The 72,089-nt window shown below is 42.3% G+C and overlaps 1 protein-coding gene and 1 pseudogene across 4 annotated transcripts; both read left to right on the top strand.

Annotated features, from left to right (window-relative positions):
• Positions 1–29,219: 29,219 nt before the first annotated feature.
• Positions 29,220–49,705, top strand: CCNL1 (cyclin L1). 4 transcript variants are annotated; one of them, XM_034957652.3, is made up of 11 exons: positions 29,220–33,380; positions 33,693–33,767; positions 34,192–34,301; positions 39,994–40,114; positions 40,909–40,973; positions 42,772–42,871; positions 42,984–43,088; positions 43,177–43,318; positions 43,558–43,669; positions 43,769–43,867; positions 46,552–49,705. In XM_034957652.3, exons 1-11 carry the CDS (start codon positions 33,078–33,080, stop codon positions 46,604–46,606), a joined length of 1,287 nt encoding a protein of 428 aa, XP_034813543.1. In that variant the 5' UTR covers positions 29,220–33,077; the 3' UTR covers positions 46,607–49,705. The 4 variants fall into 4 exon arrangements, with proteins under 4 accessions (XP_034813543.1, XP_003830692.3, XP_034813542.1 ...); XM_003830644.6 differs by lacking the exon at positions 46,552–49,705 and adding an exon at positions 44,573–45,365; XM_034957651.2 differs by lacking the exons at positions 43,769–43,867; positions 46,552–49,705 and adding an exon at positions 44,573–45,365.
• LOC100985306 (keratin, type I cytoskeletal 18-like) lies at positions 29,237–30,506 on the top strand (annotated as a pseudogene).
• Positions 49,706–72,089: the final 22,384 nt, after the last annotated feature.

The following is a 72,089-nucleotide window of genomic DNA, read 5'->3' as shown; positions in this document are numbered from 1 at the left end:
CAACATATGCAAATCAATAAATGTAATCCATCATATAAACAGAACCAAAGACAAAAAACACATGATTATCTCAATAGATGCAGAAAAGGCCTTCGACAAAATTCAACAACACTTCATGCTAAAAACTCTCAATAAATTAGGTATTGATGGGACGTATCTCCAAATAATAAGAGCTATTTATGACAAACCCACAGCCAATATCATACTGAATGGGCAAAAACTGGAAGCATTCCCTTTGAAAACTTCCACAAAACAGGGATGCCATCTCTCACCACTCCTATTCAACATAGTGTTGGAAGTTCTGGCCAGGGCAATCAGGCAGCAGAAAGAAATAAAGGGTATTCAATTAGGAAAAGGGGAAGTCAAATTGTCCTTGTTTGCAGATGACATGATTGTATATTTAGAAAACCCCATCGTCTCAGCCCAAAATCTCCTTAAGCTGATAAGCAACTTCAGCAAAGTCTCAGGATACAATATCAATGTGCAAAAATCACAGGCATTCCTATACACCAATAAAAGACAAACAGAGAGCCAAATCATGAGTGAACTCCCATTCACAATTGTTTCAAAGAGAATAAAATACCTAGGAATCCAACTTACACGGGATGTGAAGGACCTCTTCAGGGAAAACTACAAACCACTGCTCAACGAAATAAAAGAGGACATAAACAAATGGAAGAACATTCCATGCTCATGGATAGGAAGAATCAATATCGTGAAAATGGCCATACTTCCCAAGGTAATTTATAGATTCAATGCCATCCCCATCAAGCTACCAATGACTTTCTTCACAGAATTGGAAAAAACTACTTTAAATTTCATATGGAACCAAAAAAGAGCCTGCATTGCCAAGACAATCCTAAGCCAAAAGAACAAAGCTGGAGGCATCACGCTACCTGACTTCAAACTATACTACAAGGCTACAGTAACCAAAACAGCATGGTACTGGTACCAAAAAAGAGATATAGACCAATGGAACAGAACAGAGCCCTCAGATATGATACCATACATCTATAACCATCTGATCTTTGCAAACCTGACAAAAACAAGAAATGGGGAAAGGATTCCTTATTTAATAAATGGTGCTGGGAAAACTGGCTAACTATATGTAGAAAGCTGAAAATGGATCCCTTCCTTACACCTTATACAAAAATTAATTCAAGATGGATTAAAGACTTAAATGTTAGACCTAAAACCATAAAAACCCTAGAAGAAAACCTAGGCAGTACCATTCAGGACATAGGCATGGGCAAGGACTTCATGTCTACAACACCAAAAGCAATGGCAACAAAAGCCAAAACTGACCAATGGGATCTAATTAAACTAAAGAGCTTCTGCACAGCAAAAGAAACTACCATCAGAGTGAACAGGCAACCTATAGAATGGGAGAAAATTTTTGAAATCTACCCATCTGACAAAGGGCTAATATCCAGAATCTACAAAGAACTCAAACAAATTTACAAGAAAAAAACAACCCCATCAAAATCAAAAAGTGGGCGAAGGATATGAACAGACACTTCTCAAAAGAAGACATTTATGCAGCCAACAGACACATGGAAAAATGCTCATCATCACTGGCCATCAGAGGAATGCAAATCAAAACCACAATGAGATACCATCTCATACCAGTTAGAATGGTGATCATTAAAACGTCAGGAAACAACAGGTGCTGGAGAGGATGTTGGAGAAACAGGAACACTTTTACACTTTTGGTGGGAGTGTAAACTAGTTCAACCATTGTGGAAGACAGTGTGGCGATTCCTCAAGGATCTAGAACTAGAAATACCATTTGACCCAGCCATCCCATTACTGGGTATATACCCAAAGGATTATAAATCATGCTGCTATAAAGACACGTGCACACGTATGTTTATGGCGGCACTATTCACAATAGCAAAGACTTGGAACCAACCCAAATGTCCATCAATGATAGACTGGATTAAGAAAATGTGGCACATATACACCATGGAATACTATGCAGCCAAAAAAAGGATGAGTTCATGTCCTTTGTAGAGTCATGGATGAAGCTGGAAATCATCATTCTTAGCAAACTATCACAAGGACAGAAAACCAAACACTGCATGTTCTCACTCATAGGTGGGAATTGAACAATGAGAACACTTGGACACAGGAAGGGGAACATCACACACTGGTGCCTGTCGTAGGGTGGGGGGAGGGGGGAGGGACAGCATTAGGAGATATACCTAATGTAAATGAAGAGTTAATGGGTGCAGAACACCAATATGGCACATGTATACATATGTAACAAACCTGCACGTTGTGCACACGTACCCTAGAACTTAAAGTATAATAATAAAAAAAAAAAAGAAAGAAAGAAAGAAAGTTTATCTTGCCAAGGTAAAGGACTTGCCCCTGATACGGCCTCCAGAGGTCCTGACCACATGTCCCCAAGGTTGTCAGGGCACAGCCTCGGTTTATACATTTTAGGGAGATATGAGACATCAATCAATATATGTAAAACATACATTGGTTCAGGCTAGAAAGGCAAGACAACTCAAAGCACGGAGGAGATTTCCAGGTCATAGGTAGATAAGAGACAACTGGTTGCATTGAGTTTCTGATTAGCCTTTCACTGAATGCACAATTTACAGTAATAGTCATTTATGCCTTAGTCTGGCTTAGTGAAATAATAGGGCAAATGAAGCAATCAGATATGCATTTATCTCACAAGAGCAGAAGGATGACTTTGAGTTCTGCCTGCCCTTTGTCTACAAGGAATTTCCCTGTGGGCAAATTTTGAGGGAGATATGCAGCTTTTTTATCTTTGTAGCTATCTTATTTAGGAATAGAATAGGAGGCAGGTTTTCCCTAAGCCCTTCCCAGCTTGACTCTTCCCTTTGGCTTAGTGATTTTGGGGCCCTGAGATTTATTTTCCTTTCACAATGTGATGAATCATGCTTATTGATTTGCATATGCTGAGCCAACTTTGCAACTTCACAGCTTTTTGATGTGCTTCTAGATTCAGTCTGCTGTATTTTGTTGAGGATTTTGGCATCTATGCTCATCAAGGATGTTGGCCTGAAGTTTTCTTTTCTTCTTGTGTCTTTGCTTTGTTTTGGTATCAGGATAATGCTAGCCTTATAGAGTGAGTTAGAGAGAAGACCCTCCTCAATTTTTTGGAATGGTTTCAATAGGAATGATATCTGCTCTTCTTTATACATCTGGTAGAATTCAGCTGTGAATCTATATCTAGTCCTGGGCTTTTCTTTTTGGTAGGCTTTTTATTACTGATTCAATTTCAGAACTCATTATTGGTCTGTTCAGGGATTCAATTTCTTTAATTTTGGGAGGTTGTGTTTTTCCATCAATTTATCCATTTCTTCTAAGCTTTCTGCTTTGTGTGCACAGAGGTGTTTGAAGTAGTCCCCGAGGGTTTTTTGTATTTCTGTGGGGTTGGTGGTAACATCCCCTTTGTCATTTCTGATTGTGTTTATTTGGCTCTCCCTTTTTTTCTTTATTAGTCTAGATAGCAGTCTATCTTATTTATTATTTCAAAAAACCAACTCCTGGACTCATTGTTTGTTTTTACTTTATTTTTTGCATTTTGATTTCCTTCATTTCAGCTCTGATTTTGGTTATTTCTTGTCTTCTGCTAGCTTTAGGGTTGGTTTGCTCTTCTTTCTCTAGTTCCTCAAGGTGTGATGGTAGGTTGTTAATTTGAGATCTCTCTAACTTTGATGTGGGCATTTAGCATTATAAATTTCCCGCTTAACACTGCTTTAGCTGCATCCCTGACATTCTGGTATGTTGTATCTTCTTTCTCATTCATTTCAAAGAATTTCTTGATTTCTGCCTTAATTTCATTGTTCACCCAAAAGTCATTCAGGAGCACGTTGTTTAATTTCCATGTAATCATATAGTTTTTTTTTTGAGTGATTTACTTCCTTTCCTTTCTTTCTTTCCTTCCTTTCTTTTCTTTCTTTCTTTCCTTCCTTCTTTTGTTCTTTCTTTCTTTCTTTTTTTAGAGATGAGGTCTCAATATGCTGTCCAGGTTAGTTGTGAATTCCTGGGTTTAAGTGATCCTCCCGCCTCAGCCTCCCAAAGTGCTGGGATTATACGCATGAGCTAGTGAACCTGCCTGTGATTTTCTTAGTATTGATTTGTTTTTATTGCACTGTGATCCAAGAGTGCTGTGATCCAAATTTTGGATTTTGTGAATTTGCTGAAGATGGTTTCTTGGCCAATTGTATGGTCAATGTTAGAGTATGTGCCATATGCAGATGAGAAGAATGCATACTCTGTTGTTTTGAGGTGGTGAGTTGTGTAGATATCTACTAGGTCCATTTGGTCAAGTGTAAAGTTCGGGTCCTCAATATCTTTGTTAGTTTTCTTCCCCACTGATCTAATACTGTCAGTGGGGTGTTGGAGTTTCCAACTATTATTGTGTGGTTATCTAAGTCTCTTCATAGATCTCTAAGAACTTGCTTTATGAATCTGGGTGTTCCTGTGTTGGCTGCATATATATTTAGGATAGTTAGGTCTTCTTGTTGAATTGACCCTTTTATTATTATGTAATGCCCTTTTTAAAAAAATCTTCATTGGTTTAAAGTCTGCTTTGTCTGAAATTAGAATAGCAACCCTTGCTTTTTTCTGTTCTCCATTTGCTTGCTAAATTTTTCTCCACCCCTTTACTTTGAGCCTATAGGTGTCATTGCATGTGACATGAGTCTCTTAAAAGACAGCATACCATTGGGTCTTGCTTCTTTATCCAACTTGCCACTCTGTGCCTTTTGATTGAGGCATTTAGCCCATTTACATTCAAGGTTAATATTCATATATGCAGATTTGATCCTGTCATCATGTTGTTAGGTGGTTATTTTGCAGACTTGTTTGTGTGGTTGCTTTATAGTGTCAATGATCTGTGTACTTAAGTGTCTTTTTCTAGTGGCCAGTAATGGTCTTTTCTTTCCATATGTAGCACTCCCTTAAGGACCTCTTATAAGGCAAGTCTGGTGGTAACAAACATCCTTAATGTTTGCTTGTCTGAAAAGGATACTATTTCTCCCTGGCTTATCTTAGTTATCTTAATCTTAGTTTGGCTGATATGAAGTTTTTAGCTGGAATTTTTCTTTTAGAATGCTGAATACAGACCCCCAATCTCTTCTGGCTTATAGGGTTTCTGCTGAAAGGTCTGCTGTTAGCCTGATGGGGTTCCCTTTGTAGGTGACCTGCCCCTCCTCTCTAGCTTCCTTTAACATTTTTTCTTTCATTTCAACCTTGGAGAACCTGAGGACTATGTGTCTTGGGGATGGTTGTCTTGTGCAGTATCTCACAGGGGTTCTCTGCACTTCCTGAATTTGAATGTTGGCTCCTCTAGCAAAGTTGGGAAAAGTTCCATGGATATATCCTGGAAGATGTTTTACAACTTGCTTCCTTTCTCTCTCTCTTTCAGAGATGCCAATGAGTCACAGACTTCTTCTCTTTATATGATCCCATATTTCTCATTAGTTTTGTTCATTATTCTTTAATTTTTTTCTTCATTTTTATCTGAGATATTTCGAAGAACAAGTCTTAAGCTCTGAGATCTTTCCTCAAGTTTGTCAATTCTCTGTTAATATTGTAATTATATTCTGGAATTATTTAAGTGACTTTTTCAGCTCCATCAGATCAGTATGGTTCTTTCTTAAAATAGCCGTTTTGTATTTTATCACCTGCATAATTTTATCATATGCCATAGAACCCTTGGATTGAGTTTCAACTTTCTCCTGAATCTTAATTATCTTTATTTCTATCCATATTCTGAATTCTAATTCTGTCACTTCAGCTGTTTCAGCCTGCTTAAGAACCACTGCTGGGGAACTAATGTGGTCATTTGGAGGTAAGAAGACACTATGGCTTTTTGAGTTGCCACACTTCCTGTGCTGGTTCTTTCTCATTTGCATAGGCTGACGTTCCTTCAATCTTTGAAGTTGCCGTCCTTTGGATGAGTTTTAATTTTTTTTTGCTTTTATCTTCTTTGATGCCCTTGGGCGTTTGATTGTTATATAAGGTGGGTTAAGTTGACTGTCTTCATTTCTGGAAGATTTTAGGAGACCAAGGATCAGCTCAGTACTTCTGGGCTGCATGCTATAACTCTAGGGGGCTGGTATTGGGCCCCTGGCTTTGTCCTCTGTCTGCTGGAGGTTAGGACCACTGGCAACAATACTCCAATGGGTGATGCCAGCAAAAGTGCTTCTTTGGGGCAGTGGTAGCAGGATCTATGCTTGTTCGCATATGCCAACAACAGTGGCAGCAAGGCGGGTCCATGCTCAGCAGCTTAGGTGGGGTACTGGTGGGCTTGGGGGCACTCGCCTTTTTGTACACATTCACACTGGTGGTGGTGTGTGCACAGGGACAAGGCACTGATGGGGACAGCGCTATCGGCTCCATGTGTGTGTTTTTACTGGCAGCAGCAGCAATGCGTGGGGGACAAGGCCACTGGCCTCCATGCACTTATGTCGGCAACAGTGACATGGTGGGGTACATGTGCACACCCATGTCGGAGAAGGAGGGCAGGCACCATGCTGGCTAAGCAGTGTGGAGTGGACGTGGGCAAATGAGTGCAGGCAAAGTGACGCGAAGGAGGCTGCAGTCAGGGGAGGGTGTGGGTGGGTTGGTGCACGTCGGCACAGGCTGCTCTTTTGGAGCTCTCTGATGGTATGACAACAAAGGATCTATGATATGGATTCACAAAACGCACCCTAGTTGGGCATCTGAGGCTGCACTGCAAGCAGACTTGGACAGGCCAAGAAGAGGCTAGCAGACAGTGGGGCACTCAGATAAGACTGCTCACATCTCACAGGCAAGACTGTCCTGCTCTGTTCAGGTCTGATAGTTTCTGTAAGGCTAAACTCTCCTAGGGGAGCATGGTGAGCCTTGAGAGATGGGCATCCCTGGTCATGCTCCACTTCAGACACTCCTGCACCAAACCCCCTGGGCTCCTTGCAGGCTGGAGTCCTGCCCCTACTACCTCTCTAAACGGTTATCCTTGCCAGCTTAAGTGTCCATGGGGGTCACGGGGTCTTTGGCTGCCAGGATTCCAGAGGTCCATGGTAAGGGTGGGTCACTCCTTGCCCATTCAACTCATCCCTTCCCCAAGACTCACTGGGGGCCAGGAATAAGTCCTAGTGTGCAGTAGCCCCATGCAGTGTTCCCACCTTCCTCTCCCTTCAGCCCAGTATCTGTGTCCTCCCTCTGTCCACTCTTAATGCCTTTCCTCCAAAGATCTGCTAAATGTGCACCAGTCTTCCTGATGTCCCGGTCCCTCAGTGACAGATGTTCTTCCTGGCTGCATCTAGTTGGCCATCTTCAATCTTAAATTTCTTAGGGATAATAAAGGTAATTGTGGTTAAGTGTATTTAAATCACCAGCATGGGTAATAGAAAAGGAAGAAGAAAAAGAAAAAGACTTTTCACCAAAAAGTAAGTCTGAAGGAATGAATACTTTCCAGATGGGAGAAAGGGCATTCCAGGCCAAGGTTACCCAAGTAGGAAGGTACAGGATGAGGACAAAACATGAGTTCTTTCGGTCATTGGACAAACATTGTATGAGGACTACTATGGGCATAATTCTTAGCACTGAGATTATGTGAGAGCAGTGAAGAAGCACTGAGAGCAGTGAACAAGGGCCAACCTCCCTGCCTTACAGGTTTTGCATTCTAGTGGTGGGGGTGGAAGGAGGGAGGGCTGGAGAGGATAGATAATAATGATGAGTGGAGAGCCTTCTAGGCAGAAGAAATTCCCTACTGACATATCCTAAGGAAAAGTGTGTTCAGGTGTGTTGGAACAACAGCTGGGAAGCCAATGTGCTTGGAAGGGAGAAATCTATGAGAGAACAGCAGGAGAGAAGGTTCCAGAATTACTGAGAGGGTTTTAGGACATGATTTAAATTTTGGCTTTTATTAATAGTATGAACTTATTGAGGAGAGGAATGGGATGAGTTGACCCAGTGACAAAGCTGTTAAAAGGATCACTTTGGCTTCTGTGTTGAGAACAGACTTCAGGGAACATGGGTAAAGGCAGAAAAGCCAATTAAGAGGCCACTGTGTCACAGCTGCTGATAGGCTGGGAAAGGTAAAGTGTGAGAATTAACCAATGGTAGAGCAGTCACAGTGACCTTGATAGGAGCAGGTCTAGTGATGCAGCAAGGGTGAAACCTGGTTTGAGTGGGTCCAACAAAGAATGGAAAGAGAGGAATTAGGAAAATGTTGAGATGTGTCTATTCCATTTAGTGCTGCAATAAAGAAATCTAAGGCCAGATAACTTATAAAGAAAAAAAAATTGACTGGGTGCAGTGGCTCAGGCCTACAATCCAAGCACTTTGGGAAGCCAAGGCAGGGGAATTACTTGAGTCCAGGAGTTTTGAAACCAGCCTGGATAACAGCAAAACCCTTTTTCTACAAAAAATTAAGAAATTAGCCAAGTATGGTGGCACGCACCTGTAATCCCAGCTACCAGAGAGGCTGAGGTGGGAGAATCACTTGAGCCTGGGAGGTCAAGGCTGCAGTGAGCTGAGATGGTGGCACTGCACTCCAGCCTGGGTGACAGAGCGAAACCCTGTCTCAAAAAAAAAGAAAAGAAAAAAGAAAAATATTTTATTTGGCTCACAATTCTGGTGATTGGAAAACTGAAGACTGGACATCTGCATCTCAAGCTGCTTCCACTCAGAGCAGAAGGCAGAAGGGGAGCCAGTGTGTGCAGAGATCACGCAGCCAGAGAGGAAGCAAGGTAGTGGATGGGGGGCAGGGGGTGGAAAATGCCAGGCTCTTGTGAACAACCAGCTCTCCCAGAAACTAATAGAGTGAGAACTCACCATTAAGGAAGGGCACTAAACTATTCATGAGGAATCTACCTTCAAGATCCAAGCACCTCCCATTAGGCCTACGTCTCCAACACTGGGGGTCAAATATCAACATGAAGTTTGGAGGGCACAAACAAACCACATCCAAATCATAGCAAGGTGTTTGGCTGTGAAAAAACAAAACAAAACAAAACAAAACGAAAAAAACAGAAAAATGGGGCAGTAACTAGAGGAGATGAGAGATCAAAAGAGAGGCCTGATTTTTAATTAGACAAAGTAGAGATTGTGTATTGATGAACAATCCATTGACTGATATTAACTGATTGATATGGATTAATATATAATTAATATCAATTGAGTGAGTTGGGAGTCTGTGGCAGGTGGATCACATGAGGCCAGGAGTTTCAGACCAGCCTGGGTGACAGGGCGAGACCCTATCTCAAAATCAATTGATGTTAATTGATAATACAGAAGGAGGGTACAACTGCTGCTGTAATTACCTTGAATAAATGAAAGAAGAAGAGCCATTGGGCACAAATGAAAGGGTTGCCCTTAGCTAGGATCATGGACAGTCTACCCACAGAAACATCAGGGAAGGCAGAGTATGTAGACCCAGGTGCAGAAGGTGAGTGGACAGCTGGTGAGGGCCATGGAGGTCTATTCAGATCACTTCTGTTTTCTTAAGGAAACTGACAGAGTGATGATGGGAGAAGTATGAGAGGTCAGAAGAAAGAAGGGAAGGAATGAAAACTAGGTATCCAGGAGAGTGTGTTTATTATCAGAAGGGTTATCTAGGAGAAGGTGAATGTTCCAGGGAAATGTGTGGTTGCCACACAGAATTAAGAGTCCACTCAAGGTTGGGGTCATTTAGAGTGAGCCCAGGAAGCATGGTTGTGTGTCTTTCTGCAATTATATTATGCTGGGTGGGTTTAGTTGGGTGCTGAGATTATGCAAGGGAGTGATTATAATGACTGATCATGGAATTTAAACCAGGTAAAGAGAATAGTGAGAATATAATGTGGGGTGAAAAGAACTAGGAAGAGTGAGCTGCAAAGATTAGAAGTGGTAAAGAAAGACTGAGATGATGGCTTGGATGTGAGATAACACAGTTTAAAGTAGGTCCATGGAGTAGAGTGGCTGCTACAGAGAGAGAACAAAATTGTTGGAAAAGGAGAAGTCAAGAAACCGTGAAATGTGGCTACTGGAAGATCATCTACTTGGATGCTGAAATCAGGTGTCATTTCAGAGAATGGCAGTGAACCTGAAGGTAAAAATCTTCAAAAAACCAGGGAGAAGAACTCAGGAGGTTCATGAACAGAGCATGCCAATCTGCTAACGTGAGACTAAAAAACTGGGGCAGGTAGGGTGGAGGGGGGAAAAATGGTCCAGAAGTGACCAGAAGGAGAAGGGAGGACTTCCACTTTGCTTCAGAGCGAGGGGTAGGAGGCCTGTGAACAGCCACACTAGAGAGGGCCACAAGGGAGCAGCATCCTCAGGACGAGCAGAGTTTCTATTACAGCAAAAAGAAGACTAGAAGGAATTTGCTTTGGATGACCAGGTTTAGCAATACTAAAGCATCAAAACATAACATCCAGTATGAGGGTGGTAGTGCATGCCCATAATCCCTTTCTGAGGCTGAGGGCAGAATCATGTAAGCCCAGGCTCATGCTTGCTCTCTCTCACTCTCTTTATATATATATATATGTGTGTGTGTGTGTGTGTGTGTGTGTGTGTATAAATATATAGGGTTTATGAATATATAAAATATATAGTTTATATAATATAGAGTATATGTCTATTTTATATATATAACCATATATAATGTCAAAGTCATGCTAACAAAATTGTGTATAATTCACTGTATTTTCTGAGGCAAAACATATTTAGTATCTAAACCTGTTACACAGTCACAACTCTTATTTTCCAAGCAGATTATGATAAACATTATATTCTATAGGAACATCTCCATACCCAAGATGATACCTGCTGATAAAAGGTTGAGAATCATGGCAGAGGAAGGTGATCCAGAATTGTCTCTGAGGTGGAACCAGATAAGATGCTGGAAAAGAGGGAGAGACCAGAGTAGAGAGACTCTCAAGGTTTGTTTTAGGGGATGGGGAGGATGAATATGCCAATGAAGGAGATGGGGAAGAGGACAAGAAGACATAAATGCTTCATTGAAATACAAGTTACATTTGAGATGCCTTTAGGCTAACAAGTTGGGCTGTCCAGGAGCCATTGGAAAAAGGAATCTAGAATTCATACAGTAGTGAGGCAGGAGAGACAGATTTAGAAGTCATCATATAGGCATGTGGAAGCTGAAATAGATGAGTGGGTGAAACTTCTCAGTCTTTGGTTCCAGAGGTGATGGAACAGCAGCTCACCTGGCAGTAGCCAGCCCATGCTAACTACTAAAAAATAATCTCATAATGTGTTGTCTATTTTGAGTCAAAATACATTTATTTTATTTTATTATTTTTTTTTTGAGACAGAGTTTTGCTCTTGTTGCCCAGGCTGGAGCGCAATGGTGTGATCTCGGCTCAAGGCAACCTCCGCCTCCTGGGTTCAAGAGATTCTCCTGCCTCAGCCTCCAAGTAGCTGGGATTACAGGCATGCACCACCATGCCCGGCTAATTTTGTTGTAATTTTAGTAGAGACAGGGTTTCTTCATGTTGGTCAGGCGGGTCTCGAACTCTCAACCTCAGGTGATCCACCTGCTTCGGCCTCCCAAAGTGCTGGAATTACAGGCATGAGCCACCGTGCCTGGCCCAAAACACATTTAATATCTACTCCTGTAATAGGTGTGAGCAAGTTTTTGGACATTGAGGCAGATTAGAGGTTACCATGCTCAGCCATATTGGATCTTATGGCAAAAAAAAAAAAAAAAAAAAAAAATCAGTGACACTGATCCTGTCTGTATTGTTCAATAGTGCCTCCAAAACATTCACGTCCACCCAGAGCCTCAGAATGTGATCTTATTTGGAAACAGGGTCTTTGCAAATATAATTATTTAAAATGAGGTCATATTGGATTAGAATGGGCCCTAAGTCCAGTGACTGGTGTCCTCAAAAGAAAAGGAGAAGACACAGAGACACATAGGGAAGAACTCATGACGATGAAGGCGAAGATGAGTGGAGACAAGCCAACAAACACCAAGGATTGCTGGCAATGACCCAAAGCTAGCAGAGAGGCATGAGGTTTCCTCCTGAGAGCCCCTGGCCTCCAGAACTGACGGAAAAGAAATGTATGTTCTTTTAAGCCACCCAGTTTTTGGTACTTTGTTACAGCAGCCCTTGGAAAATAATGTACTGTCTTTATCTAAAACTTTGATATTTGATTATAGATTGCTTGGCATTAGATTTAATTTTCTTTAATATCACATGAAAATATTTATTTGGATTACTGAGTTTTTTGGCGTAGCCTTAAATTTTACAGCTGAAGCAAGTGCCTCACTCACCTCATCCTAGTCCCAGCCCTGGGAATGTTTTAATTACTTTTATTAAGATATCAACAGGCAAGTTTCCTCTCAGTCTATTTCCAGACATAGATATATATCCAAATAATAAAGAGTAAAAGCAAGCATGATTTCTAAATAAAAGGGCTTTCAACAGGGATTAATTACATGTTCTCCCTCACTGAAGAAACACAACCCATCTCAGAAGGGATACAGATACTGGCATACCTTGTTTAAAAACAGCAGCCACAGTCTGTTAATTCTATCTGCTTCCCATGAGAAAGAAAAATCATCCCATGGCAGTTTAATTGGCCCTCACCCACATGTAGGGGGTTTATGAACATGTAGTCCCTTTGGGAAAATATCTAAAGAAAAATTCTTCAGAGTTGAATATGACTATGAGAGGGCTGGATAAAGTAAGTAGCAGTTTTTAAACAGGGTCCTTTTTTTATACTCTTCATGGAGAGGTGGAGGAGGAAGTGTCTATGGCCATACCTCTTGACTGTGGGCAGGCTTGTGACTGTTTCAACCAACAGACCACTGTGGACATGATAATGAAGCTTGGCAATGCAGCCTTGTGCACTAGAACACTCATGCTTGGAACCCTGAACCACCTGGTAAAAAGTCTGACTACCCTGAGATCACTAGCTGTAAGGAAACCAAATCACATAAGGCAGCCAGGTGTGAGTGTTCCCATCAGCAATTCTAGTCTTTAAGCCAGCCCAGCTTAAGAGATGAGACCTGACACAACAAGAAGCAGGGATTATTCCTGTCGTGTCTGATGTGAATTTCCCCAAAATTCATGAACATAAGAAATGGTTGTTTCAAGATGCTTAATTTGGGCCAATTTGCTATGTAGCAATAGTAACTGCAACAGAGTATGAGAGTCAAAGATATTTGTATCAATATGAATTAAGAGATTAATTATCCAAAATATTTCAATCATCTACAGAATAGATGTTTGAAAGTTCACAATACTCTGGAATAAAATATTTTCTACATAATCTAAAGTAAAGCATTATTTGAAAACATGTAAATACATGTTGTCCCACGAGAGGTTTTCCATTATAACTTCAGAGTAATTAAACATACAAAGACCAATCCCTTGCTAATCTTTCTGTTCAAATTGCTTAATTATGAGAGCTTCTGTCTTCATTGTAAGACAGAAAGATAAGGTTAATAAATCTTGTCCTTTGAACTCTAGTTTCAAATTTTATCCCTGAGTGCAGATGTTGTTAAAATGTTTTCTCAAGCTTCTCAGTAACAGAGTTGGTTAGTACTTTTCTGGTGAGGATATTATTTCATGTCTGTATGTTCTAAAGTTCTAGCAGTGTAACACTATTGCTGATTTTAAAGACTGATACACCCCGTCTGGGAAGTGAGGAGCGCTTCTGCCCGGCTGCCCCGTCTGGGAAATGAGGAGCGCTTCTGCCCGGCTGCCCCGTCTGGGAAGTGAGGAGTGCCTCTGCCCGGCCGCCCATTGTCTGGGATGTGAGGAATGCCTCTGCCCGGCCTCCCCATCTGGGAGGTGAGGAGCACCTCTGCCTGGCCGCCCATCATCTGGGATGTGAGGAGCGCCTCTGCCCGGCCGCCCTTCGTCTGGGAGGTGAGGAGCGCCTCTGCCCGGCCGCCCCGTCTAGGAAGCGAGCGCCTCTGCCCAGCCGCCCTTCGTCTGGGAGGTGAGGAGCGCCTCTGCCCGGCCGCCCCATCTAGGAAGCGAGCGCCTCTGCCCGGCCGCCCTTCGTCTGGGAGGTGAGGAGCGTCTCTGCCCAGCCACCCCGTCTGGGAGGTGAGGAGCACCTCTGCCCGGCCGCCCATCATCTGGGAAGTGAGGAGCACCTCTGCTCGGCCGCCCCATCTGGGAAGTGAGGAGCGCCTCTGCCCGACCGCCCCATCTGGGAAGTGAGGAGAGCCTCTGCCCGGCCGCCCATCGTCTGGGATGTGAGGAGCGCCTCTGCCCGGCCGCCCCGTCTGGGAGGTGAGGAGCGCCTCTGCCCGGCCACCCATCATCTGGGATGTGAGGAGCGCCTCTGCCCAGCCGCCCTTCTTCTGGGAGGTGAGGAGCGCCTCTGCCCAGCCGCCCCATCTAGGAAGCAAGCACCTCTGCCCGGCCGCCCCATCTGTGAGGTGAGGAGCGCCTCTGCCCGGCCGCCCATCATCTGGGAGGTGAGGAGCACCTCTGCCCGGCCGCCCATCATCTGGGAGGTGAGGAGCACCTCTGCTCGGCCGCCCTGTCTGGGAAGTGAGGAGCGCCTCTGCCCGGCCGCCCCATCTGGGAAGTGAGGAGTGCCTCTGCCCGGCCGCCCCGTCTGGGAAGTGAGGAGCGCCTCTGCCCGGCCGCCCCGTCTGGGAAGTGAGGAGCGCCTCTGCCCGGCCGCCCCGTATGGGAAGTGAGGAGCGTCTCTGCCCGGACGCCCCGTATGGGATGTGAGGAGCGCCTCTCCCCGGCCGCCCCGTCTGGGAAGTGAGGAGCGCCTTTGCCCAGCCACCCCGTCTGGGAGGTGTACCCAACAGCTCCGAAGAGACAGCGACCATCAAGAACAGGCCATGATGACGATGGCGGTTTTGTCGAAAAGAAAAGGAGGAAATGTAGGGAAAAGAAAGAGAGATGAGATTTTTACTGTGTCTGTGTAGAAAGAAGTAGACATAGGTGACTCCATTTTGTTCAGTACTAAGAAAAATTCTTCTGCCTTGGGACGCTGTTAATCTATAACCTTACCCCCAACCCTGTGCTCTCTGAAACATGTGCTGTGTCAACTCAGGGTTAAATGGATTAAGGGCGGTGCAAGATGTGCTTTGTTAAACAGATGCTTGAAGGCAGCATGCTCGTTAAGAGTCATCACCACTCCCTAATCTCAAGTACCCAGGGACACAAACACTGCGGAAGGCCACAAGGACCTCTGCCTAGGAAAACCAGAGACCTTTGTTCACGTGTTTATCTGCTGACCTTCTCTCCACTATTATCCTATGACCCTGCCACAACCCCCTCTCCAAGAAACACCCAAGAATGATCAATAAATACAAAAAAAAAAAGACTGATACAATCATTCGTTTGTATTTTAAAACTACAAAAATTAAATTAACCCCCAACAATGCTCCTGGTTCCCCCTCCCCATTAAAATGCTGTATACAGTAAGGATAATAAAGTCCTATACATATATAAAACTGTCCTTGGAATAAACAAGCTTCATGTTTCTACCATCCTGGGATCCAGGTTTCCAACTACTTTATGGTTCACTTATAAACTTAAAGAACCACCACCTTGGAAGGTAGAATTTTTTTAAAAAGAGAACAAGATCGAATAATGGTGCTTCTGTGATTTGTAGAGGTCAGGGCAGAAATATAGCATTATACAGATATGGGAATAATTTGTCCTAACATAAATGTTTAGATTGAAGATCACAGAGAGTATCATCTTTTGTCTCCACTATCCAACTACAAAATGTCACTAAAATGAACAATTATTTTTAAATTATGGAATACACAGCAGTTTATTTTCTTTCAGTATAGGCAGCTGAAACATAAATCAAACTTCAGGAATACCTTCAAATACTTTATCAAAATATATGTTCCAATCAATTTCTGCAAGTTACTGTTGACCAAGCAGAATTACAAACACCAAAGAAGCAAATTGGGGTGGGCACAGTGGCTCACACCTGTAATCCCAACACTTTGGGAGGTCAAGGAGGGCAAATCACTTGAGGCAAGGAATTTGGGACCAGCCTGACCAACATGGTGAGCCCCCATCTCTACTAAAAATACAAAAATTAGCCAGGTGTAGTGGCGCCTGCCTGTAGTCACAGCTACTGGGGAGTCTGACGCAGTTAGAATCGCTTGAACCTGGGAGGCGGACGTTGCAGTCAGCCGAGACCTCACCACTGCACCCCAGCTTGGGCAACAGAGCGAGACTACGTCACAAAAGAGAGAGAGAGAGAGAGAGAAAGAAATTGGTAATAAAACAGCACACTTTGGTCAGTTGTTATAGTAAATTCTATTATTCATTGTAAATTGGAAATCAGTTCTTTATTACATGTTCAGAGACTAGAAAGTTGGAAATAGCAGCCACAGTTCTGCCTTCTTGGAGGTGTATAGTCTTAGACAAGTAACTTTCTGGGTTTTAGCTTCCCAATTGTAGATCAAAGATAACAATATCCACTGGCAGAACTGGGAACAGGTGCCAACACACTGAAAAGGCTACTGAAAAGGCCATGTACTCTGAAAACACTGATATTTTATTATTTCATAGAATAGTTCACAATACTTTGTCATTGAATAGACAATGAACGCCTGTGATTACTTCTGGGACAGCTAAAGATACAGATTTACTCCTAAAGGACTCAAATCACCTAAGGAAATGCATTACAGATGAATGTACAAAGATTTATTGGAAAAGTGTATTTCCTAGATTTTGTAGAATCCACAGACGTTATTTGGAATTTAGTTTTGCAACATTTTAAGTACCTCTCTGCTTATATGGATGGTTTTTCTCCTGTTTTTCTGTTTTTTTGTTCTGAGACTGGGTCTCACTCTGTTGCTCAGGCTGGAGTGCAGTGGTGCAAAGGGTCCTCCGCCTCAGCCTCCCAAAGTGCTGGAATTACAGGCATGAGCCACAGACCCAGGCCCTCTGGTTCTAATTAACTCCTTACACACGCTGTGCTCCCTCTTCTACTGACCCCATGTCTCCCTCTCTTTGCTTCACCATTCACACACACTCCTACTTTCACAGGACAGCTATGGAAGAAAATAGAGGGCAGCTTTTACCAAAAGAAGTTTTATGTCTATCTGCATATGAACTTTTTCACCCCCCACCAAAAAACAGGCTTAAGACAAGAAAACAAGCCTTATGAAAAGACATTTTTAAAATTATTCTATTTCCTTTTATGGCCTTTTAAGGGAAACTAAAGCTGGCTCCACCATCAAGAAAACAGAGTTAAAGAGATAGAGGAAGCAAAGGGGGAGGGGAGTGGAGATAAGGGAAACTCAGGAAAGGAACCAAAAACATGGAAAGGGGAGAAAAGACAAGTGAGAGAGGAAGACAAGAAGAGGCCCTGGACGGCCAGGTACGGCGGGTCCTAACGGCGGCAGTATTCAAGCGGGCCGCGGCGGTGTCCTGGGGAAAGCAGTGGCCCCAACTCCACCTCTCTTGGGCAAATCACAGAAATCTTTGAGACTAATTAGCTGTAAATTGCAGACAAAACCTTCGGCCCTTATAAGTTTCTTTCTTTTCTAGTGCAGTTGGATTTTCATTTGGTCTTTAGTTTACAAAACGAGTAACCGTTTCTCGAAGCTCTTTAACTGCTTTTTACGCCCCGCTTTTCAAGATGCTATTCCTGGGTAATTCAAATGAAAATTAAACTTAATTAAAATTTCATTAATTTCATCAAGCCAGAATGGGCATTATACCTCCCAGCCTCCATATACAGTTGTCATTTCATATGGCTGGCACTCCACTTTCTCCCAGTTCACACGCCGAGAGAACGCATGAACACAACCCAAAACTTCCAAAGAAACCTAACAGCGAACACATTTTGCAGTTACTTCCTTTTAACAGAACTCACAGGTTAAATGGCGATGAACTAGCTCGAGGGGTGCCCGCGTTTTCACCCTTTTAGGAAATGAACAACTTAAAGGTTTAACTTGAAGTTTCACGAAATGACAAAATTACTTTTACTTTTCCTCAGACCCAGGAAGAGTCAAGCTCGCGGCAATAGAGCCGAACTAAGACAGAGGATTCTGCGGCTTACGTCACAAGAGGCGGCGCCGCGGGGGACCAAGGGAAAAGACCGCCTACGCCACGGCCGCGCAAGGGTAAAACGCTAGCGGGTAAGTTAGATCCGGCCGCCGGATGCAGTGGCTGGCGGAGGGATCCTCTCTACTGCAACCACGCGAAGCCGATTGCGCCGCGCATGCGCCGGGAGACTCGGAATTGCCGGTTTTCCGGCTTTTGAGCCGCTCTTCCGGCGAGTCCCCTGGGCTTCCGAGAAATGACGAAGTGGGCGGGGTCCTCCTTCTCGACCGTTGTGAAATCAATTCGCCTCCCCCGGAACCTGCTGCCGGGTCTTGCACATGTTCCGTGGCAGAGCTGACCGCGATCGTTCCTGGCTTGGATGCCTTGAGGCTTGGCGCGGGCGGCCGGACCTGCAGGGGTTGCGGGGAACTCAGGCCACTTGTCTGACGGGGCGTAGGCAGCAGACTACCACTGAGCTGCGGGAAAAGGGAAAGGGGAAACTGATCAGCCCCCTCCAGTCACTTACCCCACAGTTAAGCCCTCCAGGAAACCCACCTCCCTGCTTGACCTCTGATGGCCCTTTCAGGGCTTGTGACGATTATGATATCGCCAGAGTCCTTCCGTGAAAATTGGAAATGCCATAATAATACTTAAATTCACTTACCCCAAAACAAGCAGTGTGTTACGAGGTTTATCCAGAAGATGAAGAGCAGAGCAAAAAGCAAATGATAGTCGTGGCTTTCACGTTTAAAAACAGTTCTTAGGCAGCGCCGGGTCGCGGTCCTGTAGTCCTAGCTACCTGGGAGGGTGAGGCAGGAGGATTGCTGAAGCCCGGGAGTTCGAGGCCAGCCTGGGCAACATAGTGAGACCTTGTCTCTAAAAAGAAATAAGAAATGTTCCTGAAAGTTTTCATGACAGGGTAGAGTCCAAGCTTTTCCAGCATATGACTTATCTACTGCTACCTTTCTCCCTGAACTCCGTCAGCCCAGGGAAGAATCCAGGTTGGGATTTATGTTTACAGATCCAAAACTAAGCACAAGAGATCTTTAAATCCCATGACAAAACAGTGCCTGAAAGAGCTGACCACCAGATCCAGCTTTTGAATTTGAAGCTGAGATCGTCCTGCATACAGCAGGATTGAGTGAATGAATATAAATAAATTATAGGTATAAAAACATGGTTCACAGCCACACCACCCTGAACTTGCCCTGTCTTCTCTGATCTTGGAAGCTAAGCAGGGTCTGACCTGCTTAGCTAGTCCTTGAATGCGAGACCACCTTGAAACACTGGGTGCCGCAGGCTTTTGAAAAATAATATATATATACGTTTGATCATTCCCTAATTTTGTAATTCTGAAAATTAAGTATACACTAGATATTTTTATATCTAAAGGCAAGACAGTAATCCAGCCAACATTTTACACTGATCCCTCTTTCCTACCTTAAGAAATAAATTCAGGTGGGGTTTTTTTTGTGTTTTTTGTATTTTTTTGAGGCAGCGTTTTGCTCTTGTCACCCAGGCTGGAGTGCAATGGGCGCGATCTTGGCTCACTGCAACCTGCGCCTTCTGAGTTCAAGTGAGTCTCCTGCCTCAGCCTCCTGAAGTAGCTGGGATTAGAGGCATGCGGCACCACACCTGGCTAACACCGCAAACAGGGCTTCACCATGTTGGTCACGCTGGTCTCCAACTCCTGACCTCAGGTGATCCAGCCACCTCGGCCTCCCAAAGTGCTGGGATTACAGGCGTGAGCCACCGCGTCTGGCCAGTTCAGGTGTCTTTTAAGAGATGAGGTCTCCTTATGTTGCCCAGGCTGGACTTGAACTCCTGGGATCAAGTTATCCTCTCGCCTTAGTCTCCTGAGTACCTGGTACTACAGCTGTGCCCAATCACACCTGCCTTAACTGGGTTGTTTTTGAGAGTCCAGTGATAGTATATGAAAATACTGTGAAAACTATAAAAATTAGGTATCAAATATAAGTCGTTACTCTCAAGACTAGGATGTAGATACCTCTGAACGTTTCCTGATTGCTGAAAATAAAAATCTTGTTCTGTGCTATTTTTAAGATGGGGCTGATAAGCAATATCCAGTTATGTGCTGTATGCATGTGCCTGCGTGTGTATGTGCATGTGTGTGTGACAGTGACACTATAAAGAAACAGTTCCCTGAGGCAAAACTAGACTAGGTCTCCAGTGACTTCAATGTTACAATGCACATAGTTTAAATCGAAATTCTCTCTAAAGCACCTTGTGGTGGATCTGGAGAAAGCTTGTTCTTTTAGTACTAAGGTATCATTGTTTTCACTGTGGTAACAAATGCTATACTTGTTCCAGAGAACCAACATTACAGTAGAGCCCTTGTGTGTGGTCATGGAAAGAACACTGGACTGGGCATCAGAAAAACCACAGTTCTAATTTCACTCTGCTACTGGATCTAAAATCTTGGTCGAGTCCTTTCACATCTCTGAACTTCCATTTCTTCACATGTAATGGTCTTTGTTCCTCTCCTGTATGCTCCTGTAGCATTCTACCCTTTCATGTAGCATTCCATGTACTCTATTTGTTCACCACTTTGGTCTTAGTGCCTAGCATAACATAGTTTAGTGAATACTCAGTAGAGATTTGTTAGAGTCATTCTAACTGTACAAAATTTCATTATGGGCCATTTTTCTTTGATACTGATATTTGTTAGAATGCTATTTACTGTGGAAGAATAATCCCACAGATTACTTATTAATTGCAAGGGTGTTAAGGTACTTTTACAATGGAGAAATCTGATGGATACCACCTTAACAAATGATAAAAATTAGCCAATAATTGAACAAAAAATTGGGCATCGTGTGCCCCTAGATGCGAAGCATGGAGTAGATACAACATTACCTATGGAGTATTCCTTGAAAAATCTTTAACCTGAATCTAATCATGAGGAAATAATCAGACACATCCAAATTTAGGAACATGCTTCAAAGTAGTTGGCCTGGAATTGTGAAAAATATCACAAGACACACACACGCACACACACACAAACTGCTATAGAATTTAAACAGACATGACAGCTATACGCAGGGAACTTGATGTGGTGCTGGTTTACTTTTGTTTTATAGTGTTCAAAATAGTTAATGAATGTGTTCCTGGGAGAAAACTAATTAAAATGTGTAGGGAGCTTCGGAATAGCTGATTCTCATTATTTATAAAAGTTTCCTCTTGAAATTCTATTTCTGTTGAATGTTTATTATGAAATAGAAAACATTACTAAAAGGGGTCAGCCACTTCATTGCTCAAAATAAAATTACAACTTAATCCTTAAGAGGAAAATGGAATCATTTTTAAAATGTCATTTCCAGGGACTTGCTAGGTCCTTTCTATTTTTAATTATACAGGGCTATCTCCAGTCCCTGAAGTCACTGCTCCAGCCCCAGCTACTTCTGTAGCCCTCCTTCTCCTGTTTTCAAGTTTTGTAATTATTAGAGACAAACAATAAAAAGAAATGAACTACTAGAAAAGCTTGAAAAACTAAATGTTCTTAATATTACAGTTTCTGATTTACAGCTCTTGATTTTCTTGTTGAGGTAAACACTGCTTTAAACCCTCCAGAGTTTCTGAGAGTCCCCTAAAATGAGGGTCTGTTCCTCAGCCCTTCACATGCCTGACATGCCTGCCCTCGCCCACCTCTTCAGCCACATTAGTCCCTAGTATACACACGTATGCACCACATTCTAGCATACCACAGTATTCCTTGTGTCAGTCTTTCCATTAAGATGGGTTTAAGATTAAATAAGTAAAAAGGAGTTAAGTGTTCGTGTAACTGAAAATCCCAGCAGTAGAATACAGGGCATGGCTGCAGGGAAATAAACTAAGTGACTGGATTCTGTTTCTAGCTCTGGTCTCTGCTCTTTTCTCTGCTGGTTCCATTCTCCAGCTGGTTCTCTTTTGTGTCAAGATGGCACTCAGTAGCTCTGTGCTTAAATCCTCCCCTCAGTAATCCCAGCAAGAACAAGCACTTCTCTCTCCTCCCCTTGCAAGTGTTCCAGCAAGAGTTCTGGATGTGACAGACATTCAGAACCAATCGCTGTGTGGGAGGGAAGGGCGATGGGAGACTCAGATTAGTTCACAAAGTAGGAAAGAGGTTAGTCCTACCCAAACCACTTTTGCTGAGAATGGAGAAGTTGCAGGTCCTCAAGGGAGAACTGAGGAAGGGAGACTGGGCACTGGGCAGGCTGAAACACAGATGTTCACTGTATTTCTCAATGCACCCAGCGATCTCATACCTCCCCATCTTGGCACCTGTTTTCCCTCTGCCTAAAATGGTCTTCCACACTTATCCTTCTGACCAATGTTTATGAATGTAGTCTTTAAAACCTAGACCACATATTACCTCCTTTTTGTTACCTTGTCAAAAAAAATTCCTCCATCCTCTGAACCCCTTCTGTGCATTGTATCTGTTTCTATTATTACCAGACTGAGTCAAAATTCTTTTTCAAGTCATGGCAATTCTATAAGTCATATATGTTCAGTGTAATATGTGTGTGTGTGTGTATCTATAGACTCCACATTCTAGCGTACCACAATATTCCTTTTATCAGTCTTTCCATTAAGATGGATTTAAGATTAAATAAATAAAAAGGAGTTATGTATTCATGTAACTGAAAATCCTAGGGGTAGAATATAGGGCATGTCTGCAGGGACATAAATTAATATATTTTTATACATATATATTAATTTACATATATATTAATTTATATATATTTAATGCCATTCAAAAAGTGGCCTGTGGCCCAAGGACTGGCACCTGACTCTGAACTTATTACCCATCTTCAACGAGGTAAGTGAAGAATTGAGAGTAAACATTTAGAAACTTTTATGGCATGTTGACAGAATAATTTGATGTCTGTTGAATCTAATGATAAACAATGCAGGCTTGTATTTTCAGTGTCTTTAAAAATTTCAGCTGGATGAGGTGACTCAGGCCTGTAATCTCATCAATTTGGGAGGCTCAGGAGTTTGAGACTAGTCTGGGCAACACAGTGAGACCCCATCTCTACAAAATAAATTAAAAATTACCCAGGCATAGTGGTGCAAACCCTGTAGTCCCAGCTACTTGGGAAGCTACGGTGGGAGGATCACTTGAGCCCGGGAGGTCAAGGTTGCTGTGAGCCATGATCATGCCATGGCACTCCAGCCTGGGTGACAAAGCAAGACCTTGTCTCAAAAAAAGAAAAAGCTAAAAATCATTTTACTAATATCTTTATTGGATTTTTACAGAAGTATCATTCCACACTAGTTTCCCAAATGTGTTTCTTCACTATAGATTGAGAAGCATTGCAACAGAGAACTTCAGAAAGTAAAATATGAAAGCCTCCATCCCACCTACCTGTGTTCCCCAATTTTCACCAAAATGATTTTGTTACCTTCCCCAAAGGCAGCAGCATCATATCTAGCCTTCCAAATATATACATATTGCTTCCTTTTTTCTTTTTTTTGTTAAATTTTGAAATGAGGTCTCACAATATTGTCCAGGCTGGCCTAAACCTGTGACCTCAAAAGATCCTTCAGCCTCAGCCTCCCAAGTAGTTAAGATTATAGGCACATACCACCATGCCTGGCCAGATATATACATATCTCTATATGATATATACATAATGTTATACAAAAGGTATCACACTATACATGTTGTGTTGGAACTTCCTTTGGTTCACTTAATAATATATCTCAGAGATCCAACCTTTTATTTTATTTTTCTTTTTAGAAACTTTTAAAGAAACATTCCCAATGCCTAGAATAGAACCTGGTACTTAGTTGTCAATTAATAAGTAAGAATTTAAAGATGAATGAATGAAGACAAACTGTTCACAGCTGGCAGATCAAAAATCCCTGGCCAGAACAACAGGCATTAACCATTGACCAACACCACATAGGGAATCTGCATTTCCAAGGACTGGAAAATACATGAATTAATCTATAATCATTTTATGTGCTAACAATTTTTTGTGGTAGGTATTATCATTTTATTGGTGAGTAAACTGAGCTTAAATAATTGCCTAAATAAGCAAATTAATTTACCTCAAGTCATGTAGCTTTGGATGGTATTTTTTTTCCCAGTGGAGGAATAAATACGCATTTCTTCTCTTCACCTGCAATTTTCACTGGTTGTCCCACGCAGAATCAGAGTCAGGAAAACTGTACGTAGAGAAGCTTTTATCATTTTATATGTTCCTGTCTTACAAAGCTCCCTCTGGCTTAAGGCTGGTGGCCCACATCTGATAACATTAAAAAACATAATTAATATGGCTTATCTGATTTTCCAGTGCTATTGAGATAAAGATATTACTGAAGTTTACCTTTACTTGAAGAATCTCTAAGGTCACTGTATATTTTCTAGGGCTGCTGTAACAAGTTACAGGAAGCTTGATGGCTTAAAACAACACACATTTATTTTCTTATAGTTCTGGAGGTCAGATGTCCTAAGTCAGGTTCACTGGTCTGAAATCAAGGTGTCAGCAAAGCCAGATTCCCTTGATGGGTCCTGTTTAGTTATCATGCTGACAAGTATGATTTAGTCTTGAATTGCTGACTAAAACCAAGACTAGTTCGTTCTGACATTAAATACCATAAAGAATGAATCTGTCTAAAGACTGACTTGATTAGATTATTTGCAATCAGCTAATATTTATTATCTACTATTTGCAAGTACCTCTTTGGACCTTAGTTTTCTTGTGTGTAAAAAAGAGAGACTGAACTGCATAATATTAACTTTAGCTCTAAAAGCAAATTTGTGGGTTTGTTGACTTTATAGTTGTTTATGAAATTGCCTTTGGCCATACATCTCCGTCACATATACCCAATTTCCAGACCTATCTCCAAAACTTTCCCAGAGCCTGCGTGTATACCAGACACCAAAACCCTTCACCATACTGCTTTCTTGAGTTTCTACCCACTCCCCAGCCCCCACAATATACACAATCTCTTTGGTTATGGCAATTCCAACAGGCCTCTTGTTCTGCAGCCCGTGCCTGTATGGAGCAGAAGTTATGGACTATTTAAGTAGCCCACTGTAAGAAAACAAAGAGCAAATGTGGAAACACAGCTGATCTGCTACAAAGTGCTGCAAAGAGAACAGGATAAATGGGGGCCCTGGACCCTCTATTAGGGAGAGAGGGCTGTATTGGTAGGACAGACACGTGAGGATAGAATTAGCTCCTGAATGGAAAGGAAAAGGCAAAACCAGGTTGTCTTTGAAAGGCACTAGGAAACAAGTGGGCAAATTCAGTCCACGGGTGCTGATTATGTGCTTAACATACACACAGTGTCTACCAGGTGCTGTAGAGGATGCAAAATAAATGTAAAATGGTCTTATTTTTGTCCAGACATACACCCATGATAAGATCAGTAATAACGTTTAATAGTAAGGAAACATGTCAAAATACATACCAGAGGTCATAAATGCCAGGAGAGGCTCTGAGAAAGGAGAAAATTAGCGTAAGTTAGATTAGGTGGGGGAAGGCTTTCGGCAAAACGTAGAACATCCCAAGTCTCAAAAAAGTTGCTAGGATTTGATTAACAAGGAGGAGTAGTAAGAATGTTGCAGGGTTGAGAAATAGAAGGAGGGAAAGTAAATAACATGTTTGTTAGTGAGCAGACAGGTCCAGTTGGTCTTGGTTCAGGCAGAAACACAGTGGGGAATAAGGTGAGGTGGTAATGTCACAAGGAAACAGAAGACAAGGTAAATTTAGATTGTGGAAAGCCTCAACTGCCAAAAGATGTTTAATCTCTATCCTTTACACTTGATCTTAGTCAAAAGGCCAAGAAGTCACAATCTCTATTTTTTATCTCCAAAGTTTTTATTCAAAAAAGTGAGGTAGGGAAATTGGTATTTCAAAAAGATTGAGAGATTTCCCAGGACAAATAAGGATGGGAGAAAATAGAGACAAGGAGACCATTTGGGAGGCTACTATAATGGTCCAACCATGATGTAACAGCAGATGTGTAGCTGTGAGAATAGACAGAACAGGGAGATTCAAAAACAATTTCCTTCCTAGAAGGAAGGACCAACAGAACTTGGTGATTAACACAAAAAGAAGAAATAAGAACCAAAAATGAGTCTGAAGTTCGAGATATGTTTATGACCAGAGACAAATAATTTTAGACCTGCAAGGGTCAGACTCCCTCACTTTAAAGATGAGAAAACTATGTTTGCCCAAAGTCTCAGGACTAATTCTCAACAGAGTCAGCAGCAGAATTTCCAGGCCAGGGCTATCAGGAGATGTACCAGGCAGCGTATGCCTAAGTGTTCATTACAAATCATTTACAGAGTGACTCTTTCTAATGAAGAGAACAACCAGTTCAGAGTGTGTGTACTCATATAACAGAGAGGTCATGTTTTATAACAGTCATTTAACTACATGAACAGCTCATGCATAAAGTCAGGTGCTCCTCCCTGCCATCAATAGAAATGTGATTAGCAACTTCTTAAGGTTATACCCTCTCCATAATGGCAAAAAGCATGATGACTTACCCCTTCTCTGCCTGCTTTTTACACTTGCTGGTCACCTTAACATTTGCCTTTCTGTGTATTGAGTGTAGCTCCTTCTAGCTGGGGACTTAATTTGCCTAAGTTTTGGTGGCAAGGTATTAAATTCCTGTGGTCTACTGGTGATTGCTGAAGAAATTAATGGAATGATGCCAATTGTGATTTTAAGATTAAAGAACCTGAAATTTAAATAATGAAAACCATGCTCCCCAGAGAGGATACAGAGTCTAGTAAAATGAGAACTAATTTAAACATCAGGTGTATCATTCTTCAGTAGCCTCAGGTAGGCCACTGATAATTCCACTTGTCTCTTCAGTTGTCACTGGAAGCCTGCCTGTGTTGAAACAGTAATATGTAATGATATGTTTACTTATCATTGGATTTCCTTTTAGACATGGGTGAACTCAGGGTCTACTATTCAGACCTCTGCTGTGTGTGTACAATTACAGACTTACTATTACATTTTTTCTTAGAGTGACAAGGAATTCAATCATTTACTTTCCAGTACTCTCATCTTACTTACCTGGATTCATTTCTAATAATGCATTTATATTAGGTTGGTGCAAAAGTAATTGCGTTTTTTGCTATTAAAATGGCAAAACCATAATTACTATTGCACCAACATATACAATTGAAACATGGGCTTGGTTGCCGGGTGCAGTGGCTGACGCACTTTGGGAGGCCAAGGCAGGTGGATCATAAGGTCAGGAGTTCAAGACCAGTCTGGCCAGCATGGTGAAACCCCATCTCTACTAAATATACAAAAATTAGCCAGACATGGTGGTGTGTGCCTGTAGTCCCAGCTACTGGGGAGGCTGAGGCAGGAGAATTGCTTGGACCCGGGAGGCGGAGGTTGCAGTGAGCTGAGATTGTGCCACTGCACTCCAGCCTGGGCGACAGAGCAAGACTCCATCTCAAAAAAAAAAAAAAAAAAAAAAGCAGGGGGTGCTTGGCCAGGTGCAGTGTCTCACAACTTGTAATCCCAGCACTTTGGGACGTGGAAGCAGCAGGATCATTTGAGCCCAGGAGTTCAAGACCAGCCTGGGCAATGTAGTGAAATTCTGTCTGTACAAAAAATAAATTTTTAAAAATTAGCTGGGCTTGGTGGCATGTGCCTGTAGTCCCAGCTTTTGGGGAGGCTGAGGTAGGAGAGTCACTTGAGCCTAGGAAGTCAAAGCTGTAGTGAGCTTTGATCATGTCACTGCACTCTAGCCTGGGCAACAGAGTGAGGTCCTGTCTCAGTAAATAAATAAATAAAATAAAAACAAAAAAACATGAGCTTCACTCTTCCTAACTTTGAATCCTTTATAATTGTGACTAGGTCTTACCCTTTCCACTTTTGTTTTCTTTTTCTTTCCTTTTCTTTTTTTTTTTTTTTAAAGGGGGGATGGTCTTACTTTGTTGCCCAGACTGGGCTCAAACTTCTGGGCTCAAGCGATCCTCCCACCCTGTCCTCCTAAAGTGCTGGGATTACAGGTGTGAGCCACTGCGCCCAGTGGTCTTTCCCAATCTGCATTTTAATGTTGATGTTTTGTAAGTAGGTACATTTGGAAAAGCAACCTTCCTCAAAGTAACAGAAACAAGGTTAACACAGACAAGCCCTGTGGCTTACTCCTATAGTCCCAACACTTTGGGAGGCCTAGGTGGACGGGTCTCTTGAGCCCAGAAGTTCCAGAGCAACTAGGGCTGCATAGTGAGACCCCTGTCTCTACAAAACAATACAAAAATTAGTGGTGGTGCACATCTGTAGTGCCAGCTACTTGGGAGGCTGAGGTGGGAGGATCACCTGAGCCCAGAGAGGTCGAGGCAACAGTGAGCTGTGATCATGCCACTGCATTCCAGCCTGAGTAACAGAGTGAAACCCTGTCTCAAAAAAAGGTGTATGTGTGTTGGGGGTGGGGGTGGGGCAGCGGGGGGAGGAAAAGAGAAAGAAAAGAATTTCCAAAGTATGATTTTTCTGGAATTTGACCCTGAAAGAATAGGACAGAGTTATCATTTTTTAAAATTATTTTTTCCTTCCATCCACAGATATAGACTCATTTTTTTTAAAACCTCCATCCTTACAAAACCTTGGGGAGTAGAGCCACTAGCCCCAATGCCTTCCAACCTCTGGATTATCCATGATTTTTTTTTTTTTTTTGTCATCTCCAATTAGGGTATGTCATAGATTTTTAAAAAATGAAACTAAAGTTTAAAATAACATGACAGTTTGAAGAGTTAATGCTAAGTAAATACCTATATAAAATATTGACCCACCCCCTCCACCTTTGTTGAAGCTGGGAGGGAGGAACAGTAAAAACAATCATGTGTTGTCAATAAAATGAAAGGTTCTGTCAGAAATGAGTGGGAAATGGGCACAAAATTATGGAACTGCCCTGGATGGCTCTGCTCTCCTGGAAATGACTGCCAGATACAGGAAGCAGAGAGTAGAGGTCCACTGGGAACAGATCTCAGAAGTAGAGAGGAGCACTGCTAGAGAGCAAGGGACCCTCCTCCCACCCTCATCCCCCAGACTTCTCCCTCCTATGCTTGTGAACCTTTACTGGATTAACCATGAATGTAGTGGGTAAAAATATAAAGTATATCAAGACATCACCAAGCCAGCTTATTGCAGAGGCATGGTGGAAGACTCTAAAGAGGAGAAAATCTTCTATTAACATATGTCTTAAAAATAAGTTAAATTGGTCGGCAAAGCCTGAGTTCTGTCTTCTCACCCTCCTCCCTGGACAGCATGAGCTTCACCACTCACTCCGCCTTCTACACCAACTACCGGTCCCTGGGCTCTGTCCAGGCACTCAGCTACGACTCCTGGCTGGTGAGCAGCATGGCCAGCGTCTGCGCAGGCGCCGGGAGCTCTGGCTGCCGAATCTCCATGTCCCGCTCCACCAGCTTCTGGGGCAGCATGAGGTCCGGGGGCCTGACTGCGGGGATGGCCAGGGTTCTGGCAGGAATGGGAGGCATCCAGACCGAGGAGACCATGCAAAACCTGACAACCACCTGGTCTCCTACCTGGACAGAGTGAGGAGCCTGGAGACCGAGAACCAGAGGCTAGAGAGCAAAATCCGGGAGCACCTGGAGAAGCAGGGACCCCAGGTCAGAGACTGGAGCCATTATTTCAAGACCATTGAGGACCTGAGGGCTCAGATCTTCACAAATATTGTGGACAATGCGTTCTGCAGATTGACAATGCCCATCTTGCTGCTGATGACTTTAGAGTCAAGTATGAGACAGAGCTGGCCACGCACCAGTCTCTGAAGAACAACATCCATGGGAACAAAATCCATGACACTAATGTCACTCGGCTGCAGCTGGAGACAGATTGAGGCTCTCAAGGAGGAGCTGCTCTTCATGAAGAAGAACCACGAAGAGGAAGTAAAAGGCCTACAAGCCCAGACTGCCAGCTCTGGGTTGACCGTGGAGGTAGATGTCCCCAAATCTCAGGACCTCACCAAGATAATGGCAGACATCCGGGCCCAATATGATGAGCTGGCATGAAGAACCAATAGGAGCTGGACAAGTACTGGTCTTCACAGATTGAGGAGAGCAACACAGGGGTCACCACGCAGTCCGTCGAGGTTGGAGCTGCTATGACGCTCACGGAGCTGAGACATACAGTCCAGTCCTTGGAGATCAACCTGGACTCCATGAGAAATCTGAAGGCCAGCTTGGAGAACAGCCTGAGGGAGGTGGAGGCCTGCCACACCCTGCAGATGGAGCAGCTCAACGGGATCCTGCTGCACCTGGAGTCAGAGCTGGCACAGGCCCGGGCAGAGGGACAGTGCCAGGCCCAGGAGTACGAGGCCCTGCTGAACATCAGGGTCAAGCTAGAGGCTGAGATCGCCACCTACCGCCGCCTGCTGGAAGATGGCAAGGACTTCAATCTTGGTGATGCCCTGGACAGCAGCAACTCCATGCAAACCATCCAAAAGACCACTATCTGCTGGATAGTGGATGGCAAAGTGGTATCTGAGACCAACGACACCAAAGTTCTGAGACATTAAGCCATCAGAAGCAGGGTACCCTTTGGGGAGCAGGAGGCCAATAAAAAGTTCAGAAGTCAAAAATAAAGTTAAATTATATTACTCTCAAGTCATTACAAATATAGGTGATGATTTCATTGAAGTCCAGTGTTTTAATGAAGTACATAATCAATGAGGGTTTTTACTTTTTATTTGGAAATAAGACATGGAAGTTGCAAAGATAGACTACTCCTATATATTCCTCCAACTTTCCCCAATGATAATATCTCACACAACCATAGATTATCAAAACCAGAAAACTGACCAGGCACAGTGGTGTGCCACTTATAGTCCCAGCTACTCAGGTGGCTGAGGTGGGAAGATCCCTTGAGTTCAGGAGTTCAAGGCCAGCCTGGGCAACACAGTGAGACCCTGGCTCTATAAACAAAAATGGAAGAAAACCAGAAAACTGGTGTCATCAATTGTGTTTAAGGAAACCGAGGCTCCTTTAAAAGTTTGTTATAAAATTATAGATATCTCATAAATATTGAGGTGGAAAGATTCCCTGGAAGCAGCCTAGTCAGAAAGTGAAGACAGTGACATCCAGATAGGTTAATACTTCTGCCAGCACCATAATTACACTCTCTTGGCTGTACATTCCAATCACTGGAAGACAGGCAAAACTGAACCACTGGCTGGGCCCACCTTAAATCAGTGACATCAACCTCTGCAGGCAAGGCTCAAGTATCAGTACGTTTTAAAACAACTTTGCCCACTGAAGGTTCACTTAATCAACTGATAAGGCCGGGTGCGGTGGCTCATGCCTGTAATTCCAGCGCTTTGGATGCCTGTAATCCCAGCATTTTGGGAGGCCGAGGCGGGCGGATCACCTGAGGTCAGGAGTTCAAGACCAGCCTAGCCAACATGGCAAAACCCCGTCTCTACAAAAATACAAAAATTAGCTGGACGTGGTGGTGTGTGCCTGTAATCCCAGCTACTGGGGAGGCTGAGGTGGGAGAATCGCTTGAACCCCGGAGGCGGAGGCTGCAGTGAGCCAAGATCGCGCCACTGCACTTCAGCTTGGGCGACAGAGTGAGACTCTATCTAAAAAAAAAGAAAAAAAAAATCAACTGATAACAGACGATTAACAGGAGAAAAGGGATACATAACACCGGGGTAAAAGCAGGAGGATGATTACCCAGTAGCTTAATGGAGTACAGAAGATTTTATATCCTTTTTTCATAGGGGAAAGGGTAGATGAGAAATGTAGACATTTATTTTGAGGAGCAGCAAATGATTATTAGGAACAATGAATGGACAGAAATTAGTAAATAATTTTCTTTTGAGTAATCTTGTGAAAAAGTCCCTCCAGGCATGGCTGCATTTCTGAGTCTTTCTGAAATAGGATACGAGATTTCAGTGAGGGGAGGAATGCGATTGATTCTTCTACAAAGAGGCTTCTCTAGTCAGGGAAGGAAATTTCAGAGAGTACCTCCCTGCACTTGGGAAAAGTGGGAGCAACAAGTCAAGGTTGGGGGACCTGCATTATGAGGCAGCTTCTAAAGCCTCTGTCTTTGGGGTATCGCTTTCTGAGAGTCAAGAGTAAAACGTGATGCATTCCTTTCCTTCCAACCTAGATTCTAGTAGTTTAGATCAGTATCATTGTTTTTACTTCAAGGTTCAGGAAACGCTGGAAATTGCTAGCTAATATCACAGGAAAAAAACAAAAAACACGAGGTTGACTTCACCCTACCCGCGGTAGGTAACCATGTATGAATAGAGACTCCCAGGCATAATCAAATTACCTCTGTCAAGTCCTCGCCCTAAGACTATTTTTGGAAACTAGGGATTTTCCAGATTACTGAAAGCCGTGGCGGTGTCAAAGGCCGGGCAGGAGTTTCGCAAGCGGAGCTATGAAAGCAGCCACCCTCGCGGTCATTCCTATGCCTCCGCCCTACTTCCCCATACTGGCAAAAACACGCTCCCCGGGGAGCTTTCATTTGGGAACCGATAGGGTCCACAGCCCTGTGTTCTTCAAATACTGTAAAGCAGCCCTCTCCAGATTCCTTGAGGGTCACTTTATATTACACATTCGTCCACACACGACAACAAAGTCACCACTTCCACCCGCCAAAGCGCGCTCAGGTCGGCCGCCACTTCCCTTGGTACACGCGGAACGCAAGCCGCGCCGAGGCTAAAGGAAGAGGCCGGAATGCAGGGCGAAGGGGCGCAGAGATGCTAGCCAATGCTGCCACCTGTATTTTGGGTATAAGGGATCTTGTAAAGCTCCGTTATTCGTGTGGCTAAGTATCACAAACAAGGTGGTTTCGACCGGCCTTGGCTAGAGAAGGCCTCCTTAGCCTCTGAGGATCCCAAGGTCTGTCGCAGCACCCAACACTCCCCTCGCAGGCCCAGATGCCGAGGGCGGAGGCGCGGCCTGGAGGGACTAGTTGGCGCGCGGCTGCCCGGCGTGGTGACGTCAGGGCGGAAGCGCACGCGGCGTGATGCGGCACAGAACCCGGCGGTCACGGGAATATCCGTCGCGCCGAGAACGCTGGTTAGTCTTGTTTCGGGTTCCGGCTGCGTTGGGCTTGCGTGCGGCTCGCTAAGACTATGGCGTCCGGGCCTCATTCGACAGCTACTGCTGCCGCCGCCGCCTCATCGGCCGCCCCAAGCGCGGGCGGCTCCAGCTCCGGGACGACGACCACGACGACGACCACGACGGGAGGGATCCTGATCGGCGATCGCCTGTACTCGGAAGTTTCACTTACCATCGACCACTCTCTGATTCCGGAGGAGAGGCTCTCGCCCACCCCATCCATGCAGGATGGGCTCGACCTGCCCAGTGAGACGGACTTACGCATCCTGGGCTGCGAGCTCATCCAGGCCGCCGGCATTCTTCTCCGGCTGCCGCAGGTCAGTGCTCCGGCCCCGGGCCGGCCGGGCGCTCCTCTCCTCCCCTCCGTCCCCTACGCCGCATCTCAGTATCACCGTGCCCCGGGAGGGTGGGGACGGTTCCTTCAGGCTTTCCCTTTCGGGGCCCAGCCGCGGCCGGGGCGTGCCGGGGCGGGGGGCTGCGGAGGCGGAGGGAGGACTTGGCAGCGGGCTGTTCGCAGCGGCGGCGGCGGCGGGAGGGGAAAGGGAAGCGATCGGCGGCACAAAATGGCGGCGGCGCCTGGAGCGGGCCCGCCTGACCCCTGCGCTTCCGTTCTCCTCTCTTGTCTGCAGGTGGCGATGGCAACGGGGCAGGTGTTGTTTCATCGTTTTTTCTACTCCAAATCTTTCGTCAAACACAGTTTCGAGGTAAGCACAGCGGAGGCGGGTAAAAGGGATTTCTTCATCCGGAAATGGGCAGAGTAGGGGTAGTGTCAGCAGCCAGCTTTTCCAGAAAGGGAGTGGTTTAGTTTAGGCCTTTGTACCTACTTCTCACTCGCCAGGAAGTGGAAACCTTTAGAATGTGGTTCAAAATCGATCACGAGCCTAAGTGCCCTCTTAACGAAAAGTACAGTTTTCAACCAAATGCAGAACTCCTGTAAGATTGAGTTTGACTCTGGAACAAAAATTAAGATGAGTGAAACAACAAAAAGTATAGTACTAGCATAGCTGGTAGACTTACGGCATAGAGATGTCTAATTTTACTAAAGGTTGTCCCAATTGTGTTCTAAATTTTATTCTTCAAAGTGAGTTTAATCTAACAATGGCTTTTGTGGCTCATGGGTTCTTTCAGATTGTTGCTATGGCTTGTATTAATCTTGCATCAAAAATCGAAGAAGCACCTAGAAGAATAAGAGATGTGATTAATGTATTCCACCACCTCCGCCAGTTAAGAGGAAAAAGGTAAGATTGGCATTATTGAACATAGTATCTCTTGCTACTGCTGTACCGTGCACCAGTCATCAAATCAAAACATCTTTCCTCTCAAGTGAATACGGATGCAAAAGAAAACGGACTTTAATTTAGGTGTTAAAGTTCATATAGGAACACTGATATTTAAAATAATTTGAAAAAAGAAACATAATTAACCGGTTATCTAAAGTTTGTAGAGGCAGTTGCATTTATGGACAATCCTAACAGTGCTGTGAAGCCAGGCCTGTGGCTTAAGATTAAACAAGAAAGGGAGTACATTTGGCTCAAGTGTGAGTGTATTCTGTAAGTTATTTTTCCTCTCCCCTCTCTGGAAGACTGAAGGCTGGAAGTTTAAACACTGTAGTTTAAGTTAATATTGTGGCAAAGTTCTGTGTAGATTATGTTTTTCTACTCGAAGTCCCAGTTAATTCTTTATCAATTGAGGTTGGCTTTTGTTAGAGTACTTCTCAACATTGAACTACGATAAATCGAATAATACCGGATCTGAAAGGACTGCAGGATGATAAAGTTTGAAGTTTGAAGTCAAAGGGATTAAACAGGTATTTTGTTTTGGTTAGATACAGTCTCAGTGAGTGGGTTAGAAAATTAACAAGTAAGATTGATTGGGTTGCATTTAGATAGGGCCATTTATTTGATGTTGTAAGAAAATACAGAGACTGAAATAGTATCTCCTAGGTGTTGTGGTAACATAATTTTATGTGGACCTATGTGTTCCTGTGAGGCAGTACCAAAAAGTTTGTTGCAGGACTTCCTGCATCTACAGGTGACTTCCAGTACATGCTGCAGAATGATATATTTGGTGTAGAATAGTTTTTGCATTCACTCTTTAAGGAATTGTAGTGATGTTAGACAAATTGTACTGAGTTTGAAAGGAAGTTATTAAAAGGATTATAAGTTGTTCTGGGGGTTGGGTATGTTGGTTAGTGCTGTTAGTATTCTATATGAGTAGTCCTTATTGGCTGAATCTGTAAGTTGGCAGTAATGGAACTATTCAGACAAGCAAATATTAAAGCAACTTTAAGATGACTAGTCTATTCTGTGAGTCTACAGACAGTTCTTTTTTAAAAAAAGAGTATCCTAGTCAAAAAGTCTGAAACAGTTTTCCTACATACTTTTTCTCCCCCATCTTTTCTCATTCACCTTAACTGTGTCCAGGGATAGAGTACTTTTTAAATTCTAAAATATCTTTTAGTTTGTTGATGAGTCCCTGGGAATTGGGAAGATTTCAAATTGGTCTTTGGTATGGTCTGAGGTTAAATCTGTATTTAGATACCTGGCTGATTCTTCAGGATGTTTAAAGTAATGACACTAATACAAGGCTCTATCTTTAGTCAAAGGTTTCTCTTTGCTTAAAGGAAATGGTTTTCTAGTATTCTTTGAACCATTGAGCCAACTATTATGTAATCACATGATTATCTTTTGTGGAATTTTCCTGTGAGACTAAAGAGTTTACTTCGTTGATGTTAGAATAGGTCTTAACTGTAAAAACCATGGAATTTAAAATAATATAATCTCACCTGATTGTTGTGTCTGATGTAACTGTTTTTTGGGTCATTATTACAGAGAAACTGATTTTGTTTCAATCTTAGAAGTCTGATTATAGCAAAATTTAAAAGGAGTTGTTAATTGCATGGAAGCCTTTTTTTAAAGCAGGATGTAAAAGTGTTTCTATGCATATTACAAGTTTACTCAAGCACGTAACTTGTATATGTTATTAACTTCAACTCTTTTTTCCCTTGCAACCGACTATACAGCGACCAGCTACATTTACCAAAGCCTGGGTGATGTGGAGTGGTACATAGAGATGAAGCTGTCGTCATGGCAACAGTGAGTGAAGTATCGAAAATCCCCAAGGAGAAGCCAGTGCTCTGAGAATAGGTCACTGGAATCGGGGACTAACAGGTTGGCCACTGGTGAACCATTTAGAAAAACTCCTGTTTCTTGTTATAAGCTTTTGTCTTTGCTGTCCAAGTTATTAGAACTATAGCTTTGTATTTATTTTTGCATAGGTTAATGTCATTAGAAAGTACTATCAGTATTATACATTAGTTAGGTAAAGCATATCACTTGTCTTAATGATATTTGTTTTAATCTAGTTTATTCATAACTTTAAATTGTAGTGTGACTTTGACAATTACAGTGGAGATACGTTATTCATGTTGCTTGTAGGTCATTGGTCTCTTCAGCCTGGCTACACATTGAGAATTAGCAGAGGAGCTTTTTAAAAAGTACCAGTGCTTAGTCCCCAACCTGGATTGTTTGGCCTATTCCTCCTTCAGTTTTTTGTGGTTCGATAATTATCTTTTAAGTTCACAATAAACAGCTAAATTTAGAGGGGGGATTGCTTTTTCATTGTTCTAGTTTGCAAATATTTACTTTTGAGATGCAGCGTATTAAAATTTTCAAAGACTGGTTTAACCATTCTCATTAGTAAATACAATGTATTTTCAGTGTATCCATAGATAATAAAAGTTGGATAGGTAAGAATTGGAAGGGTGTTAAGTGATGTCATTTAGTCTACCACCTTTCTACAGTATAATTCTGTGGCTCTACAAGGTGGCCTTCAGTTTGTTTAAATACCTATAAAGGATGTTTCTACTTTTAAGTAGGCATTACAAATTTTTGTATATTGCTTGGCAGTATGCCTCTTTGTAAACTACCAATCTGTTATAGTCTCTTGAAGACTTGGTTCCAATATTTCTCAGTCTTTGTAACACATAAATGAAACTAACCATGTTTGGACTTTGTAATTTTTGTTGTTGTTGAGTTATATATCAATTACATAATCATGCTAAAGGAAAATAGCTCCTCTAACAAACCATAATAATAAACTTCTGACCAAAGACCAGGATTTTCTAAAGCTGAAAATAATTCTCGTATAAATCAGAAAAATTGGACAATAGAAACTTAAAGCAGAGATTGAGTTAGTTTGTGTGTTGATAATGAAAATTATTTTTGAGTTTTCTCTGAATAGATGAAGACTTCTTTTTTAAAGAGATTTTCAAATGCCACCTCCTCAAACTTTATTGGCAAAGAAAGTTTACCTGATTGGGGAGGAAGAAATTCTAGCAGGCCTTAATTTAATGTGCTTGTTGCAACAGAAAGTACTAATGTATACTTTGAGACTTTGTTTACTGCTGATTGATGGAGATATATTTTTTAAATTTATGATACAAAGTAATCTCTACCAGGTAGTTGTAAATTACGTGTGCACTCTTGATTTGTGAGGTAGAACCAATTCTGAACAAAATAAAGGTATCTGGTTTTAGGTTATATACCCACAGAGTTAACTTTGAAAATTGCAGGTAATAAATAGCAGGATTAAGCAAGAAGTTAAGTATATATTGAATTATAGTAAATAATGGGTTTGGTTTTCTTAAATCTATTTTGATGTCATTGGGATTTTGACACAAAAACAAAGAAAATGGCATCATTAAGTCTGATTTGGGACTAAATAGTAGCTATAATTCAAACATATTTAGCTTCTTTAGTGTAATTGCAAGAACAAATGAATTAGATCACCATTTGAAGGCAGTTCTTAAAGCAGGTTATCTTAAGAGGTATAGATAATTTTTATTAACAAATGGAGAAAAATGAGACAACTATGTTTTCATAAAATTACATTTTACTAGGGATTTTGATGATACCGTCTTCTGTCTGGGTTGCAAGGGGTTAAGAGTTAAAATGGTGTGTGCAGCTGTAACACTGGAGCTATTTTATCTCTTAATGACAGTTAAGGAGAGCCATTAGATAACACAGCCATAAGTTAAAAAGAGTCTGAGGTTGGTTTAACTTTTTTCCAAATTTCCTGTGATGATAAAACCTGATCATAGACCTTAAGATCTTTGGAATATGTTTATATGTATGTATGTATGTATGTATGTATGTATATATATGGAGAGAGAGATAGGTTGTTTTCATGAGAATTAAGTTTGACTTATTTTCCAAAGAGCAATTTGTAGCCTACTGTCCTGATAAAATGGATTCATCATTACACGTTAATATTAGAAAGCAGCTCAATGAGGCCAGCTGGTGGCCTCATTCCTCATAGGTGTGAGGAATGAAACCGAGGGAAGGCCATTTTAAGTAACAGCTGTCTTTTATCTTGTCAGCACTGCCAGTTTTTGTTTAGTAAGCATTCCAGTTTCTGTAATAATTTTAAATGGAAGAAAGTAAGGAAAATGTATGATAACTGACTTTTTACTCTGATGTTACCATAGGGGTAATGAAGTTCATCGCAGATTGTTTTCTAACCTTCGGTGCATGTATTGAAATAGATTGTTGTTTTAAAAATATGAGATTACATTTTTCTGGATCTGGTGTGCATTGGGGTAGAGAGGATGACTGTCTTAAAAATAGATCGTGTACTCTGCCTAGAGCAAAGACTCTTAAGTCTTTTGGCTGAAAATGAACTGAGTATGGACAAAAATATTGAAGTATTCTACTTGTAAACTTACCGTATAATCAGTGTCTTGATAAAATAGTAGTTTTTGTTGGTTGAATCTAAGAATGTGTTGGACTTGGGTAAATTTCAGACATGACCAACAACAAAAAACAAAAGCCCAATTCCTTAACCTTTCCTGACTGAAACTTCTCAGGAAGAAACCAGTTTTGAATTGTATGACATAAATAAGATTGTCTTTTATTATAAGTTTTTAAACTATGTAATAAAACATTTGGGGATAACAGTTGAATGTGCTACTTTTAAAGCATTAAACCACTGACATAAGCCTTCTGTATTATAGAAACTTCTGAGTTACCAAAATTTAGTCTGGTACAGAGCCCTTGAATATGTTCTGGTTCCCTCATTATGGCCCTTCATTCTCTTCTGTGTTAATAGTAAAGCATGTTGCCTAATAACTACAACCCTGACCAAATTTGGGCCTGGATCTCATGGGTCATGTGGAGTTTTAAATACGATTTTTAATTTACTTGGGTAATTGAGCTGAATCTTTAGTTTTCAGATTACTTTTTAAAACAGATAGGCTCTTAGAACAAATTATTAAAAACATAATACCCCATTGGAGGGGAATCTGGATTAACTACCCACTGTTCCCCCCCCCCAACTTTTGAAAAATTTTGGCCATATAGAATGCATGAAAAATCAGTATGATCTTATGAGGACTTTATAGTACTGTAAATCTTAGGAGCACTTTAGTTGTTTTGTTTGTTTGTTTGTTTTGCCAGTCAAATAGCAGTGGGAGATTGTATACCAACTTTAGTGACACTGATATTAGTAAGTTCTGATAACCCACTACCATCGGACCAGCCTGGAGCACATTACTTTGGCCAGTGGAAAGTCTCTTGGAGAGACTTTGAGGTTTGTGATGACAAATCATGCTATCGTTAAAGTTAAATACATATATATACACACCTAGAATATAAGCAGAATGGTAAAGTTGGCAGGGATGAATTCAAGAACATTAGAGTTAATTTTTTTCATTACAGAATTGTTAGTTCCTTTAGGAACTTAGTCTCGTAGATGTATATATTTAATTAGCATAACTTGGACAGCACAAGATTAATGCTTTAACTTGTTTGCAGGAGTTTAAAAAGCTGGTTTCTGTTGCCAATAGTTGGTTGGAAGGGAAAATGGAGATGCCACAAATAAAATTTTTTGGATGTGCAAAACAGTTTTGATTTTATTTCTTACAAACTATAGGACTCCAAGCCCCCTGATCCTTGATCAGAACTACATTAACACCAAAAATCAAGTTATCAAAGCAGAGAGGAGGGTGCTAAAGGAGTTGGGATTTTGTGTTCATGTCAAGCATCCTCATAAGGTGAGTTGTAGAGTACAGAAATTGGGTTCGTAAGTATTAGGACTTTTCTAAAAATTTTATTTTATATGAATTTATGTTTCTATCTGAGTGTTAACCTTGGTTTTAAAAAGCATTCTTTTAAAGGTTCAGGCTTCATCGAACAACATTCTTTTGGATGTTGAGATTTATCAGTAAAATGACAGTCAAAAATGTAGGTTCAAATCTTAAATCTTAATTGTGTGCTCATAGAGAAGTTATTTTTGTTTCTGTGGTTAAAGTCCCAGTTTTTCCACCTAGAAAACAGAGATGTAAAGTTCCTCATTCCAAGGAATAAATGTGTAGCTACAAAAGTATCTGGCACACTTATCATCATAGTAGAATGTTCTAAGTGTGTTGGCTGCTCCCTGTTACCATTATTGGAAATTTGTTTCTCCCAACATCTCTTAGCTTTCATTATCAATATAAGCCATAGAGTGAGTTACCCGGGTCAGGACTACCTGGGTTAGAAATGTACCTTGGGAAATTAGGTGAAATAATCTAGCACGGTGCCCATCACATAGTAAAGTGCCAATGAAAAATATTCTTTTAATTGCCTTTTTTCCTGTACAATTTTGAAATATGCTTCTAAACATAATTTATATAAAATCTAGTCATGTAACAGTTCACATTAGAATCTTATGTACATTTAAATTGGTCTGTATTATCAATGCACAATTAGAACTTGAGTCTAACATTTTCAATTACTTTTTTCATTGAACTCTACTCCGAAAGAACTACCAGTATACTAAATTGAGTTTTTTTCCCTTGTCCTTCAGATCATTGTTATGTATTTACAAGTCTTAGAATGTGAACGTAATCAAACCCTGGTTCAAACTGCCTGGTAAGTCACTTTTTTAGATTTCTTTCCTAGCCAGGAAAACAGAAGCAGAAATAAAGTAAGTTTCGTTTTCCCTTTCCAAAATAATGAGATAAGTTTGTTTGGGGCTTTTCGTTGTTTTTTTGTTTTGTTTTTTTAACCAAAAGGTAAATAATGCTTATTTCTGCTTCCTGTTTTCTTGGCTTGACTAATTACTTTTAATGGAGAACTCAATTTAACTTTGTTCTTTTTTCTACTCTTTAATTAAAGGGTAGTCCATGATGGTAAGTCATAGAACTCTGCCCTCTGCACTTCAGCCCATGACCTCAGGATGGCCTGATTGGCTACCCTGCTCTCCAGCCAATCCAGTGCAAGCTCTCATCCGAGATTCACTGAAGTGGTCCATATCCATCTGGCAGCATCTTCTAGTTCTGTCGGGGTGTCAAAAGGATTTGTATATTTGCTTCTAGAAGTAACTATTTGACATGCCTATGTATTTAATGTATACTTGTAACTATCAAAATGAATAGTTCATTTTTGATAGATTTGTTGTGCAGCCATTATGAATTAAATGGTTTCTTATTAGGAGTTTGACTAAATTTTTATTTTTAGTGTGTATAGCATGAATACTACCAAAGGAGACGACAAACTTGCAGCTTAAAATGGGCACCAGTTCCCACACTGGCTTAATTTATATAACTGCTTGGCTGTATTGCGGGTAATAATATTAGAAGCAAGAAGCACTTCATTTTTAAAAGAGATGTTACTATAATATTGCTTAAATGCTTTAGCACTTGGACTTCTTGAGATGCAGATGTGTGATTTGGAGTGCTGGCTTATTTAAAGGTCAAGCCAAGGAGTTTGTGGTTCAGCCACAACTACTGTTTCCTAAGACTATTGATGTGAAGGACTTAGTGAAGTAATTTTTATATGCTGGGCTTCCCAGCAAGATGTCCTTTTTATGACTGCCATGCTTCTTTTGGATTCAGTAAATATTTGTAATGTTAGAAAAGTCTCATTATTTTTATAAAATGCATGACATTTTAAGTATGTGTTGCATAAAATGGATTATAGCAGTTCTCATGGTTTAGGATTTTTAAGAAATAGTCCATTTAATTTCAGCCTAACCTTTTAAATGATCTGTAAAATTTCTTTGATAGTTTAGGAATGTTGTGGGGAGGGTTCATTAATAAAAGTTCAGCAATTTTTTAACTGAAATAGTTTATCTCTTTTACCTAGTCACAAAAAAGGTATGTAAACAAGGCCATTATATGTGTTTATTGCTCTTTATTTCCCTATCTAGATTTTCTAAGTATCTTAGCTTTCTTAATATAAGTTTAACTTGGTACTTACTGAAAATGCCTTTTTACCCCTGTTAACGGTATTTTGAGCTTTTGGAAAGAACTTGGTTGACACTGCTTTTATTGTGGATAAAGGAGAGATGGTCAGTAATTAATGGCTTGAAGTATTATTGGAGTGGTTTATCATTTCTGAAACTAATCGTGTCAGAATTGACTTTGAAAAGCATTGCTTTTTACAGAAATATATTAACTTTTTAGGAGTAATTTCTAGTTTGGATTGTAATACGAAATAATTTAAAAGGGCTTCGCTCATATATAGGAAAATCGCATATGGTCCTAGTATTAAATTCTTATTGCTTACTGATTTTTTTGAGTTAAGAGTTGTTATATGCTAGAATATGAGGATGTGAATATAAATAAGAGAAGAAAAAAGAATAAAGTAGATTGAGTCTCCAATTTTATGTAAGCTTCAGAAGAACTGGTTTGTTTACATGCAAGCTTATAGTTGAAATATTTTTCAGGAATTACATGAATGACAGTCTTCGAACCAATGTGTTTGTTCGATTTCAACCAGAGACTATAGCATGTGCTTGCATCTACCTTGCAGCTAGAGCACTTCAGGTAGGTGTATATTTCCCATTTTGTTCTGTAGGATAAATCACACAAATTTTCGGTGGTTCCAATACAGATTTAGCAAAAATTTAATTTAAAACATTCTGTTCTTATGGTTTAGATTCCGTTGCCAACTCGTCCCCATTGGTTTCTTCTTTTTGGTACTACAGAAGAGGAAATCCAGGAAATCTGCATAGAAACACTTAGGCTTTATACCAGAAAAAAGGTATTCTCTATTTACTCGTTTGTGCCAACATGCTAAGAGTCCAAGCTACTCTAAGGAAGAAATACTAACTTTTTTTTTCCTCCAACAGCCAAACTATGAATTACTGGAAAAAGAAGTAGAAAAAAGAAAAGTAGCCTTACAAGAAGCCAAATTAAAAGCAAAGGGATTGAATCCGGATGGAACTCCAGCCCTTTCAACCCTGGGTGGATTTTCTCCAGCTTCCAAGCCATGTAAGATGTATTTAGAATTAAAATGACTTGGGGGCACTGAAAGTGTGTCTTTATTAGAGAGCTTTTACATTTGAAAGTTGCATAGAGAAAAATGATGTTAGGAAACTGCTACTATGTTCTCTCATGGCAGTCAACTAACATGGAAGCGGAAGCATGGTACTTTGAGTTACATTTAGAAACAACTTTTGGCCCTCTGTTAAATCCAGTAGTTAACATGTTGTTATTATATCTTTTAAAAGCATCACCAAGAGAAGTAAAAGCTGAAGAGAAATCACCAATCTCCATTAATGTGAAGACAGTCAAAAAAGAACCTGAGGATAGACAACAGGCTTCCAAAAGCCCTTACAATGGGTGAGTATACTTGGGCTGGAAAACTGGCTTGAGGAATCTTTTATGTGTTTACTTTTTAACACACTAAGTTTGTAACTAATATGTCATGATTTTTTGAAGTGTAAGAAAAGACAGCAAGAGAAGTAGAAATAGCAGAAGTGCAAGTCGATCGAGGTCAAGAACACGATCACGTTCTAGATCACATACTCCAAGAAGACAGTAAGTAAATGTTTTCTTAGGGAAGCAGTCTTATTTGGAGTTTTTAAAGGTTATTGCTTTTTCTTTAAAAATTGAACATAGATTATTTTCAAAGTTAGGTTAGAATTAGTCTTTTAGTATGAGGCAAATTATGAGAAATGAGTTTGGAGATGTTCTGGACATACAGTATCTTAATGGCATTCTGTTATATTTTCTCCCATGTTTTTTGGAGAAGTGTAGGAGCTACCCACAAAGTGCTTGAGGGCCATAGTATTGTTCATAATGTGAAAACTTCTTTTTTTTTTTTTTTTTTTTTAATTTCAGTTAGAAAATGTGTTTCATTAACCCCTTATTAATAACCAATAATCAAATTAACCAGTCAATGAATCTTCCTTAGTTAGGCCTGTAATTAGATTGTTAGCTCCTCGTGGCTCTTCAATGTCTTTTGAACATGTGGGAGATACTTAATAAAAAGCATAGCTCTAGGACACTATAAAAATTGCTAATTACTCCCCTTGGAATAAAGACATAAGAACATTTGCTTACGATTTAATATCTTATATATAGGCTTGGGCATACAGCAGTGAGGGGTGGGGAGATTTTGAAAAGTTCTGGTTTCTCATTTATGTAGCTGGTAGTTTTGTTTTGAACCTGTTATGAGCAACCACCGGAATAATCTGTTCCCCATAGAAACTGAACCTAAACTTCAAATTTTTATTATCTAAGCTATAATAATAGGCGGAGTCGATCTGGAACATACAGCTCGAGATCAAGAAGCAGGTCCCGCAGTCACAGTGAAAGCCCTCGAAGACATCATAATCATGGTTCTCCTCACCTTAAGGCCAAGCATACCAGAGATGATTTAAAAAGTTCAAACAGACATGGTCATAAAAGGAAAAAATCTCGTTCTCGATCTCAGAGCAAGTCTCGGGATCACTCAGATGCAGCCAAGAAACACAGGCATGAAAGGGGACATCATAGGGACAGGCGTGAACGATCTCGCTCCTTTGAGAGGTCCCATAAAAGCAAGCACCATGGTGGCAGTCGCTCAGGACATGGCAGGCACAGGCGCTGACTTTCTCTTCCTTTGAGCCTGCATCAGTTCTTGGTTTTGCCTATCTACAGTGTGATGTATGGACTCAATCAAAACATTAAACGCAAACTGATTAGGATTTGATTTCTTGAAACCCTCTAGGTCTCTAGAACACTGAGGACAGTTTCTTTTGAAAAGAACTATGTTAATTTTTTTGCACATTAAAATGCCCTAGCAGTATCTAATTAAAAACCATGGTCAGGTTCAATTGTACTTTATTATAGTTGTGTATTGTTTATTGCTATAAGAACTGGAGCGTGAATTCTGTAAAAATGTATCTTATTTTTATACAGATAAAATTGCAGACACTGTTCTATTTAAGTGGTTATTTGTTTAAATGATGGTGAATACTTTCTTAACACTGGTTTGTCTGCATGTGTAAAGATTTTTACAAGGAAATAAAATACAAATCTTGTTTTTTCTAAACTGCTTCAAATACTTTATTTAAATAAATTATTAAAAAGGAAAATTTTAATAGCAAAATGGCTGTACTGGTTTTCTGACAAACTTATTCTTTCCTCCATTAGATGGTAGTTTGAGATTATTAAAATGCAATTCTTAACTGCATTGTGAGCTATTGTAAGTCTTCACTGTATATATGGAAAAAGTAAATGGGAGTCGCCCAACAATGTGACATTAAATGTTATATTTTAGCACTAAACCAAAAAACCTGATTTGCTTTTGAATGGTGTCATAAGGTAATTTTGAGTCAGATTTAAGTACTATTTCTGAAATGAGGTACCCTATTGAATGAACCAAAACTTAGTAACTATTGAGCTTTCACAGTTCTGTATAATTTAGGCATTTAATGTTACGATTTTTACGTAGGCTAGGAGAAAATGTGAGGCCCCTGAACTTGAGTGGTTGATAGAATACAAGCTGATCACAAAGAAGTGAAGTTTTGATGAAAAAGCCGGAATTTCTATCCAGATGAATGTTTTCAAGTTACTCACATTTACTATTTTTTTCAACATTTTGGAAATCAGTTTACAGAGTCAAAATGTTGCATCGCTTTATAATTACACTAAGGTCTCCATTACATTTATTTTACCTACTTTAATTGTCCACTAGACTTGGCTCCAAGTGATTTGTTGCTGTTTCAAGAAATAAAATACACCCACAAAGAGGAAGATGTATTACTGCTAAGGATATTTTTAAAAATAAAGTTACAGCTTCTGAAGAGGAGATTCCAAAGACTTAAAATGTGTTCACCAATGGCAGGTGGTGGAGGCTGGAAAAAATAGCTTCACAAGGCAACTCCTTTGAAGGAGATTAAGATTCATTAGGATATAAAAGTGTTGGGTGTGCTACTTAAATCAGTTATAGTTCTAACTATAAAGACTAACCAGAAACTAACAAGACCCAGCATAAGTTAGCCACTTCATGCTTGAAAGAGGGTAGATAGTTCATTAAGACTTCTTTCTGCCTGATTTGTAATACACATTGCTGAATTATAAATTGATATTTCTGAAAAGCTAACTGCTTCTAAATGCTGAACAGTTTGCTTCCCGTACAAGATAGACATTGAAGAAAGGCAAAGGCAAATGTCAGCAAAGGCCCTGTTAGCAAATTAATGTTGATTTTTTTTTAACTTTTTTTTTTTTTTTTTTAGAGACGAGGTCTTGCTACGTTGCCCAGGTCGGTCACGAACTCCTGGCCTCAAGTGATCCTCCCACCTCAGCCTCCCAAGTATTAAATTCTTAATAGTGTTGAAATTACTTATGTCCCTAATCTTTGCTTGGAAATAGGAGTGCTGTGGGTGAGGGTTGTTTGTGAAGATGGGGAGTTGTGGAGGATACACCTGCATGTGGAATGAGGTTTGTATGTTAAAGGTGTTTTTAGAGGTGGCTTTGTGGGCTAGGCAAAGATCTTTTTCAGGGTCTTGATTTTTATCTTACTGTCTGTTACTGAATCCGTTTTCTAAGTTGTCAGGATGTTAACCTCATGCCACTCTATGGCTATTTAAAAACTTTCTCTAGAAGTAATACTCATTTTCAAACTTATTTTGAGAAACAAAGTTGTGCAATACCAGTAATACCTGTTTATTAACTCCAAAATAGCAAAACTTAATCTGTACCCCACCAGTTCACCACTCTACCTCCCACCCTTGCTATTGGGAAGAAAATCCCATACAAGTAAAGTTTGTTCCCAAGTGTTTCAGTCCACAAGGTTGAGGATTTTTAAAACATAACCATATAGCTTTATTGTAAGAGTTAAAAGTAATGCCATACTACCCCTGTCAGTATCCAGAGAGCCCTCATCTCTAATTTGTTTTAACTGATTTGTTCAAAGTCCAAATATGTTGCATCGGCTTTAACCACAGGCCTCTCCATATTTCTTACTTGAAGAAATTGGGTCATGTCCTGAAGAATTTTTTGTCTCCTGGGTTTGTTCATTGTAACTGTGCTGTCACTGACCACATTTTTCTGTCCACTGTGTGGTAAAGTGGTAGATCTTGAGGCTTGATCAGATTTAGGTTTAATTTTTTTACTTGTCTGGAATTAGAAGCCTGGACACCCAGACTGTTATTTTAGAACTGAAAACTAGGTTGCTGCCTCATCCACCAGGTATTTTACTGGGTTCTCTGTTCTTATCCATTGGTGCTTGTACCTCACTGGCTTTTGTATCTGTTTTTCCCTCTGTTCTCTGTCTCATGTTTTGGTTGGCCCATTACAGCAATGAAAATGTTATTTGTCCTAATGATCCTGATACTTTTTTTCTTTAAATGACCCACAAATTAAATCCCGTTTTGGTTTTTTTTTTTTTTTTTTTTTTTTTGAGATGAAGTCTCGCTCTGTCTCCCAGGCTGGAGTGCAGTGGCACGATCGCGGGTTACTGCAAGCTCCCGCTCCCGGGTTCATGCCATTCTCCTGCCTCAGCCTCCTGAGTAGCTGGGAATACAGGCGCCTGCCACCACGCCTGGCTAATTTTTTTGTGTTTTTAGTAGAGACGGGGTTTCACCTGTGTTAGCCAGGATGGTCTCCATCTCCTTACCTTGTGATCCACCTGCCTTGCCTCCCAAAGGGCTGGGATTACAGGCATGAGCCACCGCGCCCGGCAAAATCCTGATTTTTAGTACAAGTCCTTTCATGTTATAGAACATTACATTTGTCCTTTGCAGCTGGTATCTTTAGTTTAAAGACCAGTGAAATTCTTAACCATGTTCCCATTTTAAAACAAAGCGAACATAAAAATGACTAATTCTTAGAACTGAAGTTCTAGGTTTTGCTTTAATAGCTTTTAAGTGTTGCCACTTATAACCCCATTATTAACACCACAGTCTGCATCAAAAGCTTACTTAAAACATTTAGTTTTCATGAGAGTTTTCAAAAATAATTTCATAACAATCATTTGTTCTAAGAGCCATTTCTTAACTCATCATGAACTGTAATAGATTATGAAGATAAGTTTCAAAATTTACATACCAGATTTTTAAAAATGAAGTTAAAAGCATGGACATATTGAGGGTCTTATGCATGGGCATACTGAAGGGTTTGGAGAGACAGAATGTGCATGAGGTTTGATAAGGGGAGCATCACTTCCCTATGTGGAAATAGGAACGGAGCAGCGTTCATTGTGTGGGCCTTGAGCCCCTCATGCCTTTCACTCTAAGGCTGGAAGCCACAGTCTGATGTTTTAACCATTTGAACACTTAACATTTGTTCAAAGCCTGGCTTTGTAATCATTTGAACATTCCATTACATGGAAGGAACATGGACTTCCATGTCAGCTCTGCATTTTAAATCATTCCTCCACAGTGACTTGACAAGTTATTTTACCTCTTGTCTACTGGCCCTTACAACATTTTGTGTAGTATATGTGTTGGGCAAATAGGATTTATTTTTACCATTGCAATCCAAACTTCATATTGGAATGCACTCAAATATTCAGAAGTTTGAATTCTACCACTCTCAAACACAGTTCAAAAGATAGCTGTTTGAGAATGCTTCTTAACTAATACTAATACAATATCTTCAATAATGTATGTACCTTATAGAAAATCTTGAACAGTACAAGATTTTCATAATTAAGTCATGCAAAACTGCTTGGGCTCTTTGATTCCAGGTGTCCTCTTCTCCCTTCTGCTTTTGCCATCTATGTTCAATATAATTCTAACCCAGTTCTAAGTATGGAGAAAATTCCTACCCTGCCTGCTTTTATAGCTCATCAAATTTCCCTGTATCAGCTATCACTTTTCTGGTAGGTGTAGTCTGATTTCTGTCTGTCATGCCTTTGCCACAATCCTTTCTTTGAACAGTAGGTAAAATGATCTATTTAAAGTGTTAATCACATTGCTCTAATATATAAAGCCTCCAGTGGTGTCCCGTATCACTCTGTAAAATGCCCCTTGCCAGCCTCTCCCATCAACCTCGCTTTTTCTGTTCTTGTATATGCACATCTCTTCCTGAGCCTTTATTGCCATCCTCATGTGGGGATGTTTCTGTCTCAGAGATAGTCTTTATTCAGGTCCCACTCTGCAGTCCTCTCCAGAGGGGCTGCTTTCACCACCCCTTCTAAGTAAGCCTCTCTAAACACCTCTATCATGTTCTATCCCTTAGCCAGCACTAATTTTTTCATAATGCTTACCACTAACTGAAATTTACTTTATCATTTAATCTCTTCCTCATTAGAATGTAAGCTCGTAAGGGAGGGGCAGCTCTGTAGTTTATTCATTATTGTATGTCCCTCACCTAATCCTATGAGTGTCTGGCCCATATTAGGGTATGTAATAAATATTACTTGAGGAATGAATGAATTTAACATACTACCAATTCTCTGAGTGACTCTTTTTAAAGCCTTCATCATCATTCACACTTTCTTGTCTTTCATATGGGCATGTCCAATCACCCTTCCATGAATATCTGTACCTGTTACAAAGAGAGGACTAGGTTCCTGAAGTTCATAGATGTAAACAACATCCTAGGGGTAGCAAACTGGTGGGCCCTGAGCCAAATCCTGGCCTGCACATGTATTTTTTTTGAGTTGTACAATGTTTGTTATAAATGAACTGGCTGATAATATTTTTTAATTGGAAATATTTACATTAAAAACCTAGACTTCTAGCTGCTCTTAAAAAATAAAAATACAGCTGGGCACTGTGGCTTATGCCTGTAATCCTAACACTTTGGGAGGCTGAGGTGGGCGGATCACTTGAGGTCAGGAGTTCCAAACTAGCCTGGTCAACATGGCGAAACCTCATCTCTACTAAAAATACCAAAAAATTAGCCAGGCATGGTGGCGGGTGCCTATAATCCCAGCTACTCAGGAGGCTGAGGCAGGAGAATTGCTTGAACCCAGGAGGTGGAGGTTGCAGTAAGCCGAGATCGTGCCACTGCACTCCAGTCTGGGTGACAGAGCAAGACTGTCGAAAAAAAAAAAAGCCGGGCGTGGTGGCACATGCCTGTAATCCCAGCTACTCGGGAGGCTGAGTCAGGAGAATCACTTGAACCCAGGAGGCGGAGGTTGCATAGAGCCAAGATCGTGCCATTGCACTTCAACTTGGGCTACAGAGCGAGACTTATCTCAAAACAACAACAACAACAAAAAACATGAGATCCACAATACTCCAGGCCACAGTTAACTAGCATCCAGTAGCCATCCGGGTGAGGCTGCATGCTGCAGTGCATGAGGATTCCCTCCACCCCCTGTTAATTGTGTAACACTGAAGCCAGGTGCAGGTGTCAGTTGGCAGGTATCAGTGTGCTGATGCTGTTTTCTTGAATTCTGCCCTTTTGCTCATTGATGTTACTTACTTGGCTCTTGACACCTGATATCTCACGGAATATTCCAAGACAATGTGAATCACCAAATCTGTGAATGTGGCATTGTTTGACTAGGCTCCTGGGTCAGTTAAATCAGATTGTTTTCTGTGCCCCAAATCAGTAGTGAACCACCATATAGCTAAACCTTTTCAAACGAATTTCTCACTTCAGTGACTTTTACACTGCTAGAGCACTTAACAGAGCACATGACACATCATATCTTTGTACAGAGGGCACGGCACATAAATCTCACTGTGAGGCTCAGTTTTCCACCCTAAATTACAAAACTTAATTTCTTGCCCAAAATGATTTTCTGCCCCAGATGTGTTATTTTCATGGACCTTTCAAACCAAATTTTAGTCATTTAACAAAAATTAATACAACATAGACCAACAATGAACAAATAAAGCCACATTTAAATTGATTAGCCAGGCTCTCAGCCCCTAGCTGACTTCTTTTACACACGCAATTGAAATCAAGATGCTCAGATAAACTTCCAACTTATTTGAAAACAGTCAAATTGCAAATGTCAAGCGTCTACTTGCATATAATCTGATGAGGACTATAATGATAGGTTTCTACCTAGAGAAATAAGGGTAGGTGAAGTCTCAATGCTTAGATACATGGCACATACCTGCATGTAATTAATATTCAGTTGGAGGCAAAGACAATGTTTTAAAAAGCCAAATGACATCCAGAATAATCCTCAGTATATTTTAGAGCCAAGCAACAGTACAATGAGTGCCAAGTTTAAAGAAGAAAGATGGACCACTGTGGCCTAGAAGGCCCTGGAAAATTTTTAGAGGACAGGGAATGTGGGCTGCACTTTGGATGGGAGAAGGTTTTAAAGGACAAAGAGGAAGCCTGGCATAGTGGTGCACCTGTAGACCTAACTACTTGGGAGGCTGATACAGGAGGATCGCTTGAGCCCGGGAGTTCGAGACTGTAGTATGCTATGATTGTTCCACTGCATTCCAACCTGGGCAACAGCAGCAAGACCCTGTTTCAGGGTAAAAGAAAAAAAGAAAGACAAAGAGGAAGAGGCCCAAGAGATGGTGTTCAATGCTGACATCCTCTATTAGCTGTGCAATCTTACACATCTTACTTAACCACTCTAAGCTTCCATGTTCCCTTCTGTAATGAGTTAGTAATTAAGCCTAGTGTATTCAGATATGAAGGTTAAAGGAAATAATGTATATAATGCACTTAACTCAGTGTTAGGTGTGTAAATGTCCAATAATCGTTATCATTATTAGCATCTTCAGACACTTGAGGATGCCAGACTACGGCATCTTGTAGACCAGAGCGCCATTGTTTTAAAAGTGGGTGACTGTAATTCCTAGGGTTTCCTAGGGCTGCTGTCACAAATTACCACAAACTTGGTAGCTTAAAACAACAAATAATTACTCCTTCACATTTCTGGAATCTAGAAGTCTGAAATCCAGATGACAGCAGGGCCATGCTTTCTCTAAGTCCACCCTTGTTTCTTTGTAGTTTCTGGTGGTTCCCGGCAATCCTTGGTTTTCTTTGGCCTGTAGCTGCATCACTTGTCTCTGCCTCCATCTTCACATGGCCTTTTTCTCTGTATGTGTATGTCTTCTAAGGATACCAGGGCCTGCCCTAACCCAGTATGTCCTCATCTTAACAAAGTACATCTGCAAAGACCCTATTTCCAAATAAGATTACACTCTGAGGTTCTAGGTGGACATCAATTTTGGGGAGACACTAGTCAACCCTTTTCAGTGACATAAGAAAAATAATAACCTGAAGTGGACTTTTAAAGAAATTTTCATTTTGAAATAATTTCAGATTTACAAAAAAGTTGCAAAAATTGTGTGAAGAAATTTTATATATCCTTCACCCAGATTCACCAAATGTTAACATTTCACCACAATTGCTTTTTCACTCTTTGTGGTGTCTTTTCTGCTCTGCTTGAGAGTAAGTTGCAGTCATTGTTTCTTTACCTGTAAGTACTTCAGTATATATTACTTAAAAACAAGGACATTATCTTACATATCCACAATATAATTACCAAAGTCAGAGAATTTAACATATTGACCAATACTGTAATCTATCGACCAGACATTGCCAATATTGCAAATATTGATCTATTGATCAAATATTGCCAATTTTCCTACTAGTGCCCTATTTTCTGGTCCAGAATCCAACCTAGAATCATACATTGTCTTTAGTCGTAATCTTTTTAGTCTCTTTTCATTGTAATTGTTCCTCAATCTGTCTTTGCTTTCATAACCTTGATATTTTTAAAGAGTGAAAACCAAACTTGCCCAATCCACGGCCCATGGGTCACGTGCAGCCCAGGATGGCTTTGAATGTGGCCCAACACAAATTCGTAAACTATCTTAAAACATGATACTTTTTTGCAATTTTTCTTTTCTTTTCTTTTTTTTGCTCATCAGCTATTGTTAGTGTTAGTGTATTTTATGTGTGGCCCAAGACAATCCTTCCAATGTGGCCCAGGGAAGCCAGAAGATTGGACACCCCTGTTGTAAACTGATGGTTTTGTCGCATATTTTTTAATTTGAGTTTGCCCTATTTTTTTTTTTTTTTTTTTTTTGTGATTAGATTTGGGTTTTGTGTTTTTGGCAGGAGAAATACAGCAGAAGCCAGGTTGTGTCCTCAGTGCCTTATTAGGAGGCACAGTGTTAATTTGCACCAGTAACCAATGGTGTTAACTATGATCATTGGTTAAGGTGCTGTCTGCCAGTGTTCTCTATTAAAAAGTTACTATTTTACGCTTTGTAATTAACAAGTAGCTTTTGGGGGAGATACTTTAGATCATATAAATATTGTTTCTTTTGTTTTTTATTTATTTTTTTGAGACACAGTCTTGCTCCATCTCCCAGGCTGGAGTGCAGTGGCATGATCTGGGCTCACTGCAACCTCTACCTCCTGGGTTCAAGTGATTCTCCTGCCTCAGCCTCCCAAGTAGCTGGGATTACACACGCCTGCCACCACACCCAGCTTTTTTTTTTTTTGTATTTTTAGGGGAGATGGGATTTCGCCATGTTGGCCAGGCTGGCCTCAAACTCCTGAACTCAGGTGATCCACCCACCTTGGCCTCCCAGAGTGCTGGGATTATAGGCGTGAGCCACCGCACTCAGCCTAGATAGTATCAATAGTGCTTCTTAATTAACTTCTGCCTACTAATTCTAGCATCCATTGATGATTTTTACCTGAAATAATTATTGAAAATGATTTTTAAATTTCAGCATTCGCTCGACATTTATTAGTTGGAATGCCACTGTAAGAAAGAGCTTTCTTTTCTCCTTCATTTATTCATTTGTTTATGTTTCAGTATGGACTCATTCTATGAAGTTATAATCCATTACTATCATTATTTTGTTACTCAAATTCCGATGTGGCCAATGGAAACCCCTTTAAGATAGTTCCTGTGTCCTTTATTATTTATTTATTTATTTAGATGGAGTCTTGCTCTGTCGCCAGGCTGGAGTGCAGTGGCGCAATCTTGGCTCACTGCAACCTCCACCTCCTGGGTTCAAGTGATTCTCCTGCCTCGGCCTCCCGAGTAGCTGGGACTACAGGTGCGCACCACCACGCCCAGCTAATTTTTGTATTTTTAGTAGAGACGGGGTTTCACCATGTTGGCCAGGATGGTCTCAATATCTTGATCTCGTGATTTGCCCGCCCTGGACTCCCAAAGTGCTGGGATTACAGGCATGAGCCACCACACTCGGCCTCCTGTGACCTTTAAGATGAATATTTTAAAGACTTTTTCCCACATGTATACCTTTCCAGAAGGTTCACACCATTTGTGCTTTCTCTAGACCTGTATAACCAGAAGCTCTTGGGAACGTGAGTTCTTGAGAATATCAGCACTGGCGTCAGAGGGGATGAAATAACTTTCAAGGATCAGGATAACTACCTTGCCAATGTATAGGGCTTCTCATGGCTGCAGTTTCCAGAACAACTTTTCTTTTGGTCCAGGACAATCTTCCCCATTGCTGTGGTTTGGATACGGTTTGTTTGGCCCTGCCAAGTCTCATGTTAACATTTGATACCCAACATGTTGGTGGCAGGGCCTGGTGGAAGGTGTTTGGGCCATGGGGTGGATCCCTCATGGCTTGGTGCCATGCTCAAGGTAGTAAGTGAGTTCTCACTCTATTAGTTCCTGTGAGAGCTACTTGTTAAAAAGAGACTGGCACCTCCTCCTCTCTTCTTGCTTTTGCTCTTGCCATGTGATCTCTGTACACACTGATTCCCCTTTGCCTTCTGCCATGAGTGGAAGATTCCTGAGGCCCTCATCAGAAGCAGATGATGGGTACCATGCTTCTTGTACAGCCTGAAGAACCATGAACCAAATAAACCTCTTTTTCTTTATAAATTACCTAGCTTTGGGGCCGGGTGTGGTGGCTCACGCCTGTAATCCCAGCACTCTGGGAGGACAAGGCGGGCCATTCACAAAGTTAGGAGATGGAGACCATCCTGGCTAACACAGGGAAACCCCGTCTCCACTAAAAATACAAAAAAATTAGCTGGGCGTGGTGGCAGGCGCCTGTAGTCCCAGCTAGTCGAGAGGCTGAGGCAGGAGAATGGTGTGAACCCAGGAGGCGGAGCTTGCAGTGAGCTGAGATCGCGCCACTGCACTCCAGCTTGGGTGACAGAGCAAGACTCCATCTCAAAAATAAAATAAAATAAAAATTACCCAGCTTCATGTATTCCTTTATAGTTACACAAACGGACAAAGACACCCATGCACGATCGGTTTCCATAGTCCTACAATCTGTGGTTCCTTGAACGCCTTTCAGTTTGCATAGTCAGTAATAGAACCTATGCCACTAGAGGTCACTCTTTGGCTGTCTGTGATACAAGATCTTGCTCTAAGTTTTACTTCAGCTGACTGGCAAGCCTTATTCTGAACACAATAAAGGCTTGTCTGTTTACAAAGGAACACTAATGTCTTTAGCTACATCCATTTAAGCCTCATTTAGGCCTTTAATCCAGACTTGAACCTTTGGCAATAACTCTAAAGGTACATACCTTTGCTAGATTCTGCTGGCAGAAGAATAGATAGCAACCCTTATTTATATAAGCACTATGTGCCAGATGCCATTCTGCTTCACATATATTAACTCATTTGACCTCTTTCTAAAACCGTGTGGTGGGAGAGGAACCCATGAGTTGGTGATTTCACCCAGCTAGTAAGTGGTTGAGCCAGGATTTAGTTTGTTGCAGAGTCTGTATACTTAACCACTCTACCAAGCCCGGGCTGACTGGTCTCATTACAAAGCATCCACATAATGAGGTTTGAACTCATCAAAAGTCTTTTAGAGCTCAGCAGTAGATGCTGCTTGCCACGTGTGTGCTACTGGGAAATTGTCCAGCAGAGTCATGCACATACCCACACCTGCACCCAGCCCGTTCGTTGTGGTTGCAAGCTGTCCAGGTCCAGAGATCAACTCCAGTAACCTTGTGGCTCCACCTGCCACCCCATTCAGTGTGGTGCTGAGAGAACCTGAGGGTGTCAGCTTTTCCTTGCTTTGCTATTGCTTCCTAGAAGCAGTGTCAGCTTGCTTTGGAAGCTGCTTCAAATTAAGCCCCAAGGTAGCTGATATAGTTTGAGGTCTTTCCTCCTTGGCCGAGATGGTGAAAGAGGCATGGGTTCTGGAGTTCAACTGGCCTGCATTAGAAGTCTAGTCCTCCTACTCAGTGGCCATGTGGCCTTGGACAGAATTGCTTAACCTCTCTGAGCCTGAGTTTCTTCATCTGTGGGTTGACAATGATAAACATTTCCCTTGTGTGATTGTTGTGAGATTCAGTAATGTATGTAAAGAGACATTAGCACAGAGTAGGAGGTACTTGATACATCTTGCTATTATCTCTTCCTTAAAGGCATAGCCCAATTCCTAGCAAGCAGAAAAGCTGACCCTGGTATCTTGTCCTAGGTGGATCTCTTGTTTTTCCTAAACATTAGTGCCCCTTATGGCCTGTGTTATTCCTTGAGCAATTAAAACACATCACTCTATGCTGGCAAGTGTCATTTATCGTGTTTGGCCTGATTCGCCAACTAGACTCCAATCAGAGCCAGAACTGTTTGTTATACTTCATTGTATCCTTAGTCTTAATCAGGGACCCAAAACGGTAGGTGCTCTCAATGACTGTCGATGACAATTATTAACTGAAGTCAGTTAACAAGTATTTATGGAGTATTTACTATGTGTCAGGCAGTGGGCCAGATTCCAAGAATACTGAGGTAAAAGAAACCCAGCCCCTCACTCAGGGAGCTCCTGCTGTGGCTAAAAGCTTTGCCAAGACATGAAAAGTTAATGTACTTTTCTGAGCATCTAATTCCCAGGGAATGACTTTGTTGAAGTAATCTGGCTCACTGTGTCTCAAACAGAAGGCAAAAGCCAAGTATGCAACCAGGAAGCTTTTTACACTGGGGAGTACATAGCATTGCATTTAGTACCCAAGGACGCTGGGGCCATTCAGGACCCCACAGGCTGTTCTTACCTCCTGCTCCTGAAGAGCAGCCCAACAGCTCTCATTCCCATCAAGATAACAGCCTGCAAGTGTGGGGGACAGCTTGCTGCTCTCCTCACCATGAGAGGTCAGTGCAAGACCTTGGACAAACCCGGTCAGTGATGGATTCCCCTTGTGAGTCATTCTAGCAATACATTATCGGAATGATTTGTTCTGGGATGGAGTGGATGAAAAGGAGAGAATGGGTTGGAAAAAATGAAACCATCTTTTGAATTCATGAGTGCCACAAGTCATGAGTTCAACCAATGTTTGACTGACAAGTATTTTTAGCACGAAGATATTATATCTTTGAGGCAATCTGAGGGTTTCAGAAAACAAGTGCTGTCTGGAAACCCAAATAATAATTGAAGAAATACTATGCAATAGCCAAAAGCTTTACTCTCTCATTTGCAAAAGCAAAATGACATTTTTTTCCCCAGAAAAAAGGAAGGCTTTCAGAAGTTAAAAGAAATGCAGTTTACTGACTAAACGCCCCTCTGCAACAGAATAAAGAACCTTCCCTCTTATCTGGGTTCGGAACTGGCAAGCAACCTCCATGTGGGCACTTCATAAATATTCATTGATGATGAAAATGTCGACAGTGCAAAGGAACCATTTTGTCATTTCAAGAACCCTTTTGAAATGCCAGTGATTGAAGTAGGATCTTGACTATCCTTTGCAAATCTCGAACAAGAAAGGCCCAGTTCAGCTGTTCACATGGAATGAAACAGAACAAGGACACCGGATTAATCTCTCCTGGAGTCTTGGGTTGTGACTGTACTTACAAAGAGCAGAGCAAACTGAAGCAGTGGGTAGGATTTTTAAATAACCACTCCCCAGACATACAAGCAACTGACATTCAGCAACTGCGCTCTGTGGGCAAAAACCACCTTGTTTCACTTTGCATTGGATATGAAGGCTGTGCATATAAACAGAAATAGTTAAAGCATAAGCAGGGTGTGGCAGTCTGTGTTTGTCACCCTAGACCATCCCTATCATGCTGCATCAGTTGAGCTGAGGGACATTCAGAGAGAACATGGTGAAACCAATGCACTGCTTTGTTGCCTGGTCTAGGTCTGCTTGTTTTGGCCCGGGTACACCTGGCCTTGGCCCATGGAATCTTGATAAACAGAAACGAATGCACCTCAGTAATCATTGCCTGTACAGCCTGTGTTGGTGAAGCCAGATTATGGCTGAATTGGGCCAGTATGGCTTGGAGACCTTCCATCAGAGGCCTGGGCTATATCTGGCCCTACAGAGACCTCTTTCTGGATTCTAAGAGACACTTTCCATTTGCCAGTGGTTGACACAGGCCAGGGTAGGGGTGGGACAGCCACTACTTGGTTGTGGCTCTGGGCTATCTTAGGCCTGGAACAGAACAGCCCTATTTCTCCACACTAGGCCCCTACATCCCACCCTCCACCCCCACACCACTGCCACCACCAAGGAGTAGCCTCAAACCTTTCTCTGCACTAGAGGGGGCTGTCAGAGTAATGCTTCTGTCTCCTCTGTGCTGTTTCTCGTGACACACAAATACACACACACACACACACACACACACACTTCATGAACCACTCTGCTGAGTTTGGCGCTGGTCTTCACCTGGGACTCCAGGACTTTGGGTGAGCTCTGAGGTTTACACCATGTTATAAGGGGCAGGAAGGCACCAAAGCCCATATCATGGACTGAAAGGCCCCAGGCAGCATAATGGCACCAGGAAAACCACCGCACTTAGCCACAGCCCTCCGAGAGCCTCCTATCAACACCTCTTATTCTCATGCTCCCCTCACCTCCTGCCACTCACCTTATCAAAGTTTGCCCTTTCGTCCATTCTTCAGACATTGACTGAGCACTTATATATGCAAGGCAGACCTTTGCTGAGAGAGGTGGGCTGGAGCTGTCTCCTCACAAATGAAAAAAGCCAGGGAAAGAAAGGAGCATTAATTGAGTCCTTGCTTTGTGCCAGAAGCTTTAGATTCATGTCTCACTTAATCCTGCCTTCATACCTAAGAGGAAGGCCTCATTATTCTCCTAAGTACCAGAATGGTGTGGAGGTGACACGCAGGGACACTGCTGCCTGACTGCCTCACTTCAAAGTCCAGCTGTGTGACCCTGGGCAGAGGATTGGACCTATGTGCCCACTGCACCAGCAAAATGGGAATTGGGCTATTGTGAGCATTAAAGAAGTTAACTTATGTATAAAAAGCATTTAGAATAGCTAGAGGGAAATGTTAACCATTCTTATTGTAGTATTAGCTATTATATGTCAGAGATGAGAAGACAGAGGCTTATTGCTCATGTATAAAGATTGGATTCCACCGTGCTCCACAGCAAGTGCTCCCCCAAACTCCATGCTGCTTCTCTCACATTGTAAACTTTCCAGGGATGTTTACATTTAGCTTATGGCCAGGGCCTTAAAAGAGTTTTAAATCAGTGTGTAAGAGAGAATTTGGAAGACCACCGGAGTCTTCTTTGGACCCCTGAAATTGTGTCCTCTGAGCAGAGGGTTGCCAGTGACCAGCAGTGGGCCCCAACTGTTCTGGAGAGGGCTGGTGGCATAGGGCAGTGGCCCTGGCACCTGCCCCCTCCTCTTCTCAGAACTAGGATGAGGTCCCATGATTCTGACCCTAACTTCCTCTCCACCTTTCCTTGTCCCCATCCCCATCTTAGAATCTGGGTAGTTTTTCCTGAAAAATGGAAGAGTTAGAATTTAAATCCAAGCCTGCCTGGCTCCAAAGCCCACGTTCTCTCTGTGCTTGGTCAGTTGCCCCACAGCTGCTCAGACATCTGTGGCAGACAGACGAATGAGGCCACAGGGACTGACACAATCATGACTTGGCCTTTGTGTGTGGTGGAAGAAGGGGGCAGGAAACTGGCACAATGGCCAATTCTGGGTGCAGGCATATCCATGTGTAACCAAGTTACCTGATCACTCAATGTATAAATGCAATCAATGGAAAGATCATATGCACTCATCTAATGTGATGCAAGGGACTCCCACCCCAAAGCAGAAAAGTGGCCAGAGGTGTCCTTGGTCAGGCAAACCATAGTTTCAAGGGTGTAACATTTTCTGGAGCTCACATCATGCCCTGACTCTCCTAATTAGCTTTGTGATCTTGGGCAAGTCTATTAACCTCTCTGAACCTCAATTTAATAATATGCAAAACAGGGCAAATAATCCTTACCTCAGAGGGTTTTCCTGATATTTATGAGATGATGTATTAAAAAATGCCAGAGACTGGTACACAAGAGATGTTTATGAACTATGAGCTTTCCTAGACAGTGTAAGAACACAAATATGATCTCACTTAGTGTACCCCAGACATGGAAGATCTGCAAGAAGGCTTTCTGCACTCTGGCTCAGGTCCTCATTGGTAAGAAAGTGAGCCTGTGTGTCACTTCACTGCACTGTGAGTGTTGGAAACCCTTCTGTGGATGCCTGGTACTGCAACCAGCAGCATTTTAGAGGGGGTGTCCAACTGTCTTCTGGGGTGCTCTAGGGGTGTCTTCTGGGGTGCTCTTCTGTGCCTGTCCACCTGCGCCTTCCTCCACTGTCAGACCCTCACAAGCTCTTCAGTGTTGTGCTCATTGGTTTCATCAAAGCAGGACAATACTTGGCACTAAGTCGACAAAATTCTCACTTCTGCAGTGGGTCTCTAGATGTCCATGACCCTGCCTTCTCAGGAAAAGAGGGAGGACATGCGGCTGGAGGGACACAGAGGGCAAGACTGCATCCCAGTTACAACACCAACACCAGGAAGCCACGTCTGAAAGGAAACTCCTCAGAAACCTGGGCATAGGCTATCGGGAAAGTAAAGAAGACATCTGGAGAGGTGAATATTCTGAAGGAATCTCTGCCAGAGGAGAAGGGAAAAGGAAAGCACTTATCCAGGTCAAAGGCATGAGTTTCCAGGAGATTATTCATCGTGACTAGAGGATGACTGTTGACTAGATTTATTCCACAGGTATGGAAGGAAAAGTCTTGGTACATTTTTTGCAGCATTTCCTCCTCTCCATATAGACTGTTCTCATTCTGCAGGGCTGGGGTTCACCCAGTATTCAACTCCAAGCCCTTCACATAGTAAAAGAAGTAAGGGGAGCCAGGCATGGTGGCTTACACCTGTAATCCCAGCACTTTGGGAGGGCAAAGCAGGCAGATTCATTGAGCTCAGGAGTTCGACCCCAACCTGGGCAATATGGTGAAACCCTGTCTCTACTAAAAATACAAAAATTAGCTGGGTGTGGTGGTGCATGCCTGTGGTCCCAGCTACTCTGGAGGCTGAGGTGGTAGGATTGCTTGAGCCCACATGTGTGAGGCTGCAGTGAGCTGTGATCACACCACTGCTCTCCAGCCTGGGTGACAGAGTGAGAGACCCTGTCCCCCCAACCACCCCCCCCACAAAAAAAGAAAAGAAAAAAGTGAGGGGTTTGATATCAGAATCCCTGGGTTCAGGCTGTTGCTCCATCTGACCAGCATATGATCTCTCAGACCCCAAGTTCCTCGTCTGAAAACGAGGATAGTTCTGCTTCAGGGCTGTGGTGAGTGGAAGGTGAGATTGTGTCTGAGGAAGGAGATTGTAACGAGGAAACACGCAGTTACTGGTCACTTATTTTTCAATATGCAGGAGCTCTAATTTGCCTCCAAACAACCGGTTCTATCTCAGTAAAGAAAAAGATAGCTATTAAAGTGTTTTGTAATCTTGAGGGACCTGAAAAGATTTTAAAGAGCTGAGGAAGAGCGGCCAAGTGCTTTCTCACCTGTTCCTCATCCTGGCCCCATCATCTTGGGGACATATAGGACCTTTTAGGGGAGCCTCGGCAAGTGGCCACCGTCTGGCCTCGGGCAGGCCTCCCTGGCGCCGCCAGCAGCTGGGTAGTAGCCGGGAAGGGTGCCCTCAGTCCCACGCTCACCTTGGGTCTGGGCCCACATTAAGCACTTTTTTCTTCATGCGCCATTTCCTCCATCAAAAAGTATTAAAAATTATATTTTATGGCTTTATTGATGAAAAGTAAAGGTATTCCAGTCTGGGTTGATTACTATATATTCATTATTATTAATTACTTTCATTATTTATTTTTCCTTACGATTTTAATAGCAATGTAATTTCACAGCAATGAATGATGAGTCGCATTTTGGCCACAAGGGGGTAGCATGGGGTCACTAGATGCTCACGGGAAATTGGGTGGGGGGCGCCTGGTAAACAGTGGGAAAGACAGCAACAGCCACCACCTCTGACTCACAAAGGGCTCTTGCTTCTCACCGCGTTTCCTCAGAGAGTGTCGTGTTTGCTCCTCACCACATGAGACCCAGAAAGCCAGCGGGTGGGGCAGGAGTTATTGCCCCACTCAAGGGCCAGGAAAGGGAGGCTCCCCCTGGGAGGGTCAGTGTCATGCGGGGTCACACGGTGGCAGAGGCAGGCGAATTCCTGGCTCCTGCTGTAGTGCTCCTCCCTCGGAGCCCCAGACAACCCGGATACTCTAAGCAGATGGGACAGGGACCAAGAAGCAAAACCTCTCCTCATATTGTTGCCCAGCTCAGCCCTGCCATGAGCACCCCAAATCATCGCTGGAGAGCCCCGCAGACCCCAAAGCACTGCTCGACTTTCCACCTCTGGGCAGAAGAGACCCTACATTCCACGCGTGGGCCCTACCCCAGCCTCCCTCGGGGCCAAGCACGCCTTTGTTCGCTCTCTTCCTGACCACACGCAGCACGAGCCTCTAGGTGGGAGAGACGAGACACTCGTTCCCCTCCCTTGGAAGCTGAGCAATCACATCAAAGGCGTACAAAAGGCAATTCACTGTGCAAAGGGAACAGAAAGAAATAAGTGCTCTATGGGCTCTGAGCGCTCGGGAAGGAGGTACAGCAAAGAAGGAAAGGCCAGAAACAAAACCAAACAAAACACAAGGTATAAAATGATCCGATCTTGGGGAGGCGGTTTTCTACCTCCTGGGAGGAACACCCAGCGTGTTGCCTGGCAGAGTGTACTGGGCACATGAAGAACAATAGGCCTTTCTCTCCAGCAGCCGAGCACATGCCAGGAGAAAAGGAGCCCCTTCTTAGGAAGGCTAAGTCCGCGCAGGGGCAGGGCCAGTGTAGGAAGCTAGTTTATAACACAGATACTTGCACTGAGCCTCCTTCTGAAAAGGTGGGGGGCAGGGGGTGCATAAACCCATGTGAAAATAAAAAGAAGACTTTTCTTACTGGATGAGAGAAAAAAGATTGTTCAGTTTTTTAGGTGAAACATAAGATGCCAACTGACCCTGAAATAGATGTGTCAAAAGGCAACCTGGGGCGGTTTGTTCTTTTACAGGAAGCACCTTTGTGGCCCAGAAGGTGCCAAAAACATCCTGGGGATAAGCAGTCCTTAGCAAAGAGGGGCCAGGCCTGAGGTGGGGGAGGTGGCCTTACACGGAGGCCCTGGAGAAGTGAAACAGGTAGGTGGGGGCCCCTGGGTGCTTCGGGTGCTCCAGGGACAGAGGTGGCATCCACCCACTAAGCAGGGTCACTGGATAGGCAGGAATCCCTCCCCACTCACACGCAGAGTGTCCCCAGTGCTGGTCTGGTTAGGCAGGCCCGACTGGAGGAGGAATGACAGGCCTGTCACACAGATGAGGAGTAGAGTCGCAGTTTATCGTTTCTGGCTCTCCTCCGTCCCACCCCTGACCCCTCCACGGGATTGGTGAGTGGAGGTGACAGTCTAGTCTAGATTGGGAAGAGAGAGACTGAGAAACCAGACCGAGAAAAGGAAGGGAGCCCTTGGCAGAATGCCTGGCATTCCTGAGGCTGTGGATTCTGTACTTTCCTGGGAGGAGGAGAGGTATGGCAGTCACAAGCCACGGCTATCCCCGGCAGAACCAGCCTGGCTGTGTTCAGGAACTCTGATAGAGGATGACTGACTTCAGAATTGAAGAGGGCTTTTAGGATGATCTGATCCTCTCCTGTTGGTACTAGAAGGGACTCTGGGGAAAACACAGTCAAACCCTGATGAGTCCCAAAGAGATGATGTGACTTGGTGAATGCTCCATTTCTGTCTGGTCAGAGGACAGAAGCAGGAAGCCCTGGTTTCCTGATTTATTATGGCTCAGAGCTCTTGCTGGTAGATGACACTACCTCAAAAATGGAAGGTAAAGGTAGCCTGGAGGAGTCCTGAGAGCTGGACCCACGGCGTTGAGGGGCAAAGTGAACCTTAATTTTAAAGTCAGACCAGAGACAGAGCTCAGCCATCCAAACAATGTGATTTATCAGAGTAGCTGGGGAAAAAAAAAAAAACACAACCAGCCCAAGAAGTCACATGATAGGGAGGTTGGTGGGCAGGGCTTATGACATGGTGTCTCAGGTTCCTTTCATCTCCAGTGTTCTGAGACCTGCTCTTCTGAGAGTCTGAGGCTCCAGGGAGATCACAGGGAGTCGATGCTGACTCGAGAAGAGGGCTGTGAGAGCCTGGCCATGACTCAGTCCACTGGGGCTTCCCTGGACCACTCTGTTAGCTCTGAGTCCGCAGCCACTTCTGTGATTCTGGCTGGCACAATTGCCCAAGGCCTTCAGTGGTGAGTCAGTAGAAAGGGACAGGATAACTCATTGCCCTGGTGGAGAGGCCTCTCACCCCAAGCCTCCCACCAGTGCCTTCCTCGTCCCTCTTTGTTCCTTGGAGAAAGCAAAGGGCTGCTTGCCTCACCCAGAGGCTTCCACAATTCAGCTGTCAGAGACTCCCTCTTGGCCCGGGGGTGGTGGAGGCCTGACAGTGTGCATTAGAAGATCAGCTGGGGTTCTTGAGATAGCCAGATTTCTTCAAATGCTTATTTTGCCAAAAGATAAAAGGAGCAAAGGGCTTAGATTTGGAAGGGACTTTAGGGACAGCTAAGGCTATAATTTCACAGATGAAGAAACTGAAGTACTGGCAGATTGTGTACTTCCCCCAAGATTACACAGAGCCTCTTTCCTCTCTGTCACCATTATTCCTGGCTGACCCACAGGCAAGGGGGAGGGTGTTCTCTGAGAGGTGAATCACAGGCCCAGCTCATGCACCTGGGCCTCTTCTGTAATAGGCAGAGGACTGGTCCCCCAAAGACGTCCATTCCCCAATCTCTGAAACTTGTGAATATACAGTGTTACTCTATATAGCAAAAAGGACTTTGCAAATGTGATCAAGTATCTTGAGATGAAAAGATTATTCTGGATTATCCGGATTACTGGGGGAGTCCAATGTCATCACAAGGGTCCTTCTACGTGAAAGGAGGAGGCAGGGGAGCCAGGGTCAGAGAAGAATTTGAAGATGCTACCCTGCTGCTGGCGGGGAAGGGGCCATGAGCTGAGAAATGCAGGTGGCCTTTGGAAGCTGGAAAGTAAGGAAACAGATTCTGCCCTAGAGCCTCCAGAAGGAATGCAGCCCGGCCTACACCTTGATGTTAGCCCGGTGAAACCCATCCTGACCTGCCAAGCTTTGCTATGTGATTTGTTATAGCACCAATGGGAACCCATACATGTCCCTGCACCTCCCCACCCCACTGCTCTCTAGTTTGTGGTTTTAAAGAACATGCTTGAAAACTAAGTCATCCCCCTCCCCCTGATTTTTACTTAATGAGATATAAGAATAAATAATTGGAAAAACTACAGGAAAGACACTAAGTCCCTTTCATTCAATAATGAAACCTGTAGAAGATCGATCAAGTTGGACCCAGTTGGATACAAAAAGTAACCAACTTAATTCTCTTTCATTGCCATCTTTTTAAGCTCACTCTGTTGAATTATTCTTCAACTTTCCTGGATGAAATGCCAGGCATATTCCAAAGCTTTTCTGGTCGCTTTCAGGTTTTACTAAACATCTAATTTTTGGTCTGGAAAGTTCAGTCCAGTCTCCCATCAAAGCTTCAATGTCTCATCCAATATAAAGCTTTTTTTCTGCCCTAATTTGGGCCTGATGAGGCCCCAAGGCCTACAGAAATGAAGAGCAGGTGCTGGGGAGTAAGATGGTCAGTTTCCTAACTAGTTTCCCTCCTTATTCTTCCACTGCTCTGCCACTCACTCTGCTGCCTCTGGCTCCTTCGAGGGTGGGAGAGGGTAAATGGGAGGGAGGAGAGGTAAGGGGCAGCTAAGACTTCATTGACTCAGTGTGTGGCTCTTCACTCAGCGAGCCTTTCAGAGACATCCAACCACACAGTTCTCTGGCAAGGCAACCTAATCACTGGCGGTCCCCTAACAACTCTCCCCTCAGTTCCTACATCAATACTACCCCTGCAAGAACCCAGTTTTCTGTTGGTGCCATCTCACTCCTGCAGCTATCTCCTTGGGTGGGGTCTCCTTTGAGATGACACCCCAAAGCTAAGCTCCTCTCTCTGCTGTGCTCAGCTCACTTAATCAGTGAGCTTCACTGATTAATCACTCTTCACTCCTCAATCCCAGGTAGCTCCTGCCGTCACTCAACTTAGATTTTTTTCAGGTTAGCTTCAGTGTGATGAACTGTCCTAAGCCATTTTGGCCAGCCATGACCATTGGATTTTTTTGTGGTAGATAATAGTAGCCGCTACTATGTAGAGGGAAGATGAGGGTTGGTTATTCCTCCATAATTCTGCTATTGGGTTATCATGAAAGATGCTTTCCTTTGCATGAAAGGTTAATTGAGGGCGAATATGATGATATTGTAGAGGCAAGATTCAAATAAACTAGAGGGTTAGCATCAGACAGCCAGATTCCTTTGAACCAGTTGCTGGTTATAGGATCACTTAAGGATCAAGCTTTAGGTGACTTTAAGGGCTTATGCCGCAGTCTCCCCTAAATCTATACCCAATTAATGCAAGTGTGAGGAGAGTCTTTCAAATATTTTGAATACTGCTAATTTCACAACATGAAATCCATTTTAAGTATTCATTATGCTGATTAGCAAAGCCTCTGGTGTTGCTCAAAGGTAAAGATAATCTTATATATCCTCATGGTAGCTGCCTCTGGAGTGTGGGTAAGAGTACAGCTTAGCAAACACACACAGTATCACCCGGCCTATGTCGAAGCATATCAGATTACATCACAGGCATCATAAAACTCAGCCTCCAGTCTTTGTTTTCCTAAACTCTTGGGACACAGGTCGTTTAGGACAGAGAGTTCTTAGTCCTCCTAAAAACCTTCTGCCCACATTCTTTTTTTTTTCCAACTTTTATTTTAGAATCAGGGGTGCATGTGCAGATTTTTCTTTTTTTGAGACAGAGTCTCACTCTGTCACCCAGACTGGAGTACAGTGGCGCAATCTCCGCTCACTGCAACCTCCGCCTCCCGGGTTCAAGTGATTACTCCTGCCTCAGCCTCCTGAGTAGTTGGGATTATAGTCACGTGCCACCACGCCCGGCTAATTTTTGTATTTTTAGTAGAGACGGGGTTTCACCATGTTGGTCAGGCTGGTCTCTAACTCCTGAGCTCATGATCCCCCTGCCTCAGCCTCCCAAAGTGCTGGGATTGCACCGCGCCCGGCCTTGTTACAAAGGTATATTGTATGATACACTCCTGAGGTTTGAAGTAGGAATGAATCTGTCACCCAGGCAATGAACATAGTACACAATAGGTTGTTTTTCAGCCCTTGCTCTCCTCACATTCTGTCTCAGTCCTGTGATGGCTTAAGGCTGAACCATTTCTAGGGCTTTGAAAAATCCAGCCAGGATGCAAGCTGTCAGTCTCTCCTCCTGGGAGACATCCTACCTTCTCTGAGTGGCTCTCTTCACTTGAAGTGGATGATTCATGTTCTCAGCATACTGACAACTCTCTTGAAATAAATTCCCCCTCTCTAGTCCTCCTCATTCACCTCCTCCCCTCTGCTGCACACCCCTGAGGTAGGTGATGGGCTCAGGGTCACTGCTTAGCAAGGTCAGTGTTGATGATCTAGCAACCCTGCATAAAATGTGTAGTGGGCACATAACACCCCTTGTTTTTGGTTTTGAGGAATCAACTGAAACTCTGCAGCAATAGGAAAAGCTCCCCCTTAACAGCCTGCTATAGGGCAGTGGAATTTGTTGTGTTTCCCTTTTTGCCTTGATCACCAAGACTGAGTGTAACACTTGCCTGCATAGCTTCTCCTTAGCCTACATTTCAGAACCTACCTTCCCTCCTTGCTAACTCACTCACATCATCTCTCTTCTGCTTCCTCTCCCACATTCATGCTCTGCTGTTGTTCTTTTGCCCTTGTTTTGATGATTCTGTTGCTTGTTCAGTGCTGAAAGCTGATGCGGAGTTATTTATAAGTACATTATAAAAAGAATTTGTAAAATTTTAGTTTAGATTTCCTAGAGGGTAGTTACATGCAACCCAATGAGGAAAACATCAGTGTTTTTTCTGTGAGAAGTTAAAATGCATAGACACAGAGATGGCATTTGTTCCACTAGGAGCTACAATAGTGTTTCTCTTTAATAAGATGAAAGATAGATTGTGTAAGCTTAGGGAAGCATCTTCTGATCAAAAGTTCCACATAATTTGGATAAACATGGAAGGCAAATGTTTAATGCAAAATTTCTTTATTTTCAAAAGAAAATAATGATGGATAAGGAAGCAGAAGCAAGGAGCAAGACTCAGGTGCTGAAGCATGTGACACTATGGAGAGTTCCTCTATAAGAAAGAGGGGGAAAGAAATACCCCTCCCTCTGAGAGTGCCACAGCCTCACATCAGGGATCAGAATAGAGTTACACAAAGTCACCTAGAAGGTGCAGAGTGTCTCTATAGCCTGGAAAAATCAATTAAAACCTCCTTAAGTATATTAATACCAGAGAAAGATTATGTTGATTATGGGAAAATAGGCAGAATAGTTGGAACAGAGAAAAAGGAGCATAACCAAGGCAAAGGACAGCTGATATCTTTTAACATTTAATAAAGAAACTTCTGATGAGGACCCGGCTTTCCTTGGGCCTAGGAGAGGATGCACTGATAAAGTCACAGCATATTATGGCCCTAGGGGAGACTAGTATACTAGAGCTACATTGCCCCATGTAAATGAACAGATAAGCCCTGTAGGTTGGCATCAGTCTTTGGGCCTTGTGTTTAGGATGAAGCAGTCTTGCAGGGCACTGCCTTCCCTTAGAGCAATGGTTTGCAGACTTTCATGGACATCAAATGATGCAGAGGGCTTATTTTGCTGGGCTGTATTCCCAAAGTAACTGATTCACTAGGTCTGGGGTGGGGCCTGGGAATTTGTGTTTCCAGCAAACAAGCTCCTAGGTGATACTAAGCCTGCTGGTCCAGGGATAGACTTTGGGAACCACTAAGAGCATTTAATAGCATTTAAAAATTTCCTTCTCCTACATGCCTAGGAGACCAACTGAATCAGAATCTCTAGGAGTAGGACACAAGCATCAGTATTTTAAAAAACTGTCTAGGTGATTCCAAAGATGACCCCACTACCAGGTCTACCATTCCAAGTGAATGATTTCCAAATGATAGGCAACATAAAAACACCACCATTTGGGCAAGAAAGCATCATTTTTTTTACCCTGCAATAAAATAACAGTGGGATATGAATGGATAACGATAGCTAACAGTTGTTGAATACTTATATTGTGCCAGGATTAAATAATTTGCTCCAAACAACTAACCCATCTTAAAGGTGATGAAACAGGCATCCCATGAAATTAAGTAACTTGTCCAAGGTCATGCACAAGTAACAGAGCTGGAATTTGAACCCAGGCCCTGCAGCCTCAGAGTCCCTGCACGTGGCCTGAACTATAGGGTACTCTGTGTAACCAGTCTGAGGGAGCATATTAACAGCCTCACTCTCTCTGGGCAGTTTCTATAGTGAACACTGAATGGGCCCCATCATCCAGCCAACTGAGCTATTATCCAGGATTCACCACTTAATAAGTTGCTATGGTTTAAACATTTTTGTCCCCTCCAAAACTCATGTTGGAACTTATTTCCCAAGGCAACAGTGTTGGGAGGTGGGGCCTAACGGGAGGTGTTCATGTCATTAGAGCTCTTCCCTCATGCTTCTGCTACGTGAAGAACAGTGTTTCTCTCCTACAGAGGATGCAGTGTCCAGGGCATCATCTATGAATGGAGACAGCCTTTACCGGACACCAAACCTACCAGCACCATGATCTTGAACTTTCCAGCCTCCTGAACTGTGAGAAATACATTTCTGTTGTTTATAAATTACCTAGTTTTTGGAATTCAGTTATAGCATGACAAAATGGACTAAGACAACAGTGATGCAATTTGATCAAGCTCTTTAGCCCTTCTGAGCCTGTTTTCTCAATGGGGAAAATGCATATAAATGTGTCTAAATCAGAGGCCTGCTGGTAAGGCTAAAAGAAATTTGCCAAGGAGTGCCTAGCACAGAGCCGGGGTTCAGGAGACATTCACTCCCTTCCTCTTTTCCATCAGCTTTTCCTCTAAGGGTCCTCAGAACCCCAAAGAGTTTTTCCCAGTTGCTTCTTGGGCATCTTTGTAAGTATAGCTCTCTTGAGAACTGGCAGACACCTCTGACTGAAGAAATAAGTTCTGGGGAAATAAAGTTTTCCTGCTGGATGGAAGGAAGCACAGATGTTAGACTTTGTTGAAAAATGAGTTCAGCTCATGACAGTTGAAAGTAAGGAAATCTGTGCTGCTACTTGAAGGAAAATAAGAACTGATTCCTAAGCTGTGGTTTCCTGGCATATCTCAGAGCAGCTGCATTGCATCAGGGGTCTGGGTATCAGATGGGGCTTCCACAGCTACAAGGTGTGCTGTGAGTCAGTTGTTACTAATAAAACAAAGTACTGAAGCTTGTTAGTGACTCACAAAATAGTAATGCATTAGATGAGATATGCATTGCTGTTTGAGAGTACTCTTGAGAGGGGCAGAGCCTTGTTTGCTGGGATTGTACACAATTCTGGGTAGGCCTTTGGTAAGGTAACTTGCAGGTGTCACCTGAACCAAATGCCAAAGCCGAGAATGATTGTATATGCCATTTAAAAGCAGATTGAAAGAACATTTTGGGGAAGTCTAGAATAACTAATTTTTATATCTTCCTACTTCTGGGATTTTTTTAAGGGAATCATAAAAGAACATATAGGTACCTTAAAACGAAGATGGGATGAATAACTTAGAGAAAGAAATATCTGATGGTGGTTGGGGGAAAGGGAGATATAGGGTAAGAACTATGTCAGAAAATGTAGGCTAAGGAGGATCCTCAAAATTAAGTTCTGAGATTCCTAGGCAAAAAGAATAGTCCCATGCATTCCACAGCTTTCATTAACTGAAAAAAGAAAACATAGGCAAACTTCATTCTAGTACTACAGTCCAAGTGGAAATTAGTTGCAAGGAATTTTTTATGTGAAGCAACATAATGAATATCTATGGCAATTTTACAGATAATTTAAAGCTGTTTTTCACCCGATCATTTCTTAAAATGACACTGGGTAAAGCTAAGGGGCATAATGCTAAATGATGTAAACAAACACTGTATTGAGTACCAAAGTGACTTAATCCAGGAAGGGACTTCTGTGACTCCAGGGAGGAAAAAGTTTAGAGAACTGCAAAGTACCCTACATGCTATCCTTGCTGTTTTGGCAACATCTATACCCCTTTTAAAATGCAAAGATAAACTTTAAGAGCACCATTTAATAGCTCTTTAATGAAACTATGTTTAACCTGAACAAGTTGTTGTGTATGCAAGATACTGGAAACGCCTTCTGTGGAAGGAAAGGCAAGTACAACTTTGTGCTTCTATTTGGATAAAAGGTTTTGAAGTGAAAGGCATTTGTGCAAATTACAAGCAGATTTTCAAGTCTAGAAAAACAAAAATCTCAACTGTGGATTAAGTTCTATTTTTTAACAAAAGTGAAATACTCTGCTTTAATTTCAGAAGTTAAAAAATCCTTTTTAACAACAGCAAAAGGGGGACCTGTTTTGAATTTAAAAGAAGTGGAGTGAGACAA

Source organism: Pan paniscus, chromosome 2 (genome assembly GCF_029289425.2).
Source record: "Pan paniscus chromosome 2, NHGRI_mPanPan1-v2.0_pri, whole genome shotgun sequence".
In the NCBI taxonomy this organism is placed as follows: Eukaryota; Metazoa; Chordata; class Mammalia; order Primates; family Hominidae; genus Pan; species Pan paniscus.
The sequence above is the reverse complement of the archived record's forward strand: the minus strand, read 5'-3'. Positions and strand labels throughout refer to the sequence as shown.

Excerpts from the sequence above, each read along its gene's own strand:
- CCNL1 (XM_003830644.6), top strand. The coding sequence starts at position 33,078 with ATGGCGTCCGGGCCTCATTCGACAGCTACTGCTGCCGCCGCCGCCTCA. Across the intron at positions 33,768-34,191 it reads TCGTCAAACACAGTTTCGAG|ATTGTTGCTATGGCTTGTAT; the intron begins GTAAGCACAGCG and ends GGGTTCTTTCAG. Across the intron at positions 34,302-39,993 it reads CGCCAGTTAAGAGGAAAAAG|GACTCCAAGCCCCCTGATCC; the intron begins GTAAGATTGGCA and ends TACAAACTATAG.